Raw genomic sequence first — 57,352 nt, forward strand, 5'->3', positions numbered from 1 at the left:
CGCTCCCCACCGCTGCCCTCCCCAAACTGCGGGCTCAGGCCTCTCAGACTAGCACTGGGACCCATTCGGCTAATGCTGAGCAGTAATAGGGAGAGAGACGCCTGTAACCAGCGTTACAGATGCGGAAACTGAGGCCCAGAGAGGGCCAGCGACATGTCCAAGGTCACACAGCCAAGGGTAGAATCCAAGTCTCTTCTCTGAGAGTTTGTCTCTGTGGACTCTGACTGTGTGCACTGTGCTGGGCACTGAGACAAAAGAGCTGAGTTGCTTCACTCAGCCCCTGCCCAGTCCAATGGGGAAGGCTGACTGACAGTGGCTTTCAGAGTAGGGCGGTCCTCCTTCCCCAGAATCTCTCCCCATGGACATACGGCTTTCCACGTTTGACTTCAGGGTGTGAGGGGAGGAGGTGAGGGCAGAGGTTCCCCCAATGCTGCCTGGAATGGAACAGAGACAAGCTGTTGCAATTAGGGAAGAGTGAGCCCTCCCTCTGGTGCGACAAGTAAACCAGTGTTAGTGTGTGCCTGGGAGAGAGGGAACCGGGAGGCCACGGTAACCCCACAGCGAGCTGCTGCAAGCAACAGATCCTTATGTAAAAACACGGTGAATTGTCCCTGTGGTTGCCAAAGCCTCTCCCTGGTGGTCTTGCTCCTCGAGGCGCTCCCAGCTCCCACTTCCTCCTGCCTTCCCCGAGCTTCCAGGCAGCTCCCTGCAGTTCAGGTGCTCCGCGGGGATGTTACCTGTGGCTCTGAGCATGTCTTTCTGTTGGCCTACATCAAACACCTGGCTGTCGCCGGCAGGCGGGCTCTGAAGGCTACTGTGTATGTTCACCAAAGGGTGAGGTCACCATTCAGGAGTCCTTCTTCTTAAATGGGTTTTGCAAAACCATGGGTCTCCTGGGAGGGCACTGGGTTGGGGGCGGGGGGAGCAGAGAAATGGCGTTAAGGGAGTTGGGAGGGAGAGAAGAATGGGGATCCTGTTTTTTGTCCTCTTGAAGCTATGTTGTAGGCAGAGGGGTCTCTCTGTACCTCCCACCCTTGAGGAGGGAAGTAAAGATGAGCTCAGTGTCCAACACCCCCTTTTGCATTTGCCTAGAGATGGTAACCATCTGATAGCAGGGAGAAAGGGAGAACTAGCAAAGAGTGGGTGGAAGAAGGAGTGGGGGGTGGACAGCTGCTTCTCCCTGCCCTGCAGTTTCCCCTGAAACCCAGGAATTCACATAGGTATCACCCCACCCCACTCCCCCCCAACCCCACCCCCAGTTGTTTTCAGTTATAGTTGGGTCCTTGCTGGGTGGAAGGGAGCACTGATACAGTTCACGTCTCCCCAGTGAGTGGCATCTCCTATCTGCTCCTTCCTGCCTGAGCCGGCCATTTGTACCCTGCAAAAGTCTGAGTTCCTGCCCTGCCATCCTTCCTGGCCTGGAAATGCACAAGTGTCAATCACAAGTGCTTAATTTTCCTGAAGAAGGGAATTGGGCCCGAGTTAATTTCTAAATGTCTATTCCAGACCCTTCTCCGACCAGGAGCCTGTGGTTCAGTCCCTGGCAAATGAGCAGTGACGCTGATTAGCAAGTGTTCAGATGGGCAGCCTGCCTTTCCTGGGGCACTGGCTGGGAACACCAACACCTTTCTTGTGAGCACATCTCCCCCTTTTGCCTATAAAAACAATCTATAAAATGGTAAAGATTAGGCCATAAAACTTCCGTTCCAATCCATTCAGCATCAATAGCCTGAAAAAGTGGGAGCAGCAGAGGGGCCAAGATTAGCTTTGAAATAAATAAATCTTAGGAGGTAAGAATGAATTTCTTGGTTGAGGGTGGTGGAGAAGGGATGGGGTGCGACCATCATAGCTCAAGCCTCCCAGCATCCTTCAGTCTCTGTTCTTTGGGGTCCTGGTCACACCATGGGCCTGGGTAGGGAAGTCACCTGGTTTGGCTGAAGGATGGGGCCTCAGGCCCCTCCTCCTGTTGCTCCAGACATAGAATTTACAACAAAGAAGTAGACAGGATATGAGGGTAGGAAGGTACAAGGAGGCAGTTGTCCAATTTTCTAAGAAAATGGATTTGTTCGAGTGAGAAACTGAAATGTCAGGTTTAGGAAGGCGGCTTTGGATTGAATGACTACTAGTGTCTCAGGCAGAACTGTCAGCCTGGGAGGTGTCACATGATTGCTGTGTCTTCACATGATCACTGTTTTGGGGGGGTGGGGCCAATCATGTGAATTATCTTGGTTGGGGGAGGCAAGGGAAGAAGTTTCTAAAGATTGCTTTTAGCACAAATGCTGCCAAAGGGAAATTCTAAAAAGATCCCAGTGAAGTCACCAACCTATGTTTTTGGACCCAATGTGAGGCCTGTTTCCTAAAACAACTGCACTGAGGGAGATTCTGAGGCTGGGAGAAGGGCAAGGGACTGGGGCCTGGGGACACCTGGCACCTGATTTTGTGTCAGCAGGGCCTGACGCTGAACCCACAGGATGCCTGCTTGGCCCTAGCGAGGCCCTGAGACCTCTGAGTCACTCCCCAGGCCGACCTCAGATAAACTCCCATTCATTTCTTCTCTCTGGCCTGGAGGAGGCCAAGCCAAGTTGCAGTTCAGGATCTGGGGAGAAGCAGAGCCCCCCGGTGAACCTCTGACTCTTTGGTAGAGGGTGACACTCGGGGACTCCTCTGTACTTTCCTAAATGGTAAAGTTAATCTCACTTCCTCTTTCATAAGAAGAGACAACGGGGCGGGAGTGCTTTGGCTCGACACGCTCAGGCCGTTGGAAGCTCCTTTAAAGCTATAGTTTTCTCTGAGTACTTTCTGGCCTTTACCAACCCCTCGGGAACTCACCGTAATTCATGTCTGTACTTGCAGTCATGCAGCACCTATGAAGTGCTGGTGTGAACCATGTGTTGAGAGAAGGGAGGAGAACCAACGTTCATTAAACAGTTAACGGCATTCCAAGCTAGATGCTGCACCTGCATCATCTCATCCACAAAACATGAATTGGCTCTTATCCCCATTTTGCAGATGCGGAAAATTGAGTCCCAAACTGGGGAAGTAACTTACAAGTGATAGAGAGGAGCCAGGATTTTGGATACTGGCCTTCCTGCTGGGTGGCTTCTAAGGAATAAGTTCAGTGACTTAATCAGGATGATTTAGTCCAAGCTGGAGAAGGAGTGAGAGAGGCCCCTCTCTGGGCTTGGGCGGAGGATTGTGGAAGAGTTCTTTCTCTGGGCAGAGGTTTCGATGAAGTCACAAGCATTTCTCTGAAAGCCTGCTGAGGGTGGAAATACTGACAGTCCCTTGGTCCTCACCAGTAACAACACATGAGGGGTGATGTGGCTCCCGTAAGCGCCCCCCATCTGGGCTGCTGAGCTCTGGAGCCCCCAGAGCTGGAATATTCCTCCTTGCATCTTCCTGGTGCCCTTTGCGACAGATGGAGAGGGGGTGTGCGAGAGGAAGGGAGTCTAAAAGTGTTGTACGGATCCCACACGCGCTCGCTTGCTGCTTCCAATGGCTCCGTGCGACAGGTTATTTTCTTATTTGTAGTCTTGGACTGACGGAAGGTTTCCCCCCTCTCTCTCTCTTTTTAAATGTGCTCAGATTTCTGGCCTGTCAACACAACTCAGATCATGTCACTCCCCAGCTCAAAACTGTTGAGTGGGTCCAAGTTTTCTTAAAAAAAACCACAAAGCTGCCGTGAGGCCTGGGCTTCCTCCCTGCCAGGCCTGATTTCCAGCCACATGTTTTCCAACAAGCTGACCTGTTGAGATGCTGCAGGATAACAAGGCTTCCTCCCTGCAGACCGGAGCTTTGCTGGCTACTCAGCCATGCGAGCACCCCGAAGACCCTGAGAAGCCCTGCATTGTAGAATCTCGAGCTGGGTCACATTTACTCCAGTGTTCCCTGAACATACGAACAAGAGGCATTTGATTTGTAGAACGGCCATTAGCATGCGGCCTCACTCCGTTTGGTAAATGCTTTTGTACGGATCCATGCCCTCAGCTGAACTCTCAGCTCTGGGCCTCGGCCCGTGCTGTTCCTGCCGTCAGAAATGCTCTTCCTGTACCTCCTTGTCTTCCTATGTCCGAATCCTACTCATCCTTAGAGGTTCAACTTAATGTGCCTCCTGCGGGGAGGTCAGAGGAGCCTCTCCTCGCAGACACAAAACCTAGTGTAGTGCTAAGATAGTACTAAGACCCCTGGGTATTGATCTGAACCCTGCTACTGACTTGGACAATTTGCACAAATCTGTGTTTTATTTTGCTCATCTGTAAAAGAGGAATGGTATTAGCCACTCTATTGCAAGGATTAAGTTAATTAATGCATGTATAATGCTGGAAGCCATGCCTTGTATGTAGTAAGCACTCAGTACATATTAACCAGTGTTGTAATTAGCATGGCTTTATTCTGTTTTGATTCCTCATTTATAACATTGGGATGGATTTTCATAAAGCATCTAGCACAGTTGCTTACACATAGGGGGTACTTAAAAAACAGCAAAGGCTGTTCTGTGCACAAATGTCCTTCAGCTTGATATCTTCCTTGTAGCTTTTTCTTTTTTTTGGACGGAGTTTTGCTGTTGTTGCCCAGGCTGGGGTGCAATGGTGCAATCTCAGCTCAACCGCAACCTCTGCCTCCCGGGTTCAAGCGATTCTCCTGCCTCAGCCTCCCGAGTAGCTGGGATTACAGGGATGCACCACCACGCCTGGCTAATTTTGTATTTTTAGTAGAGATGAGGTTTCTTCATGTTGGTCAGGCAGGTCTCGAACTCCCGACCCCAGGTGATCTGCCTCCCAAAGTGCTGGGATTACAGGCGTGAGCCACCGCGCTGCCCAGCTTTTATGCTGTTGGGGGATGGACAAGTTGAGTAGAAACCCAGGCTAGAGTGATTTAATTGCCTGTTACTAGGGACTGCGCGCTGTGGGCACAGCCTGCCTCTAGGTGTCTCTGTCTGGATCCACAGGTCTGCAGTTGTGGATTCCCGTACCTGCAAAGCCCTAGGGGGCCTGAGAGAGCCCTCTGTGCTTTCATCCAGTGCCTTACTGTGCGGCCAAAAGAACAGAGAGAAAAAAACTGGCTGGGCCCACGCAGGAGATCCATGGCAAGGCCCGGCTGGAATGCCAAGCCTCCTGTGGTCCAGGCCAAGGCTTTTAAAAACTGGGCTGTGCTGGAACTTTCCACTGTTTCAGCCAGAAATCTGACAGGATCCCGAATTCCGTGGGAAAACGCTACAGTAATACTTATAGGAACCATCTGGGTTCTCTGCTTCCTGGGCTCAGCACTTGGTGTGTGCGACCCTGGTGGTGCTCACAGCCACCTGGTGATACGCATCGGTATCTTCAGACCCATTCGATCGGCGAGGAAACTGAGGCTCTGAACGGTGAAGCAGCTTGCCCAAGGCCACACAGTAAGCACCGGATTTGGATAACCACCGTCAGCCTCATCACAGAGCCTATGTGGTTAACTGTTGTGCCATTCCTTAGCCGTCACTGAGGCTTGCTTGACAGGTAGGGAAACTGAGGCCCAGGTGTGATGGCACCTTGCTCCCTTAGTGCTCCTCTCGTTTTGTTTTTGTTTTGTTTTTTTGGTTTGTTTGTTTTTTGTCTTTTGTTTTTTTTTTTTTCTGAGATGGAGTCACTTCGTCGCCCAGGCTGGAGTGCAGTGGTGCAATCTAGGCTCACTACAGCCTCTGCCTCCTGGGTCCAAGCAATTCTCCTCTCAGCCTCCCCAGGAGCTAGGACTACAGACACACACCACCACGCCCGGCTAATTTTTGTATTTTTAGTAGAGACTGGGTTTCACCATAGTGGTCAGGCTGGTCTCGAACTCCTGACCTCAAGTGATCCACCCGCCTCGGCCTCCCAAACTGCTGCGATTACAGGCATGAGCCACCGCACCCGGCCTCCTCTCATATTTCTATCAGTGCACCTTCCTATGAAGTGGGGGCAGTGTGTGTCCCCAAGGTGTGTCCCTGTCAGCGTACTAGAGAAGGAAGCATCTATTTTCACAGCTGAATCTGCTTTCCTGTTAACTTTGGGTGTTCCTGGGGTGGTTATTCTGATGAAGCCCTCCATGAGATAGATTTTCCCTGCCAGGTGTCTTGCCAGGCCCTCGGTCCAGAGAGATGCAAAACAGCTGAGGTGGAAGTCGGAAACGCTGCAGAATTGGTTCTTTGTGTCTGTAAGATTTCCTGGCACATTCATTCGGGGGCGCAGGGTGTTAGATGGCTGCAGATTAGCGCCAAGAGCCCAAGGAGATCAGGTGCTCGGATCAGGAGGGAGATTGGAAGCTGGGAGTGAGCGATGGGCCTCCTAGCCAGGAGGGACGGCTGGAGCAGGTGGGCGGTGATACCAGCGCCGTTTCTACAGTTCCATTCTTCAGGCCGACCATCGGTGTTCTCCAGAAATGGAAGCCCGTGGTGGAAGGAAATACTCGGTACACGATGTGCTCGGCACAGGCTGAGCCTTGAACATGTGTTAGCTCTTCCTTATCTTTTTATTTTGGAAAATTTCAAACATATGCAAAATGAGAAGGAATGATGTAATGAGCCTCAGCTTTGACACTGATCAACTCTCTACCATGCTTGTCCCCTGCCCCTATTTTTGCTGGGGAGAGGAGAATCGGGGAGTATCATAAAGCGAGTGCTAGACATGGGGTGTCATTTCACCCACCCATACTCTCTCCACATCCCTTCCTGTGAGCTGTTGTCTGACCCTCACCACGAGCCAAACAGTATGGTCCTTCATCCCCACTTTACAGATAAGGAAACTGAGGCTTCCCAAGGCCAAGTGGGGCTCATCCTTAGGCCACACAGCCAGTGAGAGGTAAAGCCAGGCTCCACTCCTCACTTTACCCTTAACTACTTTGCAGTCATTATTAGGGTCATTTTAATTGTAAATATTCATTCAACAAATATTTTTGAGCATCTACTATGTGCCAGGGGGGGCTCTAGGTGCTTGGAGGATACAAATGTGAACAAGACAGACAAAAACACCTGCTCTCGTGCAGCGGACATTCTAGTGAGGAAGTAAAAAACACACCCAGGTAAACAAATGATGCCAGGTAGCTGGGGAGAAAAGCAGGAGGAGGGAAGGGAGAAGGTTAGGACAGAGAGAGGGCTGCTCTAAAGAGCACAGGCCTCAAGAAAATGGAGAAGTAAGGCCAGGCACGGTGGCTCACACCTATAATCCCAGCACTTTGGGAGGCTGAGCTGGGCAGATCACCTGAGGTCAGGAGTTTGAGACCAGCCAGGCCAACATGGCGAAACCCCATCTCCACTAAAAATACAAAAATTAGCCGGGCATGGTGGCGTGTGCCTGTAATCCCAGCTACTCTGGAGGCTACGACAGGTGAATCGCTTGACCCCAGGAGGCAGAGGTTGCAGTGAGCCGAGATTGCACTCCAGCCTGGGTGACAGAGCAAGACTCTGTCTAAAAAAGAAAAGAAAAGAAAAGAAAATGGAGGAGTAGCCAGTAGCCATGGGGATAGCAGGAAAAGAGCCCTCCATGTGGGAGGAATGGCAGGTGCAAAGGCCCTGAGGCAGGAATGAGCTTGTATGTTCCAGGAATTGCAAAGAGGCCAGTGGGGCTGGAGTGAAAGGAGAAGAGGTGGGGGAATGAGCAGGGGTCAGGGCCAGACCAGCAGGATGTGGCTCATTGAGCACCTGACATGGAGCATGTCTGGCTTGTGACAGGATCATTATGCATTCTCTCATTTAATTCTCACCACAGTTCTGTAAGATAGGAAATACCATTAACCCATTGGACAGATGAAGAAACTGAGCCTCAGAGAGGTAAAGTGACTTGCCCAAGGTCACACAGCTTTTATGTGCAGAGCTAGGATTTAGGCCCCTGAATGCTGCAGCATCCCCATTGGCTGCTTTCCACGGCCACCCTTACACCCTTCAGGCTCTTCACCCATAGCAGCTGGAGTGAATCAAGTCATCTTTGGTTCTGCTGAAACCTTTTTCGGTGGTTCCCACCACCCTTAGTAGAAAATCAAAGTCCTTACCGCATGGCATTTCTGGACCATGTCTGTCTCTTCATCCTTACCTCTTACCACTCTCCTTCCTCCCTGGGCTTCAGCCTTGGCAGCCTCCTTTCTGGCCCTTCACCAGGTTCTTTCCCACCCCAGGACCTTTGCACCGGTTGTCTCTTCTACAGGAACATCTTCCCTGGTCTTCGCTTCCTTTGGGTCTCAGGTGCCACCTCCCTTCCTCGGATGCTTTCCCAACCATCCCATTCCAAAAGAGGTTCTCACTTGTGATTTTCTATCACTGGGCCAAATCTGCCTGTTGCCTAGCGCTCCTAGCCATTTCTATATTAATTCATTACATTATTTCAGCCCTGTCTCCCCCACTAGGATATAAGTTGCATGAGAGATGGGCTGTGTCTCTTACTCACCATTGGGCCTCCCAGGACCTCAGTACCGGGCCTGACACAGAGTAGGTGGGTTAAAAGATACTGATTGAATGAAAGAACAAGGTGGGTACTAAAAGCCCCCTTTTAAAGAGCAGGCTTGGAGTTATGAGGTTGTACAAGCAAAGCTTATTCCCTAACTACCACACAGTCCCACCTCTGCGGCCAAGGCCAGGATCCTACCACAATTCCCTGCCCATCAAGCTGTCATAAAGAACCCTAAGATATCAGGAAGCACAAAGATATCAATGCCAGGAGAGATAGGAGGAGGCAGCCAAGAAACCCCAGAATTCGTACTTAAAATTCTGGCTATACAAACTGCTTGCCCCACTTTAGATACCATGATGAATGATCAGGTGCTGCAAACCATGAAACGTGACGTAATTAGTGCTGCACTCTAGGCTGGGGGTTGGCTTGGAGGCCCCACCTTGAGGTTAGCCTCCCCTAGAGAGTCACTGCATGAGGCAATCTGGTGCGGGGTAGGGGTTAGGACAGAGGGAGGTGGAATCAGACTGCTTGGCAGCCCTGTGACCTTGGCCAAATGGTTGTACCTCCCAAAGCTTCACATCTGGTCCTCTGTGAAATGGGGGTGGTAACAGCCCTGTCTTACTGGGTTCCTGCAGAGGTTCCATGAGGCCTGTCTTGCTCTGGGCAGCGTTGGCGCTTATTAGCTATTGTTACTGCTGTTATGTGATTGTCATCATTTTATGGTTTGGGAATTTTGAAAGCTGGTGGAGTCCCCGCTCCATCTTTTGCCAGCAGGGAGACCTGAAACCCACTCCTCTGCCCCCTCAGCCTCAGTTTCTCCTTCTGTGACCAGGGGGCTCGGCTTGGCTCCTCTCTTGCAGGTCCCTTCCAGCCCTGATGCTCTAGCCTGCATGTCCTCCTGGCCCTTTGTCCTGGTGACTCCACAGACTCCTCTGGCAGGAGAGGCCATGGAGGGGCTTCTGCTTTGGGGCACATTCCTGAACTGGAGTCCAGCATGTGCCGCTTACTGGCTGTGTACTCTGGGGCAGGTGTCTTCCCAGCTCTGAACCTCCGTTTCCCCATCTGCAAAATGGAACTGCTAACGTTATTTCCTCCCAAATGGGTGACTATTGAGGGTTAAGGAATTAAGAGCCGTGGAAAGTGCTTTTGCAAGCTGCAAAATGCTCTATAAAAGGAATCAGTGAATAGTGTCAGCTTGGGGAAGAATCCCGTCAGTCCGGAGACTGACTGCTGCCGGCAGTGTGCTGAAACCCTGGCAAATGTTGTTTAATAAATGCGTGTCGCTTTTAAGGGGGCCTTTATCTCGGCTGGGAAAATGTGTGCGCATCCTTGGCAACCTGAGAATCCAGAAGCCCGAACTGGAGGGAACCTGTCGCAGGGAGAAGCGATTGCATGGGGTGGCTCCAGGCTCCAGTGTTGGAATCCCACCTCTGCCACTTACCTGCCTCTCCAGGCTCTGCTTCCTCATCTGTAGGAGGGGATAGTGACAATAGCACCTGCCACTCTGGGCTGGAATGTCCTGAGGGCTAAATGAAGGCTTCTGGTTATCTGGCCTAGCCCATGCATTGCCCCCATGAAAGTGTAGCTGTGCAGCAGCAGGGCCTGTCTCAGGGCAATGGTTGGGGCCTGGAGGTTGGGAGAACCTCCCAAGCTCTCAGCCTCTCCAGGCCTCGGTTTCTTCCTCTGCAAAACAGGGAGAAGGAAAGAAGGTCCTTAGGTTGTTAAGGCACCAAACCTAGTAGATGTCAATGTCCTCTACCTGCTCTTCCAGCCTCTGCTGGTCCCCCAAAAGCCTGTTAAGTCTAAAGGATATTTACACAGATTTGCAGTTCTTTTCCTGCCACTTTGCAAACACGGTCACACTACAAGCATCGTTTCATCACCTCCAGGTTCCATCTGAACCAGGCAAATGCTCCATAGGGCTCCCAGCACTGCCTGTCCCCCCTGACTCCTTGCCAGCAGTGTGCTCAGCCTGCTCACCTCATGCATGCGTTAAGGCAGAGCTGCCTCTCCCTCGGAGAGGATCCTGAGCCTCTCAGGCTTAAGGACGTGGTCATCTGTCGCCCCCTTCATCTTTAGACACCCATCTGCATGGTGACAGCTGCTCTGCATTGAGTACTTACTCTGTGCCAGGCACGCTAGCCCGTTTCATTCTCAGAACAACCCTAGTATCATCATCATCATCATCATCATCATCATCATCATCATCATCATGAGACCCATTCTGCAGATAAAGAGCCAGAGGTCCAGAGGGGGTGAGACATTTCCCAGAGTCTCATGGGTAGCAGAGTTGGAATCCAAATCAAAACATACTTTCAACCAGTGCCAGGCACTGCTCCAACCCTAGGGAAGAAAACTCAGTTCCTGCTCTCAAAGGACTTATAAGAGTCTATGATAGGGAGATAAGCACTTTTAAAAAAATTAACAAGGAAATGCGTAGTTTTTTGAGTGGGGATGATATACAGAACAATTAAGCAGAGCCAGGGACATTGAAGTGAATAATATTTTAGACAGAATGGCCAAGGAAGGCCTCTCAGATAGGCCTGAGGGAGGGGAGGGAGCCAGACACGTAGATATCTAGGGATGAGAGTGCCAGGCAGAGGCAATGGTGAGTGCAAAGGCCATGTGGTGAGTGGAGAATCCGGCACAATTGGGAAGAAAAAGGCTGTAGGCCCCTGGGTCCGCTGTAAAAATTCTGGATTTCACTCTTGAGTGCAGTGGGGACTGCGGGAGGGTTTTGCACAAAGGAGGAATGTCACTTGACTTAGGTTTTAGAGGCTCCTCTGGCTGCTGGGGGAACGTGGCTGGTAGAGAGGTGAGGCAGAGGCAGGGAGGTCAGCGTGGAGGTTCAGTCAGGGTGGTAAGAAGAGGTCAGGGTCTGGCCATGTATTAGAAGTTGAGCCAGCAGGATCTACTAACAGATGGGTTGTGGGACACAGATGAAAGGGAGTCAAGGAAATGCCTCATTTTCAGTCCAGCACTTCTAACCACAGAGCATCTGACCTGGGGAGGAAGGGAGCTGCATTTCCTGTTTACAGGTGAGGAAACAGAGGCTTAGAGAAAAGCGGCTTTGCCAATCACCCGGCTAGAGACAAGACATAAAGGTCATCCGGTCCCAGAGCCCGAGCTCCGGACGGTCTTACCACCTTAGTTTATCTACTGCATGGAAGGGGCCACCAGAGTCTGCCCCTTCCTTGCAGGGATATGGCACAGCACTGAGTTCTCAGAGCTACCCGGGGCAAGGGTGAAGGAGTGGGGACCCTGAGCCCTGGGCCAGCCCTCAGCTCATTTACCAGGCCACATGCATCCCCATTTTTGGTGGCTTCAATGCAGGTAGCAGTTTCTACCGCAGCACCTGCTTTGTCCCTGCCCAGCGGGTGTATCCAGTGGTGCCGGCAAAATGCTCCCAGTGCTGGCCTGTTCTTCAGATGGGCAACCGAAACCATCCTTCAGGGCGCTAGGTCAGCCCAGTCCCAGGTCCTCCCCATCTCAGCTTCCTTATAGCCAGTGAGCATGTTCCATGGACTCTACCCTGAGTCCTGTCACCTCTGCATCTTTGCTCATGTGGTTACCTCCTCTTGAAATGCCTTCCTTCACCCTAGCCTCTGTCAGCCTTTAAGACCTAGCTCAGGGGCCACCAGCTCCAGGAAGTCTTCCTGGGTTCTGGGGGTCTTCCAGAACCCCATCCCCAGACCTCCTCTTGCAACACTGATCGCCATGTGCGTGGTCATTGCTCATGTCCAGGACGGCCCCATATGCTAAGATATTCTCAAGGGCAAGGGCCTGTGTTATTTAGCTCTGTTTTCTATGGTATCTAGGACAGGGTCTGGCAGCAGAGTGAGGTTTGAGAGGGCATCAATGAATCATTCTGACTCCAGAGGAAATCGCTGTGTAGTCATGGCTGTTGGATCCCCAAGGTCTCTTCTTGGGAACTGCGGCATCCATGCAACCATCCACTGGTGCAGCCCCGACCATGAATGCAGCCCCAGCTACCTTTCACCTCCCTGCATGGGGTCATGGGCTCCAGCAGATGGTTCTGGGCTGGCCTGTTCACTGCTGTGCCCTGTGGCCAGCACATAGTAAGTAGGTGCTCTAGAAAGGTTAGCACCTCCTATCAAGGGCAAGACCCTAGACAGATACCACACAGGGTGTTGACCACCAGGAGCCCATGGCAGACTTGAGGGAAGTGTGTCTTCTCACATCCTCCATCACCCTTGTGCTTGTGGAAACTTACACAGCAACTTCATCTATGCCAGGCACATTCCCAGCTGGACACATTCCCAAACACGGGCGCACGGACACCTGGGGTGCACACAAATAGTGGCATGTGCATACCTCCCTGCTTGTCAGTGCGCATACCCTCACAATCACATTTACGCATTCACCACTCTGTCACACACGTGCCACCCCCACACGCACACCCTCTACACACACATACACACAACACTCACGTGCATGCCGCTCCTGCATCACCCTCCCACACACTCACACCCTCCCACACATGCCCAGGCCACCGTGATTCAGACACTCTCCTGCACACAATTCACATGCCCACACCCATGATCCCTAGCCCCCCATTCAGACACACTCCTGTGCTGCACTCTGACATATTCCAGCACACAGGCACCGTCTCTTTCACACTCCTCCTTGTGCCCACCCATGTGTACATGTGTGTGCAGATGCTTATGCTCTGTACACTCATGCATGTATGTACACATGTGTTCTCATGTGCATACTCTTATGCACACTCAGCACACTCATATTCACATGTTCTGTTGCAAGCCCTGTACTACATCCTGTGTACATCCGCTTTAATGCACACTTAATGTTCACATGTTCTCTGCATAGCCCTTTATTACATCCTGTATGCATCTGTTTTAATGCACATTTATGTTCACATGTGCTATTGCAAGGTCCTGTATTACATCCTGTGAGCACCCTCTTTAATGCACACTCTTGCACTGCATACTCTTGCACACAGCATTAAGTCACACCCAGAAGATAGTAGAGGCAGCCCTTGATGAGGAGCTGCTATAAGTGTGGGGCAGAAAATCGCAGCCTTCTGAGGATGCTGAATAACAATAATGGTGAGGGAAGAAGGGAGCCGGGTATCACTGCAGCCACTCTAGAATGTTGAGCGCTGTGCACTGCCAGAGCTCCAGCCATAGCCTCCCAGGCCCTGGCCATCCTTGAGTACAAACAAACAATCTACAAAGAATCCAAACAGGTGGCCTCCAGCCTGTCCCTGTGACTCCTGCTGTGGTGGCCCACTGCTTCCAGGGGATGGGCAAGCTCCCATGCAATGGCAGTGAGCACCTGGGCAAGGCTGGCTCTTGGGAAATGTGTTTGTTAGCTTCATTATCCCTGCCCCATGAGACAGGCTTCTGGAAGACTCACACCCCCAGGCAAGGCAGCCCTCCCCACCCCCACCTCAAGCTTCAGTTCTAAGTTGATATTTTTTCTATTAGGAAAAGCATCTATGTGGGCCGGGTGCAGTGGCTCATGCCTGTAATCCCAGCACTTTGGGAGGCTGAGGCGGGCAGATCGCCTGAGGTCAGGAGTTTGAGACCAGCCTGGCCAACATGGTGAAACCCCATCTCTACTAAAAATACAAAAATTAGCTGGGCGAGGTGGCAGGTGCCTGTAACCCCAGCTACTCGGGAGGCTGAGGCAGGAGAATCACTTGAACCCGGGAGGTGGAGGTTGCAGCGAGCTGAGATCGCGCCACTGCACTCCAGCCTGGGTGACAAGAGTGAGACTTGGTCTCAAAAAAAAAAAAAAAGAAAAGAAAAGAAAAAGAAAAGTGACTATGCATAGTTTTTTTACTCTTTATGAAAATTATTTTCGTCTTTTAATCTGAAAAGTCACACACGAACATTGTTTTTTAAGAAATCAAATATATTTTCTAAGTCCCAGTGATCAGTTCTCAGCCCTCATCTTACTACATCTCTCAGTGGCATTCGATGCAGGTGGTCGCACCATCCTTGGCCAGTTCAAAGAAGAGAAAGGAGATGTGGCGAGAGAAGCAGGTCACAGCAAGGGGTCAGGAGATGGGATCTAAGATGCCAGCAGGAGCCTCTTGCCTAAGGGTGTTAGGTATATTCCGGATGTGATCATTTGAGTGATTTCTTTGAAATCCATCTTTGCCTCGAGGGTGGAAGCTCCATGAGGCCAGGGACACAGCCATTTCACAGCTCTTAGCTCAGGGCCTGGCACACGGAAGGATCCAGAATGCAGCACTAACTGCCCTTCCTGTGGACACTGAGTTGCTCTTACAACAAACATGGTGACCACCCACTGTGCTGACTTCTCCCCTTAGAAAACGTGTTCTTGTGTTTTGTTTCATTACTTTAACTTTTTTCCAAAACCAATAAATGTTCACTGCAAAAAAAAATACAATATATGATTGATTATAAAGTAATAAGAAAACATGCCAACCCCCATGCTACCTCAGTCCCATTTCCCAGATGTAACACACCACAACAGTGCCATGTTTAACCTATCGGCCTTGCAAACCTTTTTCTCTAGACATGCGATTGACCAATCAACAAATATTTATTGAGCATCTACACTGTGCCAACCACAGTAGCAGGAGCTGGGGAAACAGCAGGGAACAAAACAGACTAAATCCCTGGAGGAGAGGTTCATTCAAACAGTACACATATGGTAACATACATCATTACATGTACAGTTTTTTAAAAAACAAAATGAGATGCTATAAATATTCTTTTGTGTTCATCCAATTTAGAGAAGCTGAAAAATGCCCAAAGTAGGAGGGGAAAAAAGAGAAAAACCTCGTGAGGTTTAGATTCATGATCCAAAGAAAGTTACATTTTTATAGCTTTGTTTAATACCCTCCAGTTGTTTATATATAGTTTTATTTTACAAAGTCATGATCATACAGAGAGTATAGATTTTCGTCATCTTTTTTTTCTTACGAAAGAAGTGCAAACAGAAAACATAAACGGGCAAAATTCCATGTAAATCTACCACTCAAAATAATCATGGCTACTCTTTAATATCATTTTTTTCCCCAAAACTGGGAGTTTGGGATCACACCGGATCTACCACTTGGTAACAGACTCTGATCTTGTAACACATTTCTGTTGTAATTCTGTACCATCATTTTCATGGCTATAGACTTGGCCTATAGCTGTGAAAGTGGATTCACTGTAATGGGATCAGCCAGTCTCCTTTCCTGGGATATTAGGATATTTTCAATTTTTTATTTTCATGCAAACACTTAAGTGAATGCAAAGCAAAATGTCCACACATATTCTTAGTTACCTAAAGGTATGATGTTAGATTGTTTTTCTTCACTTGTATTTTCACTACATCAAAATGTTGATTGCAGTTATCTTTGATGGTGTGATGTGAGATTATTACTTTGTTTTCATACTTCTTTATTTTCTCTAAATGCCTTGCAATGAACAGGTTTTATTTGCATAAACACAATATTATTTAAAATGATGCCATGAAAATTTCTATATGACCGCCGTTTTCATGGTAATGGCTTGTTACGGCTGCCTGTAATTCCACATAGGGGATAGGCCGTAATTCACTTAACCATCCCCTATCATTGACCGTCTGGGCTTTTTCCAACTCTTTAAGATCGTTATACAGGAAACCTACTCCATATCTGGGGTCACGTCCTCAGGGAGCAACCCAGCAAAGGCTGGTGAACAGATTTCACACCTTTGGTTCATCCTGCCAAGCTGCTTTCCCGAAAGGATGTTCCAATTTCCACTCCCACCGGCAGTGCGTGGGAATGCCTGCCCAGCCGCCCTCCTCTCCCTGAGACGGTTCAGGCCCCTGGACAGTTGCGTCCTCTGCCAGGCGGGCAAGAGAGAGCAGGAAATAATTTGGCCAGCAAGTGACCCCAGACCCAGAACCAGGAGTGATTTTTAACAAGCCTGATTCTCAGAACAGAACCTGCAGAGAAAAAGAAAGCAAGCAAGGAAAAAAAAAATAAAAAACCTCTCTACTGGAAAAAAACACACACATACACAGATTAAAATAATATTTGGCACTTACGTCGCACTTTTAAAATTCTTCAAACGCTTTATAAACACTAGCTAATTAATTAAGCCGCCTAAATCTGGCTGCAGTTGGTGGAGAGAGCTTGAGAGGAGCTAAAAAAAAAAAATGGGGGAGCCAACCCTACACAACTCCAGATTTTATTGTCGCCTGCCTGGGGTGTGATTACAGGCCTCCGGCTGCACCACAAGAATAGCCCTGCTCCAACATGCTGCACGCCTGACTCCGCAGCCTCTCCTGCGCCTCCTGCTCCCTCACCAACTGCTGACTCACAGCCCCGTGTGGTGTTATTGATAAGGATAATAATAACTGCAAGCCAGGCTCAGTCCCGGGCTCCAGGCCTGCACCCTCTCCTAGATATGCCAGTATCAACTCCATTTAGCACATGAAGAGAGAGGAGATTTGCCCAGGGTCATGGAGCCGACGAAATCCTTCCTTCATTCGTTACGGTATTCATTCTGCATATTTTTATCGATGACACTGTTTTAGGCAGGAGGTTGGAAACAGTCCCTTGTGGATCCTACATCCTACTATTGGGAATGTGACAATCCAGAGAAAATCAAATATATGAATAATACAGCTATGTGATGATAACGGGAATGAGAATTAAAACTTACCCAGCACCTATGCAGCAGTCTTACCACCGTGTTGGGGTCCTCATGACTGCTGGGGTGGATGCCAGAACCCCACTTTGTGGATGATGGAATGGGGGTCCAGGGAAGGTGGGTACAGAGATGGCTAAGGCGGGAGCCATGCTGTCGCCCAGGCCTGCTGGCCCCAGCAGATGTGCTTCCTCAAGGCAGCCTTTCCAGTTGGTCCAGTCTTGAGGCTGAAATACAGACCTACTGGGAAAGTTCCTAGCTCAGTGCTGCTGGCAGCTGCTGGTGCTGCCTCTGATGTCCCCGCCTGGACAGGCCTCCCACACATCTGGCCACCAGCCTCACCCCTCTCAGGCTGTCTGATGCTGGCTAGGCCTCTGTCCACTGTGGATTCTGTTTTTTTCTCCTGTGCCATGAAGATCTTGCCATATTCAACTTCAAATGGAAATGAAATGAGAAGCTGGACTTCCTGACAATAAAAGCAGTTGAGGTCTTAAGTGATTGGTCAGGAAAATAAAGTCGAAATGGTCATATTTACACCCAGAGCAGGTGAAGTGGTCTTAGGTACTCTGAGTCTCCACTCACCTGCCATGGGAACTGGGCCCCAAGGGTGATCCCTTGCAGTCAAGACTGGGTGAGGCTGGGAATGGGAGAAAGAGGCAGGACAATGGGCAGATAGCCCTGGGCTTGCTGCAGTGAGGGCAGACAGGGGTCTGTGAGCCTCTTTCCCTGGCTGCCCTGCCCCTGCCAGTGGGGTGGTGCCAGGCCATGGGTTGCTGGGCAAATTCACAGGGTCTCTCTCCTGCCCAGCCAGAGCCAGAGGGGCTGCTCTGGACATCTGCCTCAGCCTTGTCTGATGTACAAGGCAAAGGTGGCCCAGATCAGGGCAGGACAAGGTCAGTGGAGAGTCCAACTAGGGCCCCAAGTCACCTGTCACCTGCATACCAGGTAGCTGCCACTCCTCTGTCTACCTCATTCTCTCCTTCTCCCCCATTCTAGCTCTTAGGCATGTGTTTCTCTGAGGTCTTTATGATCATGATCTGTCTTTTTTTTTTTTTTTTTTGAGATGGAGTCTCGCTGTGTCACCCAGACTGGAGTGCAATGGCGCGGTCTCAGCTCACTGCCAGCTCCGCCTCCCGGGTTCATGCCATTCTTCTACCTTAGCCTCCCGAGTAGCTGGGACTACAGGCGCCCGCCACCATGCCTGGCTAATTTATTTTGTGTTTTTAGTAGAGATGGGGATAGTCGCGATCTCTTGGCCTCGTGATCTGCCCACCTCGGCCTCCCAAAGTGCTGGAATTACAGGCGTGAGCCACCGCACCTGGACTTTCTTTTTTTTGTTTCTTGTACCTCACCTTGTTCAGAATCAAGGCCCTGGCTGTGCCTTGCTCTGAACTGTTCTCACTCGGTCCCTAAGCATCTTCAACGCATGTCATGACAACCTCATCCTGCCTTCCTCTTCCTATCTGGGCTCTCTCCCCTGCACCCCAGTCTCTCCACCCAGGGTCCCTGTCTTGTGTGCCCCAGTCTCTGTGATTGGAGCTCAGGCTCCTGCAGCTGACCTCTACAACTCCTTCCAGCTACCCATTTGGGAGCCCTTGAGGCCTGGACTGGGTCCAGCTCCAGTGTGTCCCCATCACATTGAGGCCTGGGTCACAGGGCATCAGCAGGTGTTGGTGAGAGTGAAGTTTAAGCTACAACCGCCGCCTCGTTTATTCAGTGTATGGTAACAACATCTTCCTCAGTGCCCGGCTCCCAGCTAAGTGACTTCTATGTGTGATCTTGTTTTCTTTTCAGAACAAAGCAGAGGCCTCGGGGGTGTTCTCCCCATCCTGTAGATAAGAAAACTGAGACTCAAAAGCAATGGATAAACTAAGGTCCCACAAGAACAAAGGGCGAGCCAGGTTTTAAACCAGGTCTGATGACTCTAAAAACCAGATGCTGCATTTGGACACTGCTCCCAGCCTTGGCTCGTTTTATCCTCCCAGAGATCCATCGAGGTGGGGTCATAGTAACTATTTTACAGATGAAGAAACCAAGGCTGAGAGCAGTAAGGGCAAACTAAGGGCAGCTCTTGCATTTGTGTGGCACTTTGCTAGCCAGGCTCAGTCCTGGGCTCCAAGCGGGGACTCAAACACACTGGCATGAGTCTACATTGGATATTCTTAGTCACCTGAGTGGTGGCCCAAGGACACAGCTATAGGCCACTGATCCAGAACTCAAACCACATTCTCCTACTGCCCAAACCGCTGAGTACAGCCTCCCTTCTCAGGGCCTGCATCCTGGACCAGGTCGGAAACAGAATCTAACGCCTTGTAGAGCCCCACACATGCCAGGCCCCCTTCTCTGAGACTTTGCCCAGCCTGTTGCCTCTGTCTGGAACACAGGCTCCCTTCTGGCTCATTCAGATTAGAATTAGAGAGCCCAGCTCAGATGTGACTCTTCCAGAGAGGTTCCAAGCATTCAAACCCACTCTCTGCCATGTCACTTAGCTTTCTGTGCCTCAGTGTCCCCACTTAGAATATAGGCTCATGTTGCAGGTTTGTTGTGAGGGTTAAATGAGATAATACATGCAGTATACTGACCTCACAGCCTGCTGCTGGTGTGCACCCTGTCGATGAAAGTCATTGATAAACACTTGAGGCAACACAGAGGATCATGTAAGGATGAAAAAAAAAAAAAAATGACGGCTTTGTGCTCCCTTCCAGGAGTGTTGGGTGAGGAGGAGCTGCAGGTGATTCAGCCTGAGAAGTCCGTGTCAGTCACAGCTGGAGAGGCGGCCACTCTGAACTGCACTGTGACCTCCCTGATCCCTGTGGGGCCCATCCAGTGGTTCAGAGGAGCTGGACCAGGCCGGGAATTAATCTACCATCAGAAGGAAGGCCACTTCCCCCGGGTAACACCTGTTTCAGAGTCCACAAAGAGAAACAACATGGACTTTTCCATCCGCATCAGTAACATCACCCCAGCAGATGCCGGCACCTACTACTGTGTGAAGTTCCGGAAAGGGAGCCCCGACGTGGAGTTGAAGTCTGGAGCAGGCACTGAGCTCTCTGTGCGTGGTGAGTACAGCACGGGCCTCCTTTGTCCCCTGATGTGTGACAATAACTCAATAATAACACCCTCCATTCTTAGAGCAACAATCAGGTGTGGTGGTGGGTGTTCCTTTTCATGAATTAATGTCTCCCCCTTTTACAGATAAGGGAAGTTGAGGCCTGGAGATGTCATGCTATTTGCTCAAGGCTCCACGGCTGGTAAAGGGTGGGAACATCTGCATCCTTCATCTGCCTGGCTCTGTGGCCCTGGCCTCTTCAAATTGGGCCCAGCCCTTTGGTTCCACAGATGAGGGAACTGACAGATAGAGTGACTTGCCCAGGCACAGGGCCAGAGCTCGCCTGCTGCCTCCAGAGAGCACTTCCCCCTCAGTGTGGCCGAGTCTCCTCTATGCGACAGGCACTCCCTGAGAACCTACTGTGTGCCAGGCTCCACCAAGCTTGTGTTCTCATCCCTTCCAATAAGAATCCACCCAGGGCAGGGAGCAGCGGGGGTGTGCTTTCCTTTATTTCATCACCAAACATCAACTGAGAAGATTCCTAAAAGGCACAGATTTACTGTTTAATCTGAATGCCCTGGTGAAGAGGAGAAGCCAGAGGTTTGGGCATTTTCTGTGGGTCTTTTAGAAAAACCCTTGTATCGTTTAGGGACTGATTCATGCAGTCACTAAAGGCTCTGAACAAAGCTGGGTCATCATAGAATGTCCCTCGCCCCAGGGAGGAGGTCTCCCTTCTAGGTGACTTTGGGTTCCTCAGTTAAGGCAGCAAAGGTGTTCATTTTGTATTTACTGCCAGAGCACCAGAATCCTCGTTCTAACTCCGGATCCTGGGACATTAGTGCAGGAAGGACCCTCAGACCATGCAGCCCAAACCCTAGTTACAGGTGGAAACTTGAAGTCAGGAGATGACAGGGGCCTTGCCCACGGTCACAGGACCAGCTGGTGACAGGATCTGGACTAGAGCCCACATTTGATTCCGGGAAGGCTCGTTCCTGCCCAGTGTTAAGACATTGTTTCCACAGAAGAGCCTGGTGCATCACAGGTGCTGACTGAAAGCTCCTTGAACAGAACCGCTAAGCAGGGAGCCAGCACTTCTCCTTTTCATCAGTTTCCTAAAGGTTCAGAATACTCACATTCAGACCGTTAGACCCATTGGTGATTGGAAAACCTCTCCCAAATGTAAGCCTTAGCATTCGATACTGAGATTTCGTATCAGGATGGAGACCTGCTGCATTGTGTAATAGCTACAGAATACTCCAGCTTATGGAAATGTCAGATGTGTTTTACAGTCTTCCATTGATGGATACGTAAGTTGTCCCCAACCTTGAGCTATTGAAACAGTCCTGCAGTGGATGACCTTATACATGTGTGACCTTACTCAGGTGGGAGACGCCCACTGGAAGTGCCATTGCTAGATCAGAGGGGGTGTGTGTTTTAATGTGTGTGGAGATGGCCTAATTTCCCTCCTCGACATTATAACAATCAAGTCTCCCCACAACCCCTGGACATAGGCAGGGAGGGTGGCTTTATCCTGACTGTGCAGATATTACAGGAAGAGACATTGAAGTTCCCAGATGATGCATCCCGTGCCTAGACAGTCACAGCAAGTAAGTGGCCTAGGTGTGACCCACATCTGCTGACTCCTAGTAGAGTGCTCACTCCTCTTTGCGATGCTGTCAGCCTAAATGATGCCCTGGATGAGAAAGGAGGGAGGTAGGAGGAGGCCATGGAGCAGCAACTGGGCCAGATCCTCATCCTGGCACTTTCTCCTTTTATAACAAGTACTATGAAGGAAGAGTCATTTCTTGCCCCTTTTACAGATAGGGACTCTGAGGCTCAGAGAGGAGACCTGTGTGGTGAGCAAGTAGGGGAGCCAAAGTTTGGTCCCCACCAGCCTGACTCACAGCCCCTGTCTCTGTAACACTCAGCTGTGCTTGTCAAAGTGTGGAGAAATGATCCACCCTTCTCATTCCGAACTCTTGCAGTTCTATAGCAATAAGCATAGGCTGAGGCAGGAGGATTGCTTGAACCCAGGAGATGCAGATTACAGTGAGCTGAGATTGTGCCATTGTACTCCAGCCTGGATGACAGAGCAAGATTCTGTCTCAAAAAAAGAAAGAAAAAACAAAACAACAAATCCTATGGGAGTAGGAGGGACTGGCCCCCATCAGAAAGGTCCTGCAGATGTCTCATGATATGGGAACCTGTTCCTGAAGGACAGGTCTCTGCACATCACTGAGCAGCATCCATGGAGCAGAGTTGGGCCTCCTGCAGCCCAGCAGACCACATGCTCATCTACTCATGGTGCTGAGGACTAAGGATAAGGAGATGAGTCATTTCCTGGTGGGTGCTTGGGGCTCACTGGAGTAAGAGTTTATATTCTCCCCTCAGGCTGTCAGGAGCCCACTGACTTCAGTTTATGGCTATAGGGTAACCAGATCTGGGTGCCCTGGCAGGAGGCTTCTCCCTAGAATTGCATGAAGTCAAGGATCTCAAAGGGAAAAAGGGAAGGTGGTGGTCAGTGTCAGGGTTCATGAAGTTCAGGCACTTGCTCAACTGATAGACACCAGAGCTTGGGGAATGCTGGAAATGCCCATTGGGTACTTGGGGGATGAGGAGACAGTGCCTTTGCTTTTCTCAGCCTCGGTTTCCTCATCTGTAGAATCAGACTGGAGTGCAGTGGCGCGATCTCGGCTCACTGTAATCTGCATCTCCTGGGTTCGAGCAATTCTCCTGCCTCAGCCTATGCTTATTGCTATAGAACTGCAAGAGTTCGGAATGAGAAGAGTGGAGCATTTCTCCACACTTTGACACGCATAACTGAGTGTTACAGAGACAGGGGCTGTGAGTCAGGCTGGTGGGGATCAAACCTTGGCTCCCCCACTTGCTCACCACACAGGTATCCTCTCTGAGCCTCAGAGTCCTTATCTGTAAAAGGGTCAAGAAATGGCTCTTCCTTCATAGTACTTGTTATAAAAGGAGAGAGTGCCAGGATGAGGATCTGGCCCTGCTGCCCTTGGTGATAATCAGGGACTCCTTTGGGAGAATGGAAAGGATTTGAGTTCCTGTGTATAAATCACCCAGTGCAGAGTAGACACCCCCAAATCAAGGTGTTATTTTATTTTTTATGGGATGAAGTTTCACTCTTGTTCTCTTGTTGCCCACGCTGGAGTGCAATGGCGCCATCTTGGCTCGCTGCAACCTCCACCTCCTGGGTTCAAGTGATTCTGCTTCAGCCTCCCGAGTAGCACCCACCACCACAACCAGTTGTTTTTTTTTTTTTTTTGTATTTTTAGTAGAGACAGTGTTTCATCATGTTGGCCAGGCTAGTCCTGAACTCCTGAACTCAGGTGATCCACCCACCTTGGCCTCACAAAGTGCTAGGATTACAGGTGTGAGCTACTGCGCCCTGCCATCAAGGTGTTATTTTAAGATGTGTTACCTTGGGCAACCCAGTTCCCCTTGCTGAGCCTCAGTTTCCCCATGTGTAGAATGTTGATAATGGTACCAACCTTTCCAGGATGTTATGAGGATGCAGTGAGCCTGAGGAGATGATAGACCTTAGTAAGCAATGGGGTTTTCCTAAGATCATGTGATCTTGGGCGAATCCTGGCTTCCCTTGAGTCCTCAGCTTCCCTGTCTGTGAAATGGTGATGATGATTGCTGTGAGGATTGGAGAGGTTGTACACAGAGCCTCGAATGGTGGCGGTGTTCAGGTTGTCCCTGAACTCCTGCAGAACTGTGGTTAGGAGAGCGTGGCCAGAGTCCAGCTGCCTGTGCCACATCCCAGCTCTGCCACCTCCTGGCTCTGTGACCTGGGAGAAGGCACTCCACCACCATGGGCCTCAGTGTCCTCACTTGTATGTGATAACACCAGCCTCACAGACCAGGAGTTGGGGCCGAATGAGTTAAATCCTGTAGAGTGCTTAGGGCAGCACTTGGCCTGCAGTCAGTGTTCAACAGATGTGAGCTCTGTAATGCCAAAGCCATGCAACCTCAGATGGGTTAGTGCTCCTCCAGCCCTCAAGTAGAAACGGTGCTTAGGGTGTGCTCAGGTAGCTTCCAATCTTGGCTGCTCTTTAGGATCATCTGGGAAACTTTGAAATCAATCCCAGGCTCTACCGCAGACATGCCTCTTCAATTGGCCTGACATGGGCCTAGGCATCTAAAGTTTTTAATTAATCCAGAAGATTCTAGTACAGAGCCAGAACTAAGAACCCCTGGGATAGACACCCGGAGGTCACAGAGGACAAGTTGGAAAAGACGGTCTTCTGTGGTGCCAGATGGGAGAAGAGCTTTTCAGGCTGTGGATGCTTCTGAACAACATGTACCCGGGACAGCTCTTTGGAGGCCCCAGTGGCCTGGCCAGACCCCCTCTTATAATACGGGCCTACAGGGGCCAAGGTAGGGGCCCCAGACAAAGCCCTGCTCAGATCCAACCTCAGGGCGGGGGAACCTTCTATCTTGAAAATGTTTGTGTCTAAACAACCGCCGGAATCCCAGCAGATCCTTCCAGTTCGGCCCCAGAACCCACCCTGCCTCGACACACCAAGCTGTCACAGAGGAATCTGTTCCCTCCTCCTTTAAAATGCTTCCAGCTTCCGTAAATGGCTCCTCTGGAGGGAGGCGCCTGTGATCTTGTTTGTGTTTTGAAAGCCAATTCGCCAAACTTGTTTCCTGAGGGGCTTGTTTAGAAAAGGGGAGAGAATCCTCACTTGGTGGTTTCTGCTCCTTTTATCATTTGGGTTTGTCATGAGCTGCAGGGAGCAGGGTTTGAGCCTTTTCTTGGTGTTTCCGCTCTGCTTTGTTCTGCTGCCTAAAGGATAAATGTGTAGATTCAGAAGCAGTAATGACCAGACCCCCTGATAACAGGCACAGGGGTCATTTATTAAGCACCTGCTACATACCAGGCTCTGTGCTTGCATTCAACCTCCTTCATCTTACCAGGGTGGGGTTTGTATCCACTTTTGGCCCTGGGCCTCTCTGAGCTTCGTCCTAAAAGGGGCTCACACGAGGATCCCCTCACAGAGATGGAACGAGGATTAACGAGCTGAGGGGCATGGAGGGAGCAGCCAGTGTCCAGCTCCAGAGAAGCCCTGGATAAATGAGAACTGATTGCAGCCCCTCAGCCCTGTGGGGACATCCAGGCTGCTGGCCTCGATGACTTGACTTCTTCAAATGACACCCTCCTTACTGTGCCCTCAAAATGTTTGACGGGTGTTAGGGAGCAAGTTAATATTTACAAATGCGAGTATGTGTGATATGTGCTTCCTGGTGACTGCGCTAGGAGGCACAAGGTAATAATTAGCAATTTGGAGACACGTTTAGGGCCCATCTGCAGGGAGAAACAGCCCACGTTCTGGTTCAGCCATTTGTGTGCTTTCAGGACCCAGGAAGTGCTTCTGCCTGCTTGGGCGCCCTGTGTCTGTGCAATTATTGATAATTAAGAAATTAACCCCTTTGGCTTTCTCCACACTTGATGATCTTTAATATCTATCCAAAGCTGACCCCAAAGAAGACCCCAGATTCAGAAAAGTATTCCTTCCTTCCAAATGTAGCGCTTGGCACAGATTAGCCCCTGCTGGAATATTTGTGGAGAAAATGAAAAATATGAAGTAAATTCATAAATACCTGAAGAGAGAGCTTTGGATATGAATAAAGTCTGGGTTAAAGTTAGATCTGTTTTTGCTTATTTTTGTGAAGCATCTTCTGTTTATCCAAAGCAAAACTGCTTCTGTTGCCTCATTTAATCCTCGCTGCATCCCAGGAAGGAGAAATGCTGCTGTCCCGTTTTACAGACAAGGACCTGGGTGTGCCGGGCTGCCCCTCTCATGGGCTGAGCGGCCTGGTTCCAGCTGTCAGGGTGGTGCCACTTTGCTGCTTACTCCCTGTACTGACCTCTATAAATGCTCTCTCTGGGGTTGGCACTGTTTCCGGGGGGGGGCAGGGTAGAAAGAGTTAATACCAAGGATGAGATGGATCGTTAATTTTGATCCTGTGCCCAAATTGGTGGAAATCACCCTGTGTGGAGTGGAGAAGTTTGAACTCAGGCCTGGACTTCCCTCTGGGCCCTGCCCCTACACTGTCTGACCTCACCTCTCCCAGCCTTTGCATCCTGCTCTGTAAAATGAGAATGAGGACACCACCCTCATTAATCCTTCCACATTATTGGAAGGATAAAAAATAATGTCTCAGAAGGTTCTTAACGTGTCACACGCTTATCGTTAGTGATTGTCATCTCAGTCATGTCTCCTGTTTATCGATGCTCCTTTTGTAGCCAAACCCTCTGCCCCTGTGGTATCGGGCCCCGCAGTGAGGGCCACAGCTGAGCACACAGTGAGCTTCACCTGCGAGTCCCACGGCTTCTCTCCCAGAGACATCACCCTGAAATGGTTCAAAAATGGGAACGAGCTCTCAGACTTCCAGACCAGCGTGGACCCCGCAGGAAAGAGCGTGTCCTACAGCATCCGCAGCACAGCCAGGGTGGTGCTGACCCGCAGAGACGTTCACTCTCAAGTCATCTGCGAGGTGGCCCACGTCACCTTGCAGGGGGACCCTCTTCGTGGGACTGCCAACTTGTCTGAGGCCATCCGAGGTAGAAGACCCTTACCCAGCCCAAGCCCACACCTGGCTGCCAAGCCCGTTCCCCACCACCCTCCACCCATCCAACTCTACTTTCGCTCCAGGGCTTGAAATGCCTAGAACCTAAATTCCTAACTGCCCACCTCCCATGCCCCTAGATGTGCCGGTCACTTACTAACATTTTAATGGCAGTGGCTAGGTGACCACCCACCGGGTGGCAAGGACTGCGCTCGCAGTTTCATTTATTTCACCAATAGCAACTACAGTTAATGAGCACCTACTATGAGCTAAGCCTCTATGTGCTTGGTGGTTTTCTTTATTTTGCTACAGTTGTAACATTCCAACTGCATGCCAGGGGTGGTGCTTATAGATTTCACCCATTCTTAGCCTAGTAGGAGCTACCAGTCCTTGAGCACCTACTGTGTGCTGGGCATTGTACTTAGTAATTTCATTCATATGCAAAGAGCACCCTCAATGTCTGAGCACGTGCTGCCTGCCTAGCACTGTCCTGGTGACACCCTCACCGTGGTGGTGGGAGCTACGTTATGGAGCCCTCCCTGTGATCTGTCTGTGCCACAAGGTCACAGCTTCTGCCCTGTGCTGTTTCAGTTCCACCCTTCTTGGAGGTTACTCAACAGTCCATGAGGGCAGACAACCAGGTGAATGTCACCTGCCAGGTGACGAAGTTCTACCCCCAGAGACTACTGCTGACCTGGTTGGAGAACGGAAACGTGTCCCGGACAGAAATGGCCTCAGCCCTTCCAGAGAACAAGGATGGCACCTATAACTGGACGAGCTGGTTCCTGGTGAATGTGTCTGCCCATAGGGATGATGTGAAGCTCACCTGCCAGGTGGAGCATGACGGGCAGCCAGCGGTGAACAAAAGCTTTTCCGTGAAGGTCTCAGCCCACCCGAAGGAGCAGGGCTCAAATACCGCCGCTGGTGAGGCCTCTATTTCAGCTGACCCAGCTCTTTTAAACTTTTAGTTTTGTGGGTTTTTTAAATGTTAAAAGTAGTAATTCCTGCTTATTATAGAATAATCTAGAAGTCTATAAATATAAAGTAGAATTTTAATGTCAGCTCCATTTCCCCAAATCCCACACTCCAAGAGTCACCACTGGTAAGGGTGTGATGCACATCTTGATAGATCTTTTGACATAGATTTATATCACAGGAGGAAAGAGGGAGAGAGGGGGCCCATCTGTTCATGGCGTCCTGCATCTTGCCTTCTTCACCTGATAGTTGTCACGCTCCCCATTCCTCACTGGCCCAGCCCCTCTTCCCTACTCTTTCTAGCCTCTGCCTCATCTGCCTGGCTGCAACTGGGAGCCTGCCCCACTGGAAGCCGGGGTGGAGTCATTCAGGGTGTTTGCAGCTTGTCTCACGTACAGTCAGTGCTTCAGTGAACATCCTTGTACATGTTCCATCCCACATGTGATTATTTCTGTGTGATTGCCCAAGGAACACTTTAGGCCAAAGGGCATACTCATGTAAGGAGGAGATAATGCTGTCACTCCCCTGAGAGAGTGTGAGGGTGTCAAGGTATCATTTTCTCAGCCCCTGCAACATGGTGTTGGTGTACATCTCTTCTGTTTGCAAATGGTGGCACCTGGTTGGCATTTCAATGCAGCCATGGAATATTTCATCACCTGTTATCAATGTGGCTGATGCCCTGTACACAGTAGAACCCTTGCATGGATTAGTAATAGAAGCCATTTATGTCCTTCATGCACCCTTCAGGGAAGCTCTAAAAGAGAGCCTTGGGGCTGTGTCAAAGTGACCGTTTGGTTTCACCAGTGCCAGGTTTTCATAGGACGTGTAGGACATCGGCTAGTGCCAGGTTTTCATAGGACATGTAGGGCATCGGCCAATGCCGGGTTTTCGTAGGACATGTAGGGCATCAGCCAATGCTGGGTTTTCATGGGACTTGTAGGGCATTGGCCAGTGCCAGGTTTTCCTAGGATGTATAGGGCATCGGGAGACAAGATGTGTGGCTTTCCATGCCAGCTGTGTCGCAGACTTGCTGTGTGACCTTGGACAAGTCAGTGCCTCTTTGGGCCTCCACTTGCTCGTAGCTGTGCTGAAGGGGATGAGCTTCATGACCTCTCAGCTCTGAGTCTCAGGTGGTAGGGGCCGTAATTATCTTGCTCAGCATTGTAGCTTCAGGGCCTGGCCACAGTAGGCACTCAATAAATGCTTTTTGAGTGAAACAGGATGAAAGAGTTAATTGGTTAGCTGGTTGGTTGGTTGGTTGGTTGGTTGGTTGGTTGGTTGGTTATATAATCCTTACTTAGCCAATGAGGTAGAGATGACCGTTGGCCCCAATAACAGAAGCAGCAGCCAGGGTTTGGAGGGCGGTTTAACTGACTTGCCCAGGGTCACACAGCTACTTAGTGGCATTGATTTGAAAGCACTTTTCTGTGGCTTAGAGCCCTGCTCCTGATGAACCACTGTGTTCTAGTCTACGACCCCCTTACCTTTGCCCTGGGCAGCCAAGCCTCCATTGTCATTTCAGGAGTCCTGCTTCAGAGCCCCTGTGCTAACTCCTGAGCCCAGTGTGACAGCCCAGGTGCTGGGCACAGATCAGTGGTGAGCCCCTGAGTTGTGCAGACCCTGGTAGCCACACTGCCCCTTCTTCCAGCTGTTGATTCAGTTTCCAGTGGATCTGGGGTACCCTCGTGACCGCTCTGTGGTTCACTCCAGATGAGAAGGAACGTTTCTGTTCCTCAGGAGTGAGATTTCTGCCTGTATCCTGCAGCAGGGGTTCCTCTGTAGCTGTCAGCAGCAAATATATTCCCCCCTGGCACCTCAGCATGGTTTTTGTACTGTTCATGGATGAGCCTCGTGGGCAAGTGTGTACGGACCCGTGAGTGTGCCCATGTGACTCGAGACATCTGAGAAGGCCCAGCCAGATGTTCTCAGCTAATGATGCCTGCTTAGTGGTGAAATGCTGTGGTGGGTTTGGTTTTCTCTGTTTTTAATCTGCATACGTGAAGCCTCTATTCCATGTGGTCCCTAGAGAATACTGGAACTAATGAACGGAACATCTATATTGTGGTGGGCGTGGTGTGCACCTTGCTGGTGGCCCTACTGATGGCAGCCCTCTACCTCGTCCGAATCAGACAGAAGAAAGGTGGGTGCATTCCCCTCTTCCTCCCTAAAGGTTTGTCCCTGGACTGTCCTCAGAGGGAGACGCCATTAGGTGTTTTGGGTTAAGGACATCATCTTCTGCCAGTAGCAAGAAGTCCAGAGGTAGTGGTGCTGAGGCTGGGGCAGTGGCCTCACCACGTTAGAGTCTGGGTGAGTCACTCCGTGGCTTCTTCCTCATGGTTACAAGATGCTCATCACTGCCCCAGGCCCCATGTCCTCAAGAGGCCACTACTGAGCAAGGGAGCTGCCAACCTGGGAAGAGGGGAGGCAGGGACTCTTCTTACCTGTCTCAGGGAGGACATTGTCTTTCCCAGGAGCCTCCCGGCAGACTTCTGCTTTCCTGGTACAAATCTAGGTTACATGACCAGCCCCTGGACAGGAGGCCAGAGAGAATGGAGATAATAGCGCCACCATTTGATTGGGAGGACTTAACAAGTGATTGCATGGAAACTGTTAGGGAAGTAACCTGGCACACAAGTGCTCAATAAATGTTAGCCCTGAGTATTACCCATATTGTATGTGAGCCCGGAACTATGAGCCACCTCCCTAGAAAGCCCCCTCACAGGGCAAGGTGCATAGTCTTTGACTGCACAGCAGGAGGGCACAGGGTCAAACCCAGGGCACAGCTTCCCCTTGTTCGTGTGCATGTGTTATGTGTGTCTTGTGTCTGTGTGTGTGTGTGTTGGTTGTTGGGAGGGTTGGTTGTTGCTGTGGCAGGGCCTCTGACTTGGAAGTCAGACAAACCAGGGTTCCAGACCCTGGTTATATCCGCTAAGCAATTTGGCCGCTAGAAGCCTCAGTTTCCCCATCTGTAAAATGGGTTTAGCCATGCCTGTCTTGGAGAAGTTACAAGATCCAAATAAGCCCATGTGAAATAACAGGTCTGACACATTCTAGAATCGCCATAAATACATGTTCTTTTTCCCACTCTTGTAGATGACAATTTTAAGCTGGTATTTCTGCAACCTTTTTTTATTACGAGATAGAAATACATTTCACATCTCAACCCAACACATACACACACCCTTTGTATATAAAATTAAAACTGATACTTTCTTTTTTGTCATATTCTTTTTTCTGTTTAAAATGCTGGTTGTGACCCACCACCTCCAAAGGGACAAGTGCTGTCCCGAGCTGCCTTTCTGTGGCCTGGCACAGCTGAGCTTGGATGGGCACAGTGTACACTAATCACGCATCCCTTCGGTAGCTCTTTCACCTCTACCTCCCAGGCTTCCCTCCCTCCTGGACTGGCTCTGAGATACTGGCCAAGCCTCATGCTCCTGTCTGGGAGGGTTGGAGTCAGGCCCTGCTTCTCCAGAATCTGCAAGATGTCCCACCAAGACGCCTACCCAATGGGTTCCCTAAAGTTCCTGGAGAGCCCCACACAGGGAGGAGGACTCCTTGGGTGGGGAAGCAGGTCCCTTCCCCACCAAAGGTGACAACCCATCCCATGGGATGAAGCATTCGTAGCGGCCGATAGTGAAATCCTGGCCATCCTTTCTGAGTCTCAGCCCCAGGCAGCTTGCCAGGCTCCTGACACGTGTGAGCTCATTACTGTGGGCTTAGGTGTTGCAGAGGAGGAATGGAGTTTGCAGAGCTGCAGCTCTGGTAAAGGGCACCCAGCCCAAGTGGCGGGTCTGTGTGCAGAGCCTAGCTCTCAAACACAGGCTCCAGTGACAGGGACGGCTAGTATCCCCCGGCGATTCCAATGTGCCAGGAACTGCTCACAGGGTTTTCCCTGTAGTAACAGTCAGTCTTCACCACAGACCTCATGGGTGACATTACTAACCCCACTTTACAGATGAGGAGACTGAGGCGTGGGAAAGTTATAAAACTTGTTCAGGGCCTCACAGCCAGGAGGTGGTGGGGCCAGAATTTAAACCCAAGGACCACGTCTAGGACCACCCTGCACACTACCTCCCTCCATCATAACTAGACCCCCCTTCTCCCTCATTAGGCCCTGGAGGGGTCTGCCCAGCCTCTCAATGCCGACAGTGAAATGTCCTGATTTCAACTCAACCACTACCCAGCTGTGTGACCCTGAGGAGTCACCTAGTCTCTGGTGTAAAAGGGGGGTGACTGGTGTCCTGTCACTGGATTCCCAGAGATGACTTGTGTCCAGCACTTTGCAACCTGTCAGCCTCTACTCAGACGTTCGGTGCTGAGCAGAGCTTCCAACTGAGGTACTCCTCACCTGAAGATCCAGGACCTGCCCAGGCACCAAGCGTTAACCCGGCAGCAAGAATTCTTGCACTGTGGCAGCCTCCAGCCTATTAAAGTGCGGTGCAGAGTGCATTTGGGTGTGCATGTTGCTTTTAATTACAATTTTACAGCAAAATGGGAGTCAAATGGCTGCTGAACCCTGGAGGCTTCTCTGTGGGTTACCCCATATCACAGGTTTAAAACCTCTAAACCAGATGGACATTTTCTTTCCTTCCAAGATCCTTTTTTTGGAAAGTGGTGGCATGTAAATAAATGGATGCTCAGCCCAACCCTGCAAGTTATAGAAGCTCAGAGAGAGGAAGTGACCCACCCAGGGTCACACAGTGAGTGAATGGGTAGCAGACCCGGGGTTCACACTTGATCCCCGATTTGCAGCCCTGCTAGAATCTGTTTTCAAGCCACGAAGAGCACTGAATGGGACTAGGCTTACTGGAGGGTCTCCACTGAGGTTTGTGGTTGAACGGAGGTGAGACCCAGACAGAGGTAGGGCAGTTGTCCCCTCCCAGGCTGAAGACTGCTTTTGGACCCCTGGCAGCTTCCGCAAGTGGAAAAGCAGGACCATCTAGCTTACTCCCTCACAGGCTTCCTTGGTGGAAGAGGATGCCCACTGGGTGGGCACGGGGGTCTCCTGTGGTTCCAAGGATGTGATTACAGTATTTCCTCTCCATGTCCCTGGAGGCAAACCTTTCTCCAGAAAATAGTTACATAAGAAAAGTGTGCTTCTAGTTAAACAACAGGCTTTTGTTTCTTTTGTCTTTCAGCCCAGGGCTCCACTTCCTCTACAAGGTAAGTGCATCATTGGTCCAGATCCTCTTGAAGTTATTATTTGGTTGTTTCACAGCCCCCCAGACTATGAAGCATAATCCACGTCCACTGACCTCACCGATGTGTTGGTCAACATGTCTCTTTCTCTCCTCTGTAATCTCCTTGCACTGGGTCATGCTGTTTTTAATTATTGTCCCAAATGAGGGGTTTTATTTTGGTGCACAGAGGCGCTGATTTCTTGCCTGCTCTCCCCAGACAACGAGACCCTTGTCTAATTCCACGTGGACTGGGGCAGAGACCTCCCGGGCTTTCTGTCCTCACAGACATCCTGCACGCGCCACCGGATGCATCCTCCCACATCCAAGTTGTATACTTTACTCTTTCCTTTGTTTAGTAAATATTTATTGAGTACCTTGGCGTGCTGTGGCCCTGGAATGCTGGGATGAGTTGGATAGAATCTGTGCCCTCTGCAAGCTCACAGCCTGGTCAGAGGCTCAGGCAGTGACGTTACGTCACCGATGGCACTTTAGTTTGTTGATTCACATTTTTAGTGACTTGAGTCCCTACTGTGTGCCAGCCCTGCTTAGGACCAGCTGGTGATACAGCAGTAAACAAGAATCAGCCCAGGCTTTCATGGGGCTCAGACGCCGGCGAGAGAAACAGGCATAAACGCAGAAATAAAGTGATTCATGGTGTCATATCAGGTGGCGACAACTCCTACCCTGCAAGGGGATGGAGGTGAATGGTGGGGGGCTGTCTTAGGCAGTGGAAGGGACTGCCTCTGAAAAGGGGATGCAAGCAGGTGCCTGAAACTAGTGAGCTACGATGGAGAGGAGCATGCTGGGCCAGAGAGGAGGCCTGTGTGCTAGGCCAGAGGGAAGGAGAGGAAGAAGATGAGGTCAGGAAGATGCAGGTCCTCGGCATCTTGTTGTCCTTCGCAGATGCCCCTGTAGCAAGAGCTATTATGAACCATTTTGTGAAAAGCCTTTATCAGCTTTTTGGAAGGCCTCTGATCTTCATCCCCAGCAGAGCAGAGGCAGCACACCGTAATCTGCCATGTGAACCTATCTGCATAGAACCATGTAGACATCCGTGCTAAGGGTGATAAATAAAACTATAAATAGCTTTGTGTTGGTTCAGACCAGGTTTTGCCAGCAACTGCATAGTGCCAGTCTTTCGATTGTTTAGAGCTTTCTGGGTTCCAGAATTACACAATAGGAAATGATGATCTGGAGTGGGGCCTGTGGGTGTTAGAAGGACTCGGGATTTTATCCCCAGTGGGATGAAGAACCACAGGATGGACATGATCTGACTTTTGTTTTAAAAGTGTCACCTGGCTACATGTGGAGCCCATGCTACAGGAGGTGAGGGTGTGTAGGTGACCGTAGCGGTCCCAGTCCAGGCAGGAAAAGATGGTGACCTGGACCAAAGTGGTGGGATAGCCTGAGAAATGCTCAGATTCTAGATATATTTTGAAGGTAGACCCAAGAGGACTTGCTGATAGATTGACTGTAGGGTTAAGGACCACCTCAAGGTTGGGGGCAATAGAGTGCTGTATCCTGAGTTGGGGGGTGCAGGTGATGGGTGGAGTGATGGGGCAAATACCAGGCAAAGCAGTTGCATATAGCAGGAGCAGCTCTTCTGCCAGAGAAGGCTCTGGGACGCATCGGGTGCCCCGCTCCTGCCCAGCATTGTGAGTCCAAGGTACTCTTGGGATAAAGCCTTGCTTCTTGCTCTGATCTCCACAGGGGCCCTCCTGGTCTGAGCCCTGCCCAACCTTCTGGCCTTCTCCTCCCCCGAACAAGCAGAGCCACCTCTCCAGCAAAACTAGGCTCTTCACTGCCTTCTGGGCACGTGTGTTTTCCTATTGTCGTGCTTGTGCCTGTCACACTCCCACACCTAGGACACTCTTCCAAGGGCAAGACTCGTTTCTATCATTTGCCCAAAAAACCTTCAGTGGCTCTCCCTGACCCTCCAGATAAAGTCCAGATGCCTCCCTGAGGCTTCTGGGCCCCTTGTGGTCCAGTTGCCTTGAACAGTTTCACTTCCTTCTACCCCCTGTCCTCACATTTCACGGCTCAACCACACTGTGCTCCTCCCCTCCCCCAGAGGCTGGGCCCTCACTCTCCTCCTCCCCCTTGCACACTGCCCTGTCTGCTGAGGTGTGCTCCCTGCCCCTGCTCATGCACTACCCAGGGTCCCCCAGCTCCAGGGGTGGCAGGCACAGTGGGCTCTGTGAATGGCACCCCCTGGAGTTATGCAATATGGTAGCTAGAGTGGGACCCCTCCTGTCACCTGGTCACCTCCTGCTCCTCCTGAGGTCAGCAAGGGCATGACATCCTCCAGAGTTGGGGGGCTTCCTGTGAACCTTCCTGGTGCCCCAGCATGGACACCTGGTGTGTTCAAGGTGTCTCTGCACCTGTCCCATTTCATAACCCACTCCTTGAAGCCAGGGCCCATGTCCCTAAGGTTCACTGCAAATAGCTGCTAAACTTGGCACCATGCCTGGAATGGGATAGGTGCTTAGTAAAGGTTTATTGAATGAACAAATGAACAGATGAATGAATGAATGAGTGAATGAATGAATGAGTGAATGAATGAATGAGTGAATGAATGAATGAATGGATGAATGAGTGAGTGGATGAATGAATGAGTGAATGAATGCCATCCTAAACCACTGTAGCACTTCCCACTCTGCCTTCTCTGAATCCCTAAAATACTGCTTCCTAGTGACTACACAGCCCCATCTAGAAGGATCTCTCTTTTTTGTTTTTGTTGTTACTATTATTTTATTTATTTATTTATTTATTTTGAGACAGAGTTTTGCTCTTGTTGCCCAGGCTGGAGTGCAATGGTACAATCTCGGCTCACTGCAACCTCTGCTTCCTGGGTTCAGATGATTCTCCTGCCTCAGCCTCCTGAGTAGCTGGGATTATAGGCATGCACCACCACACCCAGCTAATTTTGTATTTTTAATAGAGACAGGATTTCTGCTTGTTGGTCAGACTGGTCTTGAACTCCTGACCTCAGGTGATCCACCCACCTCGGCCTTCCAAAGTGCTGGAATTACAGGCGTGAGCCCCTGCGCCCCGCCCTGTTGTCATTATTTTTTACTTGTCTTACCTCCCTGATTAGACAATGAGTTTCTGGAAGAATAGGACATTGTCAATAATAATGGCATCATTAGCAGCTACCATTTATTGAGTACTTATTGTGCTCCTGGCACTGTCTATGCCTTTATGTATATTAGCCCAATTGTGACTTTAATTCTTGCAGAAACCCTATGATTTATCACTATCCCAATTTTATAGAACAGTGGTTTTCAAACTTGAGTGTGTTACAGAATCCCCAAAGACTTGTTAAAACACAGCTTACTGGGCCCCACCCTCAAAGTCCCTGATGGAGAATCTCTATTTCCACAAGTTCTCAGGTGGTGCTGATGCTGTTCTTCCCAAGCCACACTTTGAGAACTGCTGTTCTATCAGGTTCTTATTGTTCCCTATCCTATGGTTGAGGAAACTGAGGCCCAGAGAAGTCATGACATTCCCAAGGTCCTGCGGCTAGGAAGCACCAGAATGATGACTTCAGCCTTGACATCTCTTGCACGAAAGCTGGTGCCTTCATGACTGTTCCCATGCTTCCTGCTGTCTATTTCTTCTTCCCCAGAGAAACCAACCGTTTTCTGCCTGTTTTTTATTTTTCCAGCGTGAGCCTACCAAGGGAGCCATGAGATCACTTGCTCCCTTTCATCTCTCTAAACCAAAGCAATAGCTAGTGAGTGCTAATGGTGGTTTCCCATGCCTCAGCCGGCTTCGGCTTTGGCTTGCTGGGATCAGACACTTTCCAGAGGACGTTGGTGTGAGTAACAGCCGAGCACCTCAGGGAGGCTGCAAGCCGGGAGGCTGCCACTTTGAGCTCAAAGGGTTCTTCAGGTTGCAGGGCTGGTGGAGGGATTGGCTCTCTCTAACTCCCTGGGTTAGGAATGTACAGACAGAACATTGTCTGTAATCTTCCCCAGCTCAGACGAGAGAAAAACGTGTCTCTCTGCTCCCTTAATTGGGCACTAGGGTTCATTCAATCAGCCATTTATTCACTTGTCAGACATTCACTGCATTTATTCTTGGAATATTTAGGGCTTCCCTGAGTCTTTCATTTATTCATCTGGACTGAGCCTAACTCAGTGCCAGGCCTTGAGCTGGGAGTTGCAAAGGGGAGGAGAAAAGGCCCACCCCTGGTCTCATGGCACTTAAGAGCCAGTGAGAAAGATTTCATTCATTCATTCACTCACTCATTCATTCATTCATTCAACAAATACATATGGACTGCTAATGATGTGCCAGCCCAGTTCTTAGTGCTGGGGCTTCAGAAGTGAATGAGACTGGCCCGGTTCTTGGTGCTGGGGCTTCAGCAGTGAATGAGACTGGCCCAGTTCCTCCCTGTGTGAAACTGATGGTCCGCTGAGGAGACAGGTTACCAGACAAGCTGGAAAGTTAATAAAGGATGTGGTACAGCTGCTGACTAAATACAATGAAGCCAGGTAAGGGATAGAGCAGATCAAGGAGGTAAGGTCTTGGGTGAGCAGGGAGGGCTTATCTGCAAGGTGACATTTAGAAGGATGAGGAGACTCCAGCCATGGGAATATCTGGGACAAGACTACACCAATCAGAGGGAACAGCCAGTGCCAAGACCCTGAGACAGGAGCAGTCAGATGCATGCACAGAGCGCAGAGGAGGACAGAGGAGCTGGAGCGGAACAGAGACAGGAGAGGGATGGAGCCTAGAGCAGTCAGCCGGGCTGAGCCTTGGAGCTGGTGTCACTTGACCACCTTGGAGTGGTTATAGAGGGCTTGAGCATTGTGAGCAGAAAAGTAGCATGACATCACTTATGCATTTGAGATAGGGAGAATGGAGGGCAGGGAAGCAGGAATAGAGGTGGGGAGATCAAGGAGGAGGTTCTTCGGGAATCAGGGGAGTTAGGATGGTGGAGAGGATGGGGTGGCTGGCTTTGATGGATAATTTGGAGGTGAAGCCGACCAGCCCTAGGTTGGATTAGACGAGAACTGTAAAGGAAGAAAAGAATCAGGGCTGACTCCTACTTCTCCAGCCTGAGCACAAGATGAGCAATGGTAGAGCTATTCACTGAAATAGGAAAATCCAGGGGAGAGACAAATATGGGGAAATGGGTAATTGGTTGTAGTCTGAAATTGCTTTGAAAGAGAAGAACACAGTGTTTTGAGAATGGAGTTTGGGGGTTCAGTTAAGATTTCTCCAAGACAAGACTGTTTAAAATAGCATCTGAAGGAAGAAAAGGATTGAAGCAGATGAAGAGGCAGCAGCCCAAAGCATGCAAAGGCCCTGGGGCAGCCTGACTGGCATTCATTCCAAGTCACTGTTTTTGAGCACATGTGGTGAGGAAGCATGGCAGGCAGGCAGACAGCAATAGAAACCAGATATGCAGATAGACAGGAGATCTGAGATTGTCACGGAGGGGCAGCCCAGCCAGCCCAGCACCGTCGGCAGAGCCATCACAAGGTGACACCATAGTTGAATCTTGAAGGAGACACGAAAGTTAGCCAAGAAGAAAAATGATCAAGGGGGTCCTTCATGCTGCTATTGAATCATGAAGTACATAACATCAAATGTACCCCCCCCTGAAATATTTGGTGGGTAGATGAGTGGGTACATGAGGACAGGGCAGTGAATTAGCCTGGAGGCAGCACGCCAGGCCACGTGGGACACGGAGCAGGGCGATGAGTTGGATTTGAACCAGCCAGCCAGTGGGGAGCTCCAGGAAGGCTGGAGGCCAGTAGGGTGGGGACAGATCTGTGTGATCTTCCCCAGCGGACGTGGCCCTGCTCCTGGAGGGTTCTTTCTGTGGCCACGTGGGGCTTGTCATGTCTCAGAACTGCTTTCGGAGCCAAGCACTCATGCCAAATCCATTAATAACCCTGCTGCCAAGCCCCACTGCTCATTTCTGACATTATCCATGCTAACATCCCCGGGGTTGCCGGCTTGAGAATTTACACAACTTCTGCCAAGCCAGTGGCTCTGGTATGCTCATCACCTTGACCGTGACCCTCCAGTGAGTCAAGCCGTGGCCTCCAATTACAGAAGCAAGTGCATGAACAACTTCTTTGATTAACTTGGACATCTTGGTCTTTTTCTTTTCTTTCTTTAATGATGATACATAGATGTTTATAATACAGAACATTTGGAGAATATGGGAAACTAAAAAGGAGAAAAAAAATACCATGCAAAGACCACTGCAGTTTGCATTTTGCTATGTTTCCTTCCAGTGTTATCCACACATTTTTCATAATTGAGATAATCCCACAGAGAATTTTCCTTTTTCACTTATCATTTTAATGTAAGCATTTGTAACTTAAAAAAAAACCTCCTCATAAACCTTTTAAATCTTTATCTGTGGATTTATCCTAATTTCCCTAACCAGTCCCAATTGGCAGAACCCTAAGATATAAACCTCCCCCATCCCGCCCTTGACAAATGCCTTTGTGTTGAAAGCGTTTTCTATATTTTGAATTCCCCCAAAAAAAGTGCAATTATGAGTCAAAAGGATGAGGACATCTTCCAAGCTCTTGATTTTGCCAGCTGCTTCCCAAAAGGATTGTACTGGTTTGCCTCTCCCACCAGCGACGTATGCAAGCTCCAGTTCATTTCACCATAGCTTCCCCAACACCAAGTATTATAATTTTTAAACATCCTTGCCAATAGAGTAGGTTAAAAAAAAAAGATAGTGCATTGTTTACAATTCCTTTTTAATGAGATTGACCCCTTTGTCCAAACATTTGATGTGCAGTTGTGTTTCTATTATGAGTCCTTCATCCATGTCCTCAACCCATATAGAAAGTGGAGCCTAAATGTTATTCTTATCAATTTGCATGAGCACTTTAGATAGTGAGGGTATTTTTATCTGTGTGTCTCTTTCCTTTTTAGGTTGCATGAGCCTGAGAAGAATGCCAGAGAAATAACCCAGGTACAATCCTTGGTGAGATGCCCTTCCTGGGAAACTCCATGGCGTGGTTGCTTCACATCAACCGGAATTGCAGATCTGGTTCTAAATTAAGACTCCCTGTGGGGTGCAGGGTGGAGGATCTTACATTCCTAGCTTTCCCCATGTCCTGTGCATATTCCTTCTCTCTGCTGCAGCCAACAGTGGCTGTTGCAGCCTCCTAACTCAGTGCTACCCATTGCACAACTCCCCAGGGGCACCATTCACAATCCGTCCTATACAATGGTGCCCTGGAGTCAGGCTGCAGCTCCCTTAGTGTGGATTGTGCCTTCCCACCTCTGTGCATTTGCCCAGACCCATCCCTCTACCAGGAACGCCACTCCCAGCTCACTGCCCACTCCTCCTCACAGCCAGGCTTTTCTATGCTGTAACTGCACAGCCAGCCTGCCAGGGCCTCTCCCACCTTTGCTGATGGAAAGACCCCATGTCATTAATTACCTCACACAAGGGCACACTTGCTCAAGCTGGAGGTTTCTGGTCAACATTGCTGAGATGATTTTGCAGGCAACGTGGTTTCTGAGAAACCTAGCCCTGCTTATCACCGGCTGACGCTGTCAGACCTTGAAGGCAGAGGGCTCCTCAGCATCTTGTAACAAGACAGGTCCTGCTCTGAACCCGGAACGAGAGTGCGCCAGCTGTCCTTGACATTTCCAAGGCAGTTGTCATCTTTTTAGATGTAATCTGTTGTCGGGCTGGTGAAAGGCACAGCATTTGTAGACCAAAATGCCTTGGCCCTGCCCTTGTGACCGATGGGGTACCCCGGCAGCCCCGGACATGAGCTCAGGTAGTAATTAGGAAAAACAAAACCATTTCCAGTCATGAGAGAGGGAGACCTTCTCCCCTGTCATTCTACTTCTGGACTTCCTCCTGGAATCTTCTGGGGGAAAAAAATGATGGTGGAAAAACGGGTCATGGACACCTACACGAAATTCACATCAGCAGAGACTTACCGGGCACCCACTATGTGCCACGCACTGGACAGCCAGACAGTCACGGCCCAACTGGCAGAGTGCCTGCGATTCCAGTGCCAGGTGCTAGCCCTGGCCAGGGAGGGAGTTGCATGCTATCAATGTGGATTTCCCAGACAGAAGTAAATGAGAGCACACAGGGCTCAGGACAGGAGCTGTGTGCTAAGAGCACAGCCGCAGAGTCCAACACACTTTGGTTCTTTGCCAGCTGGACAACTTTGTCCACTTTATTTAACCTCCCTTGGTCTCAGTGTCTTCAGCTGTAAAGTGGAATAGATAATCCTTCCCAAGTAGGTTGTGGTAAGAGTGGATGGGTGATCTGTGTGGTTGTGTGCTGCTTGTAAGCCCTGAGAACTGAAATGGGCCATTACCGTGCACCAGCTAGGAGGTGTGCCGGTTGGTGGTAGCTTTATTCTGTTCTATCACGCAGGGGCCGGTCACAGAGGAAGCAAAGTTTATCATTCATGATGGGCGATTTTGAGGTGGCAGTGGCAGGTTGATAGGATTAGCACATGGGAGGTATCCAGATTTGCTAAGTGGTTAATGATTGCGAACATTTATTGAAGACAGATGCTCAATATGTACCAGGCTCTTTTCTAAACGCTTTACCTGGATAATCTCATTTCATTCTCACAGCAACCCTGGCAGTAGACACTATTATCATCCCCCCTTTACAGATGGAGAAACTGAGACCCAGAGAGGTTAAGTGAGTTGCTCAAAATCCCTGAGCTAGAACCAGGATTCAAACCCAGACTTTGTGACTCCAGAATGTTTCCCGCTTTGCTAACTGGCGATCTCATTCTTATACTGCCCCTGTTCTCTGTCTCCCTGTCTCCAGCTTTGCCCTGAGTGAAGCTGAAATTATTGCCATCTTATTTATTCAGTATGAATCAGACTTCTTCTGTGCCAGCCTTGGTTTCTGAATCATAACAAATGCCCAGTGAATATTTGTAGAATAAATGCGTACATTAATGAATGTCCCCACACACATCACCATCAGCACCTACTCAGGCCCCCAAACAGACACGGTCCTGGGTGGTGGGTCCTGTGATGGAAAACAAACATGGGCTGAGGAAGCACAAAGAAGGAACCTGGACCCTGCCAGGAGAGGGGAGGGCCAGGAAGGGTCTTAGGATGAGCCGTGCTTCATCTGAAATTTACAGGGTGGATTGGGATTTGTTACAAGGAGAAGCAGGACAGACACCCTTGGCAGAGGGAGGAACATGAGAAATGGGCGAAGACTACAGGTGGTTCAGGCTTGGAGGAGGCAGGAGCGGGAGGAGGTGACACTGAGGCGGGGCTGTGAGGGGACCACACTGTGTGGGTCAGAAAGACCCTTCAGGCAGGGTGAGGAGGAGGGTGGATGGGAAGGGGCAAGGCTGGAGGCAAGTAACGTTGGCAAGAGATGAGGGGAACAGGACTTATGGCTGAGCCAGTGTGGGCCGAGAGGACACAGAAGCATCCAGACTTGGTATTTAGTTTGAGTGAGTGGGCCAGGGCCTCTAGAATGACCTTCTCATGACTTTCTCTTTGGGTATTTTAAATCCAGGACACAAATGATATCACATATGCAGACCTGAACCTGCCCAAGGGGAAGAAGCCCGCTCCCCGGGCCGCGGAGCCCAACAACCACACAGAGTATGCCAGCATTCAGACCAGCCCGCAGCCCGCATCGGAGGACACCCTCACCTACGCTGACCTGGACATGGTCCACCTCAACCGAACCCCCAAGCAGCCGGCCCCCAAGCCCGAGCCATCCTTCTCAGAGTATGCCAGCGTCCAGGTCCCGAGGAAGTGAATGGGACCGTGGTTTGCTCTAGCACCCATCTCCACGTGCTTTCTTGTCCCACAGGGAGCCGCCGTGATGAGCACAGCCAACCCAGTTCCCAGAGGGCTGGGGCGGTGCAGGCTCTGGGACCCAGGGGCCAGGGTGGCTCTTCTCTCCCCACCCCTCCTTGGCTCTCCAGCACTTCCTGGGCAGCCACGGCCCCCTCCCCCCACATTGCCACACACCTGGAGGCTGATGGTGCCAAACCAGCCAGGGAACCGACCTGGGAAGTGGCCAGAACTGCCTGGGGTCCAAGAACTCTTGTGCCTCCGTCCATCACCACGTGGGTCTCGAAGACCCTTAACTGCCTCCCCGATGCTCCGAAGCCTGAGCTTCCAGGGTGGCCCCCTGACCACCACCACCACCACCACCACCACCCCCACCCAACTGGGGCTTAAGGGGGGAAGATTTCCCCTTTAGATCAAACTGCCCCTTCCATGGAAAAGCTGGAAAAAAATCTCTGGAACCCATATCCAGACTTGGTGAGGTTGCTGCCAACAGTCCTGGCCTCCCCCATCCCTAGGCTAAAGAGCCATGAGTCCTGGAGGAGGGGAGGACCCCTCCCAAAGGACTGGAGACAAAACCCTCCGCTTCCTTGGGTCTCTCCAAGACTCCCTGGGGCCCAACTGCGTTGCTCCACCCAGACCCATCTCTCCCTTCTAGACCTGAGCTTGCCCCTCCAGCTAGCACTAAGCAACATCTCGCTGTGGACGCCTGTAAATTACTGAGAAATGTGAAACGTGCAATCTTGAAACTGAGGTGTTAGAAAACTTGATCTGTGGTGTTTTGTTTTGTTTTTTTCTTAAAACAACAGCAACGTGATCTTGGCTCTCTGTCATGTGTTGAAGTCCATGGTTGGGTCTTGTGAAGTCTGAGGTTTAACAGTTTGTTGTCCTGGAGGGATTTTCTTACAGCAAAGACTGAGTTCCTCCAAGTCCCAGAACCCCAAGAACGGGCAAGAAGGATCAGGTCAGCTGCTCCCTGGAGACACTTAGCCTTCTGACTGGGACTGACTTGGCCAAGTTCTCAGCCGAGCCACGCGGCTGGTACTGCAGCCTTCTGTGACCCCGCCGTGGTAAGTCCAGCCTGCTGAGGGCTGCCTCTTGACAGTGCAGTCTTGTCGAGACCTAACGCCTCAGTCTGCTTATCCGTAAAGTGGGGATAGTGAAGATGACACCCCTCCCCACCACCTCTCATAAGCACTTTAGGAACACATAGTAAAGGGTAGGGAGAGTGGCCCTGGCCGTCTGTCCTACCCCTTTAGTGTCCACCCCCATCCCGGCTTTCCGAGCTGATCCTTGAAGAAGAAAGAAATCTTCCATTTCTGTGCTCAAACCCTACTGGGATCAAACTGGAATAAATTGAAGACAGCCAGGGGGGTGGTACAGCTGTGAAGCTCGGGCTGATTCCCACTCTGTCCCAGAAGGTTGGCCAGAGGGGTGACCCAGTATTCAGTCTTCACTGTAACTCTTAAGAGTTGAGACGCTAATGTTCATGACTCCTGGCCTTGGGATGCCCAAGGGATTTCTGGCTCAGGCTGTAAAAGTGAGAAGCTGAGCCATCCTGCCCATTCCTGAAGGTCCTACAGGTGGAACTGCAGGAGCTCAGCACAGACCCAGCTCTCTGGGGCCTGGTCACTTGGTGATTTCAATGATGGCATCCAGGAATTAGCTGAGCCAATAGACCATGTGGACAGCTTTGGCCAGAGCTCCCGTGTGGCATCTGGGAGCCACAGTGGCCCAGCCACCTGGCTCGGGCTAGTTCCAAATTCCAAAAGATTGGCTTGTAAACCTTCGTCTCCCTCTCTTCTACCAGAGATAGCACATACGTGTGCACATGCATGCACACACACACATTCAGTATTTTAAAAGAATGTTTTCTTGGTGCCATTTTCATTTTATTTTATTTTAATTCTTGGAGGGGGAAATAAGGGAATAAGGCCAAGGAAGATGTATAGCTTTAGCTTTAGCCTGGCAACCTGGAGATTCCACATACCTTGTGTATTGAACCCCAGGAAAAGGAAGAGGTCGAACCGACCCTGCGGAAGGAGCATGGTTTCAGGAGTTTATTTTAAGACTGCTGGGAAGGAAACAGGCCCCATTTTGTATATAGTTGCAACTTAAACTTTTTGGCTTGCAAAATATTTTTGTAATAAAGATTTCTGGGTAATAATGAGTCCTTCCGGTGTTCAGTATTCTTGTCTTTGTGAGCGTGTCCCGGGGCCGCGTCAGGGGCTGCCCGCCCTCCTGCCAAGGCCTGGAAGAGGATTGAATGGACCCCAGGGTTTGGAAACAACCTACAGCATTTGAGCTTCTCACTTAGGTTTTAGAGACATACGATTTTGGTTTCCCCTGGCTCAGAAGGAGCCAGTGTAAGGTTGAGATAAAATTCCATACAGACAACTGAGTTTGGATCTCGGCTCTGCTGCTTTGTAGCTGTGGGAATTCAAACAGCACCTCTTTGAGACTTGGGCCCCACGTCTGCACAGTGGGGCAGGAAGAGTCCCTGCCAGGGTGACTGTGCGGATTCAAGGAGGTTGGGAGCACTGAGCCCATGCTTGGCACTGGGCAGGCCATCACTGAGGCTTGTGTCTTTCCTTCCTGCCCTGACCCTGCATAGCTGAGTCTCGTGGCCTCTTACACTGATGGGATCTTGGACACCTGGCTCCCCCTCCTGGGGCCTCACTTTCCTTCCCCACCAAATGCAGAAATCTAATGCTTGTCTTGTAATATCCTTGCCAGATGACTGATGTCAAGTGCTGGTTTATAGTGGGTGCTCAATAAATGTTAGTTTCCTTTCTCTCCCTCCATTAGATCATTAATGATATTAGTGCTAATTATGTAATAAAGTTAAGGCATAAATATGTTAATATTTAGTGGTTACTATGTGTCAACACTTTGATGAATTCTTAAACCTTGTGACTCAAGGGCAATCATGTTACTGATTCTATTTTATAGATGACACAGAGAGGGGGTGTAACTTATACAAGGTCACAGAGCTAATGAGCGATGTTACTGAGCCTCCAATTCCAACTGGATGACTGCAGTGCCTGATGCTTAGCCACTGGGTTAATAATCAGTACATCATGTATTGAGCACTGACTGCAAAATTAACCACTATGATAGCTAATAACAGCTATGACAAGTGTGGTGCCAAGTGCTTCACAGCTATAACCCATTTCATTCTCCCAACTACCACATGAGGGAGGAACTCTTGTTCTCTGTGCTTTACAGATGAGGAAACTAAGACACGGAGAAGTCATTTCTCCAATGTCCTATGGCAGAGCAGTTTGAAGCCAGGGAATCTGGCTCTTTCCCACACTGTACTTACTGCCTCATTTAATTCTCATGACTATCAGATCGCTCTGGTTGTGCCCATTTTGCAAAGAACGAAAGATAAGGTTCTGGAAGTGCATGTGACATGACCAGTCTCACGCAATGAGTCTTTAGTCAAGTTGAGACTTGAACTCAGATCCATAAGCCCACTGGGGATCATCTCTACACCCTTGGCCTGGTCCATGTGATCAGAGACCACCTGAAACAAGGAGCTGCCTGCAGGGCTCAGAGAGGTCACCCTTCTCTCAGGCCAGGACTTTGGCTGTAACAGACAGCTCAGCAGTTTCCTGGCCTGTGGCCTGAGTTCAGCTTTCCACCTCCCTCTGGGAGCAACCCATGAAATATGTGCACTGCTTGCAGGAATGGGGTGTTCAAGGCATGAATCCAGGCCGAGTGGGTGGGGAAATGCCTTCCATTCTCAGGGAAGGTGGGGGATGATGGACTGCGTGTCCGGGCAAGGAGACTTGGGGGGTGTATTTTAGGCAGCACCTGGGCCTTGCTTCTTCACAGCCAAATCTCCAGGGCTGGAGGTTGGCAAGCAAAATGAAAGTTGATGGGAGCTAAGTGGCCCTTGTCCAGCCCGCCAGGAAATCAGTCAAGCATTTGGCATTTATCAGGCACCTCCTTGGGGTTCCTCCTGGTGCAAAGGAGAATGTTAAGACTCCCTTCCTCCATGAGGACCAGGCCAGAGTCCTCTGCCTTCCGCCTGAAGCCTCTGCCCATTTTACGTGATAATCAGGAAAATCTCCACCGACCCCCAACCCCAAGATTCGAATGCCCAACTGTAAAAACCCATGCGTCTTCTAGCACATTTCCAACAGCCAAGTTTTGATGAAAGTTTATTGAATTTTGGCATAAGCATATACTACATATTAGATACTCTTCTAAACTCTGGGCAGGTATTTATTAAAATTAATTCACTTTATTCTCTTGACACACCTATGAGTTAAGTACTATGATTATCCCCCATTTAAGAAAGAAATGGAAACACAGAGATTAAGCATTTTGCTCCAAGGTCACCATCCAGGAAACGACGTCACTGTGGGTATGGTCCAGTCCAGCACTGAATGGGCATATAATGGGGATTGGGGCTGCTGGAGAGAAAGTGGGGGGCATAGATAATGTTCAGGATACACTGGACACTGTCAGTAGCCAGGAAACACCACATCATCTCACCACCAAAGTGTTAGAACGTCAGGGTGGTATGGCTACCTGCCTGCTCACCAGCCAGCCAAGGCACCCTTGAACCTGCCACTGCTGGGATCCCCGACACCACCCGCTTCACCACCCTCTTCACTGTGCCTGACCAGGTTCTTGGTTTCTTTTCTGAATACAAGATCATGACATTGAAGATGCTTTTTAAGAAGACGTGCTCCTGATGTTCAAAAACAGGCAAAACCTTGGCAACAGAGATCAGAAGAGTGGCTGCCCTTGGAGGGAGGACAAGGAGAAGCCTGGGGTGGCACATGCTCTACATCTTCCCGAGTCATGGTTATCTGGGGGTTGCATAAGTAAAAACTCTCCCAGCTGCACATTTAAGATGGGTGCATTTCCCTGTATATAAGTTATACCTTGAATTTTTTAAAAGATGGATGCCCCTGCCCTGCCCCCCTCAACCTTTGATGCCTGCCCCAATCTGTTTTTCAAAGTTAGTGTCAACACCTTATCTTTGGTCCCTGAACCCAGCCCAGGGCCTGGCCCCAGTGAGAGGCCCAAGGAGTGTCGCTGAGTTCATTTGAAAGATGAACATCCCTGTGATCAAAATAGCACACAAAACAGTGAAAGAAAAGATGTCAAACAGCACAAAGATTAAGGATGCCTACAAGGATAAGCCATTATCTGTCATCACTTCATCCCCTGAAATTCCCTCCATCACTTTTCCTCCTCCTCCACCCATGGGAATTGGATACAACCTCACCCCGGAGTCCTTGCCCTGTGACCTTGGGCAAACAGATTCACCACTGAGCCTCTGCTTTGTCATCTGTGAAACAGGGATAGTAGCAGCCTTCACCTCCTAGGGTTCTGGCGAGGGTTCGATGAGAAAGTAGATTTAAGACTCTTTGCAGCAGTGTGGTGCAGACAGCAGTCGACATATGCACACAAACACACGCTCACATTCACACTCACGTTGACACCCACACACTCACATGTCAGGCCAGGTTATTACAGCAGCTCTGCAATGGTGGGTCTTCTCTTCTGACAAATAATTTTATCAAGTCCCTCTCTTTCTCATTAGCCTGAGATAGGTCTCTCTTACTAACCTTTGGGGGATGGGGTCCAACACCCCAGCTTGGGTTTTGGAGTCCTCTGCCTTACACCACCACCTGACCTGTTCAAGAACATTTCCTGCTCCTCCCCAGCCCCTACTGGACTCCCTGGCCAGGCTGATCTTCCTCTCCCGAGAAATACTAGATAGCAACTCCTTTGACTTCCCTAACCCCAACATGAGTCATTCCTCCAGGGACTTGGTGTCCTCTCGACCAGACATGAGCTCTGAAACCAGAACTTCACATTCTACCTTTGGGATTCAGCCCCTAGGATAAGGGAGACTAAAGCCCACCGTGTGCCACACTGGACTCTGGACACTCGAATTCTTTATTTCATGGAAAATTCACATTCTTTACAAATGGAATGTCAATTTCACAGAGAAGAAAATTGAGGCTCAGAGAGGTGGAGAGTTAATAAGTTCAAGATCTTTCAACCAGTAATTATTTATCAAGCTCCTATTGGAACCTGGCCCTGTGCAAAATTCTGAGGACACAATGTTGACCAAAAATGGACCACACCCATATGAGCTCATATATGAGGGAGCCCGAGCCACTGGCAAGCCCAGTGCTGGGATGAGTGCTGCTGAGAAGGGCGTGACAAACATGACATACAAGTGCAGAATTAACACACTAATGAGTGAGCCAGCAAGGGGGCAAGAGCTGGTTCCAAGAGTAAATGGGCATTTAGAGGCTTTGAAAAAGGAAGGTGAGAATAACATTTTCAAGTTAGAGATCAATCTGGTTAATGTTCTACAAGGCAACAAGGCCATATCTTTGGAGCTATTTTTTTTCTGCCAGACAGAAGCCATTTGCACCCCCGCCAGACAGAAGTCTGCAAATTAGCCCCAATCTGGGCCTTAATCAAATACGAAAGACAAACTCAGGTATATTCTTCTACAGAACTAACTAATCCTTCAGTGGGGCTTTTAAACCATGCCCCAGTATGGCAACGAAATGAAGCACTGTCTTGTTTTGCCTTATTTCCAAATTTGGGATACTCTGTCTTATTAAAGGAAAGTATACTGGCTTCATTCAGCCTGCACAGGGCAGAAAAGACTTCTTGAAGAGGAAATCCCTGAACTGAGATCTAAAAAATAAGTAAGAAGCCAGATCAGTGCAAAGGAGCCAGTGCAAAGGAGTTCCAAGGAGCCAGCGCCTGGCAGAGACCAGCCTTCCCTGTGTGCACTGGCCCCTACTGAGCTCTCCAGCCCGATTCACACCACTCTCTCCATCACTCCCTGCACTGGCAACACCAGCCTCCTGCCAGTTTCTAAAATGAACCACGGGACCCCTGCATGAGCTACTCCCTCTGCCTACAACACTCCCTGGATCTTTCCTGCTGGTCCTCCAATCCAGAGGCTGGGCTAAGTTCCCTTGTCAAACACTTCCATAGTAACCATGTCCAGCACTTCTTTGTAGCCCTCATCACGATTTGTAACTATAAATTGGCCCTGTGATTACGTGATTAATATCCCTCTCCTCTACTGCCCTAGTTGCTGCACTCATCAATGTAACTCTTATGCTAAGCCCATAGGAGGCACCCAACAAATATTAGAGGAATGGGAGGATGTATGGAGTGATGAGAAGAAGGAGGACGAGAGGATAGATGGATGGGAAGGAGGGAGGTTGAATGGGTGGCTGGATTGATGCAGGAGAGTATGGATGGGTGGATGGGTGGGAAGGAAGAAAGGAAGGCAGAGAGGGAGGGAGGGAAGAGAGCAAAAGGGGAGAAAGAAGAGCATAAAAGTTGGAGTCTGCTTGGCATCTTAGGAGAACTGAGAGTCCCTGGCTGGCAGGTTTGGAACTAGAAGCAAACCTCAGTACATCTGACTTTTCCCACTGAGTTTCTCTGCCTTTCATCATGATCCTGGGTTCAGGGCAATCACCTTTTTAAAAAAATGACGCACGATCCCCAACAGGCAAGAAGCCAATGACCCTTGTCTGAGCCTTTGGTTCCTCTTCTAGAGAAACTGGGGCTATACTTAGAAAACAGGATAAAAGATTGCAAAAAATCTGTCTACTCTCAAATTGCACAACCCTAGTGTGGCTGGTCAGTGGCTCAACTTTGGGAGCTGGCAGGGCTCAGCCTCTCAACAGACTTGTCCTCCTGGCTCTGCTTCAGTGACAACAGGCTAAGCCCTCATGGTAGAAGGTGCCGTTTCTACCAACCTGGGCCTTCTGCCCCCGCAGGCCCTCTCCGGGCAAGGTCAGATGGTGCGGCAGCCGGTCGCATGGATCTGGGCCACAGACCTGTCTCTAGAATGAGGTCGGGTGAGAGTTTAATGGCAAGAAGGCTACAGCCTGACTAAGGCTGTGGGCTCGATTCTGCCATGGCTCCCCCCATGCCAGTAAATGGACCCTGTGCACATGCAGATAAACGCATTATCACTAATGTTTTGTGCCAGATGCAAAGGCACTTGGGCAGCCAGGCCGAGAGCTGCCATTACCACAGGACCTTTTGCTAGAAAATTTTTCTTGGGGCAATTAAATCTTCAGCTGTCTCCTCCAAGGGAGTGCCAGCTTGCATTTTAATTATCCTCAAAAGAGGGAAGTAGGGGAAAGGACACGAGGCAAAGAATGAAAAAATAACAACCTGCTTTATAAACTCAGTGGTTTCTCCCCCATCCACTCCACAGCGCCCTTGACCTTTAGACTCCTGCCTCCCAATACCCTTGGAAGGACCCCTTTAAGGGGAAGAAGGGAGAGGAGGTAGGAAACAGCATTTCTTGAGTGTGGAATAAGTGTTAGTGCACTGCATTATGCCTGGTTAATTTTTTATTTATTTATTTATTATCATTATTATTATTTTTTTTTTTTGTAGAGACAAGGTTTTCCTATGTTGCCCAGAATGGTCTCAAACTCCTGGGCTCAAGTGATCTTCCTGCCTCAGCCGCCCAGTAGCTGGGACTACAGATGCATGCCAACAAGTCCAGCTAATTTAAAAAAAAAAAAAATTTGTAGAGACTGGGTCTCCCTGTGTTGCCCAGTCTAGTCTTGAATTCCTGGGCTCAAGTGGTCCTCCTGCCTCCGTCTCCCAAAATGCTGGGGTTAGAGGCGTGAACCACCATTCCCAGCCTCATGGAAAGTTTGAGAACCAGCAAAACTCATCTCTCAGGTGCTGGTGAAAGGGAAGCAATTGACTAAAAGGGACAAATGGAACTTTTGGGGAACTGGAAATGCTTATCTTGATTGAGGTGGTGCTTACATGGGTGTATATATCAGTCAAAACTCATCAAACTGTGTACTTACAAATGAGTACATTTTATTGTTTGTAAGTTAATACTTTAATAAAGTTGATATTAAAATAAATAATAATAAAATAATACGTGTTAATATTTATCTAGACCTTACTATGTGCCGTCCTAGTTGTGCTTCCTATGTGTTAAGCCCTTTATCCCTCACTCCAATGTGTGACATAGGCACTGAGTGCCCCATTGCCCAGATGAGGACATTGAAACACAGAGAAGTTTGGCAACTTTCTAAAGTGACGCAGTTAGTAAGAGGTAGGGCCTGGGTTCAAATGGAGGCAGATTTTGAGCCTATAGCTGAACAGCGAAGTCCAAGATTCCCAACTGGTTATTACTAGAGGCAGGATTAAATCCAGGTGCCTTTCCAACGTGATGTAACTGGTGGAAGAGGAAAACGCATTCATTCACTGGGGAAATATTTACTCAGCCCCTACTGCAGGTCGAACTGTAGACACAGAGAGCAACCTACAAATCCCAGGCCCTTGTCGGGGAGGAAAGAGATCATGAAATAATCAGAAAAATAAATGCGAAATGCGGCCAGCGATGAAAGCTCAGAAAGCGAGTTTACTCCGGACCGAAATGCGCGATACTAACCCGGAGTGTGAGGAAGCCACGCCCTCCTCACGTATTTGTGCCCAAACGAGCTGCCTCCCCAGCGTGCACCAAATTCCTGAGCCACCTGCTCCGAGCTCGATTTCCCTTTCAAGCTGTGTGTTCTGCGGGGGCAGGGCGAGTTGCAAAGGCTCATCTTTCAGGACAGGCTGCAAAGGTCCTTTGAAGTCATCCGCCCTGCTCTTGGCACCTCGCGCCTGGAGCTGAGCTCTTCCAAAAATGACCCCTGCGCATTCCGCTGGTGCGGCAGTGCAGCCCATACAGTCGCGGTCCAGAGCAGGGGAGGCAGCAGGGCGTGCGACAGCTGGGAGAGCCGAGGCCCTGAGGGAGGACTCTGCCTCCAGCCAAGCAACCAGGCCCTGCGGCCCTCTCCCCACCTCTCTGTGGCCCTGGCTCAAGGAACCGGGACGGGGCTTTCAGGCCTTGAAGGGCAGACCTGCTCCACCAAACATTCCCATCGTTGGCAGATGGAGGGCCCCGAGCTGGGCGCTGTGGGTATGTTATCCAATTTACTTCTCTCGGTAGCCCTGCACCATCGCCTCTGGTTCTCAGGTGAGCACAGAGAAGCAGATGACTTGCCCAAGATAACACAGTACTGCAGGAATAGAACTGGCGTCTGGACCTCTCCCCTAATATCCCACGGCCTCCAGAATCTCACCTCAGCCCCTTTCCATCCCCTGAAATAAACACTCTACACCACTTAGTGAATGTTCTTTCGGAAGTCAGAGCCTATAAATTCATTTCCTGGCTCCTCCATTTCCTGGCTGTGTGACCTTAAGCAAGTTTCTTAACCTCTCTGTGTCAGTGTCCTCCTCTGTAGAACGGTGCCAAAAACTGTACCTATCCCAGAAGGTTGCTGTGAAGACCAAATGAGACAAGACAATAAATGTAAAAGTGGTTAAAACTGTGCCCAGATGATAGTGAGCCCTCAAAAACTCATCACTATTCTAATTCCATAGACTTGATTAATTTCTGGTTTTTCATAAGTGAATTTACATCCATACATTTAAGGCATCTTTCCAAGTAAGACATACAGGTCTACCTCATTCTTTCAAGCAGCTTCATAACATTCTTATATTCATTCATTCATTCATTCATTCATTCACCAAACATGTGTAGAGCGAGCAGCTCCTGTACACCAGGCAAGGTCACACAACACACTCAGTCCTTGCTCTGAGTTCTCGTGGGAGGGATAATTGACAAATGCATGAATAAATACTTGAGAGCATTTCACCTAACACTGAGTGCTATGAAGAAAATAAGATGGGGCCAGGCACTGTGGCTCATGCCTGCAATCCGAGCACTTTGGGAGGCCGAGGCAGGCAGATCATTTGAGGCCAGGCATTCAAGACCAGCCTAGGGTTTTAGTAGAGAAAATCCGTCTCTACTAAAAATACAAAAAAGAAAAAAGCTGGATGTGGTGGTGCATGCCTGTAATCCCAGCTACTCCGGAGGCTGAGGCACAAGGATTGTTTAAACCTGGGAGGCAGTTTGCAGTGAGCCGAGATCTCACCACCGCACTCCAGCCTGGGTGACAGAGTGAGACTCTGTCTCAAAAAAAAAAGGAAGAAGAAAAGATGGACAAACAGAGAGACACTGGTTGGGAGAGGGAAAACAATTTACAGACAGTGTGTGAAGTCCCCAGGGATATGTCATTTTACTGCCACCGGAAGGAAGAGAAGGAAGGAGCATGGAGCAGTCCAGGCAGAGGAAGCAGCCAGGGCAAAGGCTAGGAGGCTGGACTAAGCTCAAGTGTGATTCAACTGGAAGTAGAGAATGAGCATTTTTGAAACCAGGTTGGAGAGTCAGGCCAGGGCCCAGTGAGACAGTGCCTGTGGATTTTATCCTGAGAGACATGTGAAGTCCCTGAACCCGGGGTTCCTGCAGCTGTGTAGGAATGGATTGGAGAGGCACCAATGGAGGAACCAGGAAATTTGTCAGGCTACAGGATTCAGAGGCACTGGCAAGAGGCAATGGTGGCAGGGACTAGGATGCAGCCTCCAGCCTGGAACTTGCCTCAGTGGCAGAGCCCACAGGACCAGCTGATGGGGAAGACAGAGTTGAAGGAAAAGAAGAAACAAGTTGCCACTGACAGACATCACCATAATAATTTAATTAACGAATTCCCTATTGATGGAGAGCTGGACTGTTTCTGTTTTTTCCTTACTTGCAACAATTTTGTCTTAAACATTATGGCATAGATATCCCCAGATGTGAGATGCTTGGATCAAAGGCGTGAATGTTTTGTTTGCTTTGTTTTGTTTTGTTTTGATCACATCCAGATGGTCACATTGCCTCCATTCCACTTGTGTCCAGCATGCAGGAGTTCCAGTTTCTACCCTGGAACTTTCTCCTCCTGCTGTGCTCCTGGGAACACTCTGCCCAACCCCTCCACCTCTGGCACAGACCCGGTCTCCAATGCATTTGTATTTCTTGCTGCAATCTGGAATTATAAGTTAAGAAGAAAACCTCAGAACCAGGCTAAGTGGCTAAAAAGACTGCCCAGGGGCCTCTTTTTCCAGCAGGAGGCAGAGAGAGGCTTCCAACACCCCAAAGAGGGCCAATTTACCCCTATTCTTCCAAACACAAGGAATTGGCTTTTTTTCCCCCGCAACCCCGTTCAGCCCTGAAAACAAGCCAGGGCATTGAGAAGGCCATAAAAACAAGTGGTGAAAACAAGCCCTGAGGTTACAGGAAACCCTTCTCCCCATCACTCTCTGAGCGGCGGGAAGGAAGGGAGCCACTGTCCTCTGGGTCCTCTGCCCTTCAGCCCCTCTGGAGCCCCACTGGCCTTCCCCATCTCACATCTGATCAATGCCCCCTGGTTGTGGCCACCACCTGCTGCCTGACCCCCATTCCATGCCAGCTTTTGCTACCAGAGTTTCCTTTTCATAAGTGGCCTTTTTAAAGGAAGTATTTTCTTTTAATCAGCAGTCACTGCATCTGCAACAGTGCTGAAGCAGAATTTTGTTATTTTCCCATCACTTAGCGCTTATTCGTTCCATTTATTTGGGGGAAGAGTCGCTAAGATTTCAGAGATTCATAACTAGCTTGTGCGCAGTATCTGATTTTCACTTTGGCATTTGGAGGTGCTTTTGAAGGTGGTTTATGTTACCTTTCCAAGACTTACCTGGTGAGTTACTTAATCAAGAGAGGATTTTGAAACATACTGCTTCTTAATATCTTGTCTTTTGTTTTTGTTTTGTTTTTTTGAGACAGAGTCTCACTCTGTCACCCAGGCTAGAGTGCAGTGTCATGATCTCGGCTCACAGCAACCTCTGCCTCCCCAGTTCAAGCGATTCTCCCACCTCAACCTCCCAAGTAGCTGGGATTACAGGTGCACACCAGCACACCTGGCTAATTTTTGTATTTTTAGTAGAGACGGGGTTTTGCCATGTTGGCCAGGCTGGTCTCGAACTCCTGACCTCAAGTGGTCCAGCCACCTTGGCTCCCCAAAGCGCTGGGATTACAGGCGTGAGCCATTGTACACAGCCTATCTTGTCTTTTAAAACAAGTGACTTTTTTTTTTGTAGCAAAATAAATGGATAGCAACTCTTTGACACTGCTAGTAACTATTATTAATTGACTGCTTAGGGAATGTCAGCTGCCAGCCTGGGCTCATTCCCATTGGATCTTCTCCGCAACTCTCTAAGGGAGGTGTGAATTTTTGTATACATTTAATGTGTGAGGACACCAAGGCATGGAGAAGTTGACTACTATTAGTAACTTACCCAAAGTTACAGACCAGGGCAGAACTGAGGTGCAGATTCCATATTCTCTAGGGCCCTTCCTTTGTAACCATGGTTACAAAGCCTCTCGGAGGGAAGGTGGCGGGTTCTCCTGCAGGTCACTGCGGCAGCGACCTGGGTGGGGGTGGCAGACAGACACATGTTCTTGTTTGTCCTTACTCTTATCTGTGGCAGCTCTTCCTTCCGACTGCTGGTCCAGCTGATCCATGGGCCTTCCAAGTCCACACTAGAGGTAGAATCCCTTGTTCTAGATGACTCCTAGAGGCTCAGCATCTCTAATTCTCTGATGGGATGCTGACTAAGGCACAGGGGTTTCAATTCTACTTGGGAAGTGACCTGTTCCCCTCCATCTAGACTAGACAGATTTAACAAATAAAAATATAGGACCCCCAATCACATTTGAATTTCATAAAAATAATGAATACTTTTAGCATATATCATGCAATATTTGAGATATAAAAATCACTTGCTGTTTGTCTGAAGTTCAAATGGAACTGGGCATAGATATCCTGTATTTTCTCTGTCCCCCAATAGATGCCCTTCCAGAGAGACCTGCCAGACTGAGCCGCTTCCATCAGCCAGACATGAGAGTAAGGGTATTTAGGTAAGTGCTTGGTCAGCGTGGAAGAGTCCTGGGGAACTGCGTGGGATGGGACAGGCTGACAAACCTTACAGGGCCTCAGTTTTCCTGGCTGTATAACCCTGAACAGGTTGCTAACTCCTCTGTGCCTGGGGCTCCTCATCTGTAAAGTGGGCATAAGAAAAGTACCAACCTCACAAGGTTGTTGAGAGGATAAAATGAGCTTAACACCTGTGAAGTGCCCACAGTAGCTCCTAATACACGCCAACATTAGATTATATTATGATCTAATATTACCCCAGCCAGTACCCTCTGTGGAAGCTCCAGGGCTGCAGGGAACCCTAACTGTGCTGGACTCACTAGCAGAAAAAATATCAGTGCCCAACCTCGTGTCTCTGAGGATTTGCCGGGGGTACTTTTCATTACACTTGATTTTTGTTTTCCAAGCTGACTTGACTGAGTAGCACCCTTAGAGAAATCTAACCATCAGATAGACAGTCCTGGGTGAAAATTCCCATCCACCATTTCTCTAATAGTTGTGTGACCTTTGGCGAGTCACACTTTGTGTGAGCTCTGCTCACTTCACCTGTCAAATGGAGACGATGACCCCCACTCCCAGGGCATGAGGAGTTAACACCTGTGCTGATGCCTGCTACCTGGTAGACACCTGATACCAAGGCCGCTGTGATTAATTTACTCTTTCCACAGCAGCTGTTGTTACAGTGTGTTTCATTTTCAGTTTACATGCTCTTCGCCCCACAGCCTGGGAACCCACAAGGATGGGGATTCCTTCCAGTCAGCTCAGGCTCCCATGGTCAAGTCTATACCAAAAACCAGGGAGGCACTCAAATATGGGAGAGGGAGGGAGGGAGGGAGGAAAGAAGGAAGGAAGGAAGGAAGGAAGGAAGGAAGGAAGGAAGGAAGGAAGGAAGGAAGGA

The 57,352-nt window shown here is 49.7% G+C and overlaps 2 protein-coding genes across 2 annotated transcripts in view; both read left to right on the plus strand.

The window, feature by feature from the left end:
• Positions 1-19,709: 19,709 nt before the first annotated feature.
• On the plus strand, positions 19,710-43,445 carry SIRPA (signal-regulatory protein alpha). The gene is made up of 7 exons (XM_011975439.1): positions 19,710-20,088; positions 26,356-26,673; positions 27,270-27,602; positions 29,680-29,793; positions 32,795-32,819; positions 39,752-39,803; positions 42,345-43,445. The coding sequence occupies exons 1-7, from the start codon at positions 19,710-19,712 to the stop codon at positions 42,591-42,593; spliced, it is 1,470 nt and encodes a 489-aa protein (XP_011830829.1). The 3' UTR covers positions 42,594-43,445.
• Positions 43,446-52,004: 8,559 nt separating this feature from the next.
• The window catches only part of LOC105536164, a 67,583-nt gene continuing 62,235 nt past the window's right edge, over positions 52,005-57,352 (plus strand). The window contains exons 1-3 of the mRNA XM_011975452.1: positions 52,005-52,074; positions 52,149-52,580; positions 56,369-56,438. Coding sequence (XP_011830842.1) covers positions 52,005-52,074; positions 52,149-52,580; positions 56,369-56,438 — 572 coding nt within the window. The remainder of the gene's footprint in view (positions 52,075-52,148; positions 52,581-56,368; positions 56,439-57,352) is intronic.

This window comes from Mandrillus leucophaeus, unplaced genomic scaffold, assembly GCF_000951045.1.
Source record: "Mandrillus leucophaeus isolate KB7577 unplaced genomic scaffold, Mleu.le_1.0 Scaffold101, whole genome shotgun sequence".
Lineage (NCBI taxonomy): Eukaryota > Metazoa > Chordata > Mammalia > Primates > Cercopithecidae > Mandrillus > Mandrillus leucophaeus.

Coding starts and splice junctions, on each gene's coding strand:
- SIRPA (XM_011975439.1), top strand. CDS start 19,710: ATGACGGCTTTGTGCTCCCTTCCAGGAGTGTTGGGTGAGGAGGAGCTG. Junction 27,603..29,679: donor GGGCTCAAATACCGCCGCTG/GTGAGGCCTCTA, acceptor TGTGGTCCCTAG/AGAATACTGGAACTAATGAA. Junction 29,794..32,794: donor CCGAATCAGACAGAAGAAAG/GTGGGTGCATTC, acceptor TTTGTCTTTCAG/CCCAGGGCTCCACTTCCTCT.